Below are 72,089 nucleotides of genomic sequence, written 5' to 3'. Positions count from 1 at the left end.
TTTGTACACATCAATAAATAAGGAGCTACTTTATTAAACGCCTGATATGTCAAGCTCACATAATATGGTTTCAATTTCAATACATTTTAGTAAGTCAGCTTGTCAAGTTTGAAACCTAGCTAGTAGCTAGCTGTAGCTAGCTAGCTAGCTGTGTCCACCGCGAATAACTCGACGTCCCCTTCGTATAATGGCGATATTAGCTATTCTCCCCCTTTACCTCTGGTGGTTACTCGCTGGGTTTTGGCACCTTATGGGTGACCAGGTCTTGAACTCATATCGGGGTTTCGTGAGCTTAGAATTATAAGGTTCTATGTCCGTTTAGGGTAGTTCAGAGATATTGAGCGTCAAAGTTTTTACATTCCATTATGTTTTGTGAGATGGAACCTTTGTATTTTATTAATTACTAACTCAAAAATGGCAACATTTTAAAAATAACACTACACAGGCATTAATAAACACCTAATGGATCAGATTATGTAAAAAAAACTCAATTTTGACAAAAATGGAGATAGAACCTTATAATTCTAACGTCACGGTTTGTAGATGGGAGATTCTCCGTCAGCCGGCGAGCAGCGGGACTACTTTGCTGAGGAGATGATGGAGTTGAACAAGGATTTAGAGAGAATGATTGAAGACGTGGAAATGATGTCAGGTAACGGTGACATACATTCTGAGTTCTGTGTGCAGAATGTGTGATGATGTCCCTAGGAAAACACTAGCAAAGTAGGCCTATTTTTGCACCTATTATAGCAAGTGGTAATTTCTCCACCCTATATAAAATCCCCTGTTGAAAATGGTGGTGTGTTGGCTGAAGTGGCCCTATGTTATGATTGAATGTATAAAGATTCTATTTTTCAGGTCATACCAAACTTTGACTGTGCACACTGATAACCCACCCGCCTCTTGCCTGTCTCCCTGCCTGTCTATAGTGCAGTTGACCTGGATGGCATATGACACGGTGGTGCAGCGGACCAACCCCGAGCTGGGGGAGTCTCTCGTGAGGCTGGAGAAAGAATACCTCCACTGCAAGGCTGCGATCTCTGGCTCCCCTGGGGAACAAGGGCAGGAGAAGGAGATCAAGGAGCGTCCCGAGCCTGTGGATCCCACCTCAACCCCTCTGACTTAGACATCATTTTTCCTGTTAAGGAATTTACGTACTTTCTCAATTACTGTTACTGATCGGTTCTCAAAGTAGGCCTACTCTTTGTGTTTGTTATTGTTTCAAGTTGTACCTGTGGTTTGGCCATATTCTAAATAAAAAGAAACTGTAATAACAATATTGTTTGACTGTTTGCCTATTTTGGGGGTTGTTTGAAATGGTTTGATTAAAGTTGCACGTTGGTATCATCAGCTCACACCTACCCTCAGCTAGATACAATATATTTCATATTTGATTACTTACACAGTAATATCTTCATGAATGTCTCTTGTTCCAACAGTCTGTTCTTATTCCCTAACTAGCTATCCTCCCAATGCAGTTGTTTCTCCTTGTTTATTTTGAAGAATATAATTGGTGTAAGAAATAAAATAACAACTTCAGCTTGCCTTTTGATGTCTGTCCCCATGTCTTTCAGATGGAGAGAAAAGAGAGGAGCCTAGGACCAAATCACCCTATTGCGTCCATTGATCTAGATCACATTCTGAGAGGGCTGGACTCCATGTCTGAGTGTATGGACAAGTTGGCATGTATGTCTACCGAGAGTCTTTATGTTCTTTTGTAGATGTCTATCCCAGTGGCGGCTGGTGCTAAACATTTTGGGTGGGGCACAGGTTATGGGGGCATGCTCTACGGGGAAGAATATCAACTTTAAAATCTGGATTTACAGTTGATTTTAGCATGAGAATAGCTCTACCCCCCTGTACAGACCTCGCCATCCCCTCTACCCCCCTGTACAGACCTCTTCATCCCCTCTACCCACCTCTACAGACCTCTTCATCCCCTCTACCCCCCTGTACAGACCTCTTCATCCCCTCTACCCACCTCTACAGACCTCTTCATCACCTCTACCCACCTCTACATCCCCTCTACCCACCTCTACAGACCTCTCCATCCCCTCTACCCCCTGTACAGACCTCTCCATCCCCTCTACCCTCCTCTACAGACCTCTTCATCCCCTCTACCCCCCTGTACATACCTCCTCATCCCCCCTACCCCCCTGTACAGACCTCTTCATCCCCTCTACCCCCCTGTACATACCTCCTCATCCCCCCTACCCCCCTGTACAGACCTCTCCATCCCCTCTACCCCCCTGTACAGACCTCTCCATCCCCTCTACCCCCTTGTACAGACCTCTTCATCCCCTCTACCCCCCTGTACAGACCTCTCCATCCCCTCTACCCCCCTGTACAGACCTCTCCATCCCCTCTACCCCCTTGTACAGACCTCTTCATCCCCTCTACCCCCCTGTACATACCTCCTCATCCCCCCTACCCCCCTGTACAGACCTCTTCATCCCCCCTACCCCCCTGTACAGACCTCTTCATCCCCTCTAGTGAGTGTGTGTGTGTGTGTGTGTGTGTGTGTGTGTGTGTGTGTGTGTGTGTGCGTGTGCTGAATACATAAACAAACAAGCTAAAAGACGACAATAGAAAACGTACCATGCTGACGATATTACTAAATGTTTGAAGTAGCTTTTATCTTAGCTGACTCACTTACAATAAAGTTGTTGTAAAGTTGCTTCACCTCTGCCAAAGGCGTTGGTTAGTGGGCAAACAAGTGATCAGCACGACAACAGATAGACAGTAATCCTTCCCACAGTCCTGTCAGCTCAGACTAGACAGGTCAGCAAGCACTCACGTCTCAAAAGGCCCAAGGCCAAAGAAAACATTGAGTCTTTCGTTATATTTGCCCCTGGATCCAGACAGACAGAGAGTATGCCGGTTTTACACAAATCTGTACAAAGATCCCTGGATAGATGCTGCCTATTAGTGCAACGTACACCATGACAGCTGTTTGAAACGTAGATGAACAAAGAAGATTAGCTAATAGTCATGTAAACCATGGCCTACTCAATTCTGAAAGAACAAAACGTCATCAGAAGACGATGGACTGGGGTTGGAACAATGACAACATGAAACCCTATGTTAAGAATAACAGTATGCATTAATTATGAGAGAGACAGAAAGTATGAGAGTTTGAGAGTTTTATGATAGTTTTCTATCTTTTAAACATCCCTGGATAGATACTGCCTATGGTGCAATGTGCCCATATCCATTATGCATATGTCCTAATTATGGCCTCACACTGTAGTAGATTTCCTTGTTTTGCGATGCCCCATAATCCCACAGCCAGAGATGGGATTTTTCCTGAGGTCTGGTTTATCTTAACAATCACATAGATGAAATAAACACTACACTGCTTTCTGACTGCAGGGATGCTCTCTATCTGCCTATTTGGATCTGAATGGACCGGTAGACTCATCTCATTATATCTCTTGGTTGTCTATGTTGTGCCTGCAGTGCAGACCCAGCTGAGACAGTGTGACCTTATCGTGTGCTTCACCCGCCCCGACAAGATGGTGTCTTTGGACAGAGCGGACGAGGCAGGGACCTGGCCCAGGGCTGGATGTGAGCTCATGGAGTGAGAGGAAGAGGAGGAGGACGATGGGGGGGTGGGAGGTTAAGAGCCATGTGGGACGAGGATAGGATTGGGTATCATTAGAAGAGAAAGGCTGAATGTACAGTTATACACTTGTTTTTTCTGTTTAATGACTGAAAAGCAACAATTGTGGCCTTGTTATTTCATTTTTATGTATCGAGAACTTAAAATATTGATGAAAACATGATACAGCATCAGCATGAGACTACACAATTAAATATTCTCATAAGAAACCCGTTTCTCTTATTATCTTTATGGCGTTTAAGATATCTCTCCTTGACCACCTCTCTACCATCAACACACACACACACACACACACACGTACACACACACACTCTCTTTATCTGCCTCGTACTGGCGTCGGTCAATGTTCTGCTGGGTGCAGCAGGCAGCACCGACTCTTTGCTCCTGAGCCTGGGTCTGTGTTATTGATGAGCAGCAGTGGAGTCTGTGTGTGGTGGTTCATCATCTCCGTCACCCCAGGGAAACTCTACAGCAGAGCAGTACACAGAGAGGACTGTTAGTCATGACGCAAGTGGGTGGGCGTGATCTGCACACCATGGAAACGCAGCGCACATAGTGAAGTCAGTTCCTCAGCATCACTCAGATGACACGTTGCTTTGAGTAACAGTGTCTGCTAATGATGACCACAGTGTTGTCATCGATACAGTTCAGAGCCTCCACACTTAGAAAGAGATTTGATTTGGCATAATAAGATAGAAATGTTTCCTCAGAAACGTCACATTCTTGTTAAGGTAGTAATAGTCAGAGTGTATTACCTCATTGCCCTTCAGGCCTGTACCGAGGGAGTATGTGTTGCCTTGGTGACGGATCTGGAGGTTGTAGACTTTGCCATAGTTCAGTACCATGAGGGTGTAGGGCTGGTCAGATGAGCCTTTGGAACTATCTCTGACCAGAAATGCCCCGGTCTGACAGACAGACAGACACACACACACACACACACACACACACACACACACAGTAACTAACATGCTAACTACATTTTCAAGACTTAACTGAAACACTGAAACATCCATATTCACTACAGTAACATAGCTGCACTGACACAGAGCCACCCACTCACTGTAAGGAGATTGTGAGTGGGTGGCTGAGACACACTAGACTAGCATCATGCCTCACTGCATGGTTATAGGTTGTATTATATATCATTATATATATTATGTATTGCATGTATACATTTATATGAATTCAGTTGTCCAAAAAGTGTACAGCATAACACCCATGGTCTCGTGATGCGTTGCTGTGTGTGCTTTTGTTTGTTTATTTGTTTGCCCCTCTGTGTGTGTGTCATCTGGACTGGAGTTGGTGAGTGAACCCTGACCTTGTTAACCTGTCTGAGAGAGGCTTCGGCCTGGGCTCGAGTCACCTGGCCTCTGTACCACCTGGGATCCATGAGCTGGGCACACCAAGAGAGCAACACAGGTGACTCTTCATATTCATTGTTATATTGCCCTGATTTATATGTTACTACGAATAAACATTGGTTTGTAAACAGCAGGTTTGATGTAGAAAACGCATAAATAACTCTGATACAGGTGTCGTTTGATTTAGCGTTCGAATTGGGAAAGAAAACCAAAATGATCAATGACTCAACTGTAGTTTGTATGTTTTACAACGGCGCTGTCGACTCACATGACCATTCCAACCACCTGAGGAGGTTTTGCTGTCATGCCTGTAGATTTTTTGTACCTCAAAGAAATGAACTGTAATATGACTCCCACCTGTCCTGGTCCTGGCTGTGAGTTAGGGACCGTTTCAGGTGAACGATGGGAATGTGTGGCAGGAGTGCTGCATATAGGGGATATGTGGGAGGGGAGAGGAGATCAAATGGCATGTATAGAGAGGATTTCGTGACGTTAGAATTCTAAGGTTCTATCTCCATTTTTGTCAAAATTGAGTTTTTTACATAATCTGATCCATTAGGTGTTTATTAATGCCTGTGTGGTGTTATTTTTAAAATGTTGACATTTTTGAGCTAGTAATTCATAAAATACAAAGGTTCCATCTCACAAAACATAATGGAATGTAAAAACGTTGACACTCAATATCTCTGAACTACCCTAAACGGAGATAGAACCTTATCATTCTAAGCTCACGATTTGTCTCTCTTCTTTCAATAATAACAATAATATCAGCACAGGATTGTTCCTCTGGATAAGTCCTCTCTCTGGAGGGAAAGAGAGGACCACCCTTAAAGAAACATTGAGATGCCCCCCAAAGAATGGGTGACAAGGATACCTGTTCTTGCGATCTTGTGTTTCTTGAGGCTTTGGCTTGGGGGGTTTGCGTATGGCAATTTGGGGAGAGCTGTTAGACTTGAAGGGGCTGCCCTCTCCTGGACATGATGGGTAGTTACAACACAGAGGATTCATTCAAAAGTTAAGACAGAGAGTTAACCATTCATTTATTTGACTCTTTTCATTTATCCACCCAAGCAATAGTGATTCTCTAGGTGCCAGTCTGTTCTGATCAACTTACAAATAGACAAATAGACAGTGTTGAATTTAACATTTAATCAATAACATTTGATTGATTTACCTGTAGGTGTTATTTTGATACTTGGGTTAGGGTCTCTGTTGGGGAGGACAGACTGAACAGGCTTCCTGCTTCTGTCGATCTGGGGGACAGGACGGGGCCTGAGGATGGGGGCTGTAGGAAAGAAGAAGAAGATAAAAAACGGTTTAAACCATCAGTTCATTCAACGTTTTCTTTCAGTATATCCACATTGAATTGCAGAGCAACGTGTCAAACACTGTGCATTCAACCATGCTAAATACAGTACGCTGCCTTTTGCCGAGTCAACCACATGTCGCTAAATCAGAAATACACTGGCCCGCCCAAGACATCCTTTCAGATACTGGCACTCGCGTGTGTTGGGTGTGAGTCACGGGTGTCAAGACGTACATTTGCCTGCAGCTTTGAAGGGTCACTGTCGGGAGGGATCCAGTCTTGGAAGGGGGGGTCTGGTCAGCTGCAGGGACAGTAGAAGATTGAGAGCGAGAATGAAGCTTCATAAAGGCTATTGATCACAGTAGAGAAGCAGAGGATGAGGGTAAAGGTAATGGTATGAGAGAGAGAGAGAGAGAGAGAGAGAGAGAGTATTACTGTGTGATGGAGACACTCACACTGTTGAGGTTGGAGGCCGTCGGCCGAGGGCCTGGCTGCTGTGGAGGCCTGGGAGTCCTCTCAGAGGGACCGCGGACTGCATCTACACATACACACACACACACACACACACACACACACACATCCAGCATGAAAGACACATACTAGATCTTAGGAGATGTCACAGAGAGAGATACATACTACATTAAAGGAGAACCTTGAAGCCCAACACACAGGACTAGCAACACACGCTCTTCCCTATGGGAAGTGATGAACGGATGGTCATTCCAGTACCTATGTAGTCACTGTCCGCTAGGGGTTTGGTCAGGCTGAGCTGACGGGGGATGTTCTCTGTGTCTGAGGAGGGAGGGGGCTCGTAGTCATCGTCACTGATCCCCTCTGCCCCTCCTCCTCCACCCTCGGACACAGCACACACATAGCTGTCCACATCCTCATCTGGGTCCTCATCGTCCGGCTCGTCCTCCTGACCACAGGGACACACACAGGACGAGAGATTGGTGACCTCAGAGGACACAGGGCAAGGCAAGACAGACAGACTTTGTTGTTGCTGTTGTTGTTGTTGTTGTTGTTGTTGTTGTTGTTGTCGTCGTCGTGTTGTTGGTTATAGGAAGGGACAGTAGGTCCTGGATATTAAGGGGTAACCAGGCCCCAGGTAAAGGAAGGGACAGTAGGTCCTGGATATTAAGGGGTAACCAGGCCCCGGTTGAAATACCCTGCGAACCGAGTGAGAAGGGGAGGAAATTGCGGGTGGGGTAGCGTGCACGGCAGGACTGCGAACCCAGGCCAGGGGGAGTCCGGTGCAGGTCCCACGTTAGCGTGCCTCCACTCACAAGGGGCGCTAAAAAGAATGGTGTTACGAAATATTGTATGAAAATAATAGTGTCAGAAAAGGGATAGTTGATTAAAGCGCCCCGGAGCAACTGGTCTAGGCCGAGTGCTCCCTGGCTTGGTATCACTCAAATATCACTTGCAAACTTAGTAATTTGTATTTTCTTACTATGCTCCTCTTGCTGTATTTTTTAAATAATGTAAGCACTTTGAATTGCCCCCTGTTGTATGAAATGTGCTATACAAATAAACTTGCCTTGACTATAGAAAGGCTTAATTAGACGATAGACTTACAAACTCGGAATCCCACCCTTCGTCCTCCTGTACGAAATCTACAGAGGAATGAATCAAACTCAGTGAAAAGATGACAGAAATGTTCCCCTGGAGTGTAAGACGGCCATTAAAGACAGCAGTGGTTGTAGAGTGTGACACAGCAGGTCTTTACCTTGTTGCTGCTGGTGCTTTGGCTCTTCAGACCTGTTGAAGACATAAGATAATGGGAACCTAACTGCATATGGACTATCAACCATCACAGGAACTACATTTCCATCATTTCTTCCATATTTCCATCACCTCTGACCAGATCTTCCCCTCTTCTCTTCACTCCTGTTGATCTCACAGCAAATCTTAATGATGAGACTAGAGAGAAATAAGAAGTTTGTTTGGGAAATTAAGTCATCAGAAAGCAATGCAATTTAAGATAAATACATTTTCCATAGTACTATACACAAACAACTATATACATGTACAGACAACGACAAACACCCTCCCCTCTCTCTCTCTACAGTATCTCTACACAGTATCTACAGTATCTCTACACAGTATCTACAGTATCTCTACACCGTATCTACAGTATCTCTACACAGTATCTACAGTATCTCTACACCGTATCTACAGTATATCTACACAGTATCTCTCTCAAGTCTACTACTGCACTTCCCCCACACTGTGGTTATATAACCACAAACTTAAGACTGAACAATTGTGTTTGTCCTGTTGTATTTCTGACCATGGCTTTAGACTTTTGACCTGTATGATTTGGAAAATACATTCGTTTTAGAATTGTTATCAGATTATATATTACATCTCCACATGAATGACCGTTGAAACTCTAATTTGCTGAGGTCTATTTTATTCATAACTAACATACACCTGTCAATTCGTTATACAATTCCCTGTCCTGGACCAGTGCATTCGCAGATTTTGCTCAAACACGCATCGGCACAGAACAATTGTGATATTTGAAGCAAGAGGTGCACAAACCAGTCGTGTGATCTCGTTACATTGTAAAACAAGCAAAGCAACGATATAGCTAGTGTGTCTTTGAATGCAGAAACAGTGCTAGGCCTATCCCTGTCAAGCCCGTGGTGATGTGAATAAGGTTGACACTGTGTCTATGGCTGCGTTCGTCAATTCGCTCCGAGAGCGCCGGAGCGCACACTGGGTCCAACGTCATAACGGGACTAAGACATTTGATTGGATAAGAGGCATTCCACGAGTGCTGATCAGATTCCAGAGCGAATGTACGAACACAGCCTATATTCCCGTTTGTTTCAGTGCGCGAGAGCTTCATGCAACCCGCGCGCTTTCTGTTTCAAGACACAAGAGAACTGACAACGTTCACCGCCGTTATCGTAAGTGGGAGTTATGTTTTGTACACTTAAATAAATAAGGAGCTACTTTATTAAACGCCTGATATGTCAAGCTCACATAATATGGTTTCAATTTCAATACATTTGAGTAAGTCAGCTTGTCAAGTTTGAAACCTAGTTAACTGTAGCTAGCTAGCTAGCTGTGTCCACCGCGAATAACTCGACGTCCCCTTCGTATGATCATGGCTATGTTAGCTATGAGTTTCTCCCCCTTTACCTCTGGTGGTTACTCGCTGGGTTTGGGCCCTTATGGGGGACCAGGTCTTGAACTCATCTCGGGGTTTGTAGATGGGAGATTCTCCGTCAGCCGGCGAGCAGCTGGACTACCGTATTTTCCGCACTATAAGGCGCACTTAAAAGTCAAAAAAAAAAAAAAAACGACAGTGCGCCTTATAATCCGGTGCGCCTTATATATGGATCAAAATGTAAAAATTACATGACCAATATTTTTTTTTTAATAATAATAAAATGTTTCAGTACGACTGGTAAACTACTAAGCCGCACCGCTTGCAGCATTACGGTAATCAGTAAACGACGGCCGCCATCTTGGAATCTCCGCGAATGCTATGCTATTGTTATGCTATCATGTGCTCTGAATGGATGCCGTACTCACCCAACTGTTCAATTCGGACACTCACACCGCTTGCAGCATTACGGTAATCAGTAAACACCGGTGTTGTGCTTACTCACAGTCCCACACCACAAGACCCCAAGTAAAGAAGACTAAACAGAGTTTCCGAGGGAACAAAGTGAGATTCTTGGTGCTTTCAACTTGAAGTTTTAAAGTACCCACTCGATATAATAAACAACAGTTTAACGATCACTAAACACTTATCATTTGTGTATTGGATTCATTATTCTCGTTTGCCGGAGGCTACCGGTAAGGGAGGGTTGATTTGTAAACATACTTTCGTTTTAGCTCGTGTTCAAAAGCAAGAACTGTGTGTTCATCTAGTTATGTGTAGTTATGTGTTTTTAGCATGTCGATGTTCTCCCAGTATGTTGTCATGTTATTAAAATACAGTTTAGACCTTCGTAGCGATGTGTTTTGTTAGCTGTTAGCCGCTAGCAGCGTTTGTTGTGGTTTGGTCAGAACACGCCTGTCGTGTTCAATCTTTCTCTGATTTGAATGTATGACACATCATTTGAAAGCTTACAATCTGCAGTTTAAGCATGTGTAAAAACTGAAAAAGTACGTTGCACATTTCACCAGGAGCTGTCACATATTGGTTGTTGGTTATAATTGTATAGCCTATTGGTTGTTTTCTGGTGTTGTTTTGCTCTGTTTGTAGTCTACTTGATGTATTTTTATCAGCTGTTAAATCACCACAGCGGTTAATCCACTAATAGAGATAATAGCAGATTGAAAATGCTTGTAGCTAACTACTCTATATCTCGTGGTTGCAGCTATTGCGAATTGCTATTCACGCGAGTCAGCTGTGAATCACCGCAGGTCCTTGACGCTTGTTGCAAAAATGGATGACGAACGGCTGATACTTGAGGTGGAAAAATATATATTTTTGACAGTGGAGCAGGTAGAACGTTGATGGTGACAACGCTCAGGTGGAGCTTGGACAACGGGAAGTTGACACAACACCGATGGAGAGGTGACGCAACGCAGTAGGTGGAGCTTGGGTGTAACGCAACCCCAGTCAAACGTTTGACTGCAGTATCTATTCTATGCGCCTTATAAGCCGGTGCGCCTTATAAGCCGGTGCGCCTTGTATATGAAAAAATTTCTAAAATAGGCCATTCATTGAAGGTGCGCCTTATACTCCGGTGCGCCTTATAGGGCGGAAAATACGGTACTATGAACTAACCCTTAAACTTTCTTTTATATGTATAACATATCAACTCAAAACATTAAACACATTCTTACACATTCATGCTTATTGTCTTTTTTTTTTTTTTTTTTACAAGTTCAGTCTATCAGGCTTTGTGATGTGTCTTGTGGATCTTCTTATCACAGGTTCACTTGACATGTGTGTGTTAGTGTGTGGTTCAGTATATCTGTCTGTGTTACAGTCACTTGGAAGTGGACGGATGGGCTCAGACTCACTGCAGGCTTCACTGAGCTCTGGAACAGCTTCTGGAGTTTTTAGGAGACTGCGGCGATTGCGTCTGAAGATTTGTCCTTCTTCTGTTCTCACCGTGAATGACCGTGGAGCGACTTCGTCAAGAACAGTGGCTTTTGTCTTCCATCCATCAGGACCTTGAATCCTGACTGTGTCGTCGCTTGAGAGCGGTGGAAGCTGCTTGGCTGTTCTGTCATAGAATGACTTCTGCTTCATCTTCTGTAGCTGTAGCTTTTGTTTCAGCTTTGGACGTCTTCTTTGCTGTGAGTAACTTGGCAGTGTGGTACGAAGCTTTCTCTTCATGAGCAACTCAGCAGGTGACAGTCCACACTCAAGAGGTGATGCTCTGTAGCTGAGTAGAGCAAGGTATGGATCTGAGTCACTGTCAGCAGCTTTCTTCAGGAGTTGCTTGAGAATGTGGACTCCTTTCTCAGCCTTTCCATTAGACTGTGCATAGAGAGGACTGGAGGTCACATGATTGAAGTCGTACTGTTCTGCAAACTCTCTCCACTCTCCGCTACTGAAGCATGGTCCGTTATCAGACACAACGGTATGTGGTATGCCATGTCTGGCAAAGATCGATTTTGTGTGTGTTATGACACAGGCTGATGACATGTTTGCTAGCAGTGCCATTTCAGGGAAGTTGGAATAATAGTCAATGACTACCCTATAGTCTCTTCCTTTGAGATGAAACAAGTCCATTCCTACCTTGTGCCACGGTGCTGCTGGCACATCAGCTACTATCATGGGCTCTTTGGTTTGCTTGTTCCTATGCTCCTGACATGTTTGACACCTGCTTATCAGTCTCTCTATGTCTTTGTTGATTCCAGGCCAGTAGACAGTATCTCTCGCCCTTATTTTACACTTTGCGACACCGAGATGACCTTCATGGATCCTCCGTAGCATGTCCTGCCTCAGAGCTCTTGGGATGATGATTCTGTCGTGTTTTAGCAACAGCAGCCCATAGACTACACTCAGCTCACCTCTGACATGGAAGAACTGTGGACAGGAACCTGGAGGCCATCCATTTTGCATGTTGTTGATGACTTGTTGCAGCTCTGTGTCTTTCGCTGTTTCCTCAGCTATCTGTCTGGACTTTGAGTCTGATACAGGAAGCACAGCAGACACCATGTTCACATGCCTCTGAACATCCTCTTCAGTTGTACTGACACTGTTCCCTGTTGGTGCTCGCGAGAGTGCGTCAGCGAGTACGAGATGCTTTCCTGGTGTGTAGATCAGTCCAAAGTCGTATCTTTGCAATCTCATCATCATTCGCTGTATTCTTGGTGACATCTCATTCAGATTCTTTTTGATTATAGCGACTAATGGACGATGGTCTGTCTCTACAGTGAAGCAGGGGAGGCCATATACGTAGCTGTGGAACCTCTCTAGCCCAAACACTAGCCCTAAACACTCCTTTTCTATTTGAGCGTAACGACACTCAGTTTCTGTCATAGACCTAGATGCATAGGCTACTGGTTTCCAGTGTTCACCCTCAGCCTGAAGGAGTACTGCACCAATCCCATCTTTTGATGCATCTGTGGACACTTTGATCCTCTTTGTGTGGTCGAAGAATGTTAGCACAGGTGCAGTGGTTAGTGCTCTCTGGAGCACTTGCTAATCATGCTCATGTTTGGAGGTCCACTTGAACTCACTCTCATTGTGTAGGAGCCCACGGATGCAGGATGTTTTCGCTGATAGGTTGGGGATAAATTTACCTATGAAGTTGACCATCCCCATGATGCGTAGCACCCCTGTTTTGTCTGTGGGCCTCGGCATGTCGAGTATGGCGTTGATTTTCTCCTGGTCGGGTTGGACACCTTGTGCTGAGAGCTTGTCTCCAAGGAAGACTATTTCCTGAGCTCCAAACTGGCATTTGCTCCTGTTGAGCTTCAGTCCATTCTTCCGTATGCTCTCCAGCACCTTTGTCAGCCTCTCATTGTGTTCTTGGATTGTGGAGCCCCAGACAATGATGTCGTCCACATAGGCTCGAACTCCATCCAGCCCCTCGATGATGTGTTCCACTGCTCTATGAAATATTTCAGACGCAGAGATTATTCCAAATGGAAGTCTGAGGAAGCAGTATCGACCAAAAGGAGTGTTGAAGGTGCAATATTTGGTGCTGCTCTCTTCTAATTTGAGTTGCCAGAACCCTTGTGATGCATCAAGCTTTGTGAAGTATCTTGCACCCGCCATTTCACAGGTGATTTCCTCACGCTTGGGTATCTGGTAGTGTTCACGCCTGATGTTCTCGTTTAGATCTTTTGGGTCCATGCATATTCTTAGGTCACCGTTTTTCTTTTTCACACACACCATTGAATTGACCCAGTCTGTTGGTTCTTCAATCTTCCTTATTACACCCAGTGTTGTCATCCTGTTTAGTTCCTCCTTTAGACGGTCTCTCAATGGTGCTGGGACCCTTCGTGCAGCATGCACAACTGGCTGTGCATTTTCTTTGAGCTGGATTTTATAGGTGAATGGCAGTTCACCAAAGCCCTTGAACACATCTGAATAGCTCTGCACTATGGATTCAACAGAGTCACTAGATGTGCTCACAGTTGTGTTGATGCAGTACACTCTTTTCACCAGCTCTAAATCTTCGCATGCTTTATCACCTATCAGTGAGTCTAGTCCTTCAGCTACCACAGAGAAGAGTAAGTGGTGCACTTTCCTTTTCACTGTTACTTTCAGCTTGCATGTGCCTAAACAGTCAATTCTCTGTCCATTATAGTCCTTAAGCTCAAGCATTTTTCTTTGAATTTTTGGCTTTTCTTTCATTGCTTTGATGTCAGACATGCTGATTAGATTTGCTTTTGCACCAGTGTCTAGTTTCAGAGTGACTATAGTCCCATTTATTTGCAGTGGTGCTATCCATTTATCTTGCTTGACAGCATTTATCTGCTTCTGTGGCTCTACTTCACAGCCCACCATGCCAACAAAATATGGGTCACTGTCACTGTCAGTTTCAGTGTCTTCCCCCACTATATTTACAGATTTTCCCATCCTTTTCTCTTTCCCTTTAGAGAAGCACTGTTTGGCAAAGTGGTTATTTCCTTTACAATGAGAGCATTGCTTACCAAAAGCTGGACACTCCCTTGGCTTGTGCTGCGAGCCACAGCGTTTGCAGTTGAACGTCTCACCGTCTGTCCGTTGCGTTTGTGCGCGTTGTTTTCCTTTGTAGAAGACCGCGCCAACTGTCACATCATCACTCACTTTCATGGAGCCCGCTGCCATCTCGCCGAACGTCCTCACGTGAATCCGGGACAGCTCACTCGCATGACAGATCTTGATTGCCCCCTCTAATGTCAACTCAGCTTCCCTCAGCAGCCTTTCCCTGACCTTTTTATCCTCCACACCAACTACGATCTGGTCCCTGATCATGGAGTCCTTTAGTGTAGCAAAGTTACATGACTGTGCTTTTAGCTTTAGGTCAGTCAGAAAACTATCGAAAGGCTCGCCCTGCTGCTGGATTCTAGAACGGAACACATATCTCTCGTACGTCTCGTTCTTTTTGGGAGAGCAATGGGCATCAAATTTCTCGAGCACTTTATCCAGCTTCTCGTTATCATCTCTTTCCTCAAACACGAACGTGTTATACACTTCTACTTCGTTTCCAATCCCAACGCTGTAATATAGAGTAGAAACTGTTGTTTAAAAGTGCGCCAATTGCTGTCGACATTCCCCGTCAGTTGCAGACTCGTCGGTGGCTTTACTGAATCCATGTCGCATTTCACAGTTGTATCTTGCACTGTTTTACTCCTGGTACCATGTGTTGTTCGTATCGTTCAATGAGAAACAGGATCTTTTTATAACTTTTATTAACGTGCTCCGTTTACGTCAACTCCATCTACGTCGTACCTATTAGTTCCTGTCCTCTGGCTACCCCTACATCATCTCCGGTCCTGTCCTATAACAAGGACCTCTACTGACACCTAGTGGTAGGAGTATCCAATCGTCACAACAACGTTCACCGCCGTTATCGTAAGTGGGAGTTATGTTTTGTACACAAAAATAAATAAGGAGCTACTTTATTAAACGCCTGATATGTCAAGCTGACATAATGTGTTTTCAATGTCAATACATTTGAGTAAGTCAGCTTGTCAAGTTTGAAACCTAGTTAACTGTAGCTAGCTAGCTAGCTGTGCAACCGCGAATAACTCGACGTCCCCTTCGTATGATGGCTATGTTAGCTAGTAGTTTCTCCCCCTTTACCTCTGGTGGTTACTCGCTGGGTTTTGGCACCTTATGGGGGACCAGGTCTTGAACTCATGTTGGGGTTTGTAGATGGGAGATTCTCCGTCAGCCGGCGAGCAGCGGGACTACTTTGCTGAGGAGATGATGGAGTTGATGGAGTGGAACAAGGGTTTAGAGAGAATGATTGAAGACGTGGAAATGATGTCAGGTAACGGTGACATACATTCTGAGTTCTGTGTGCAGAATGTGTGATGATGTCCCTAGGAAAGCAAAGTAGGCCTATTTTTGCACCTATTATAGCAAGTAGTAATTTCTCCACCCTATATAAAATCCCCTGTTGAAAATGGTGGTGTGTTGGCTGAAGTGGCCCTATGTTATGATTGAATGTATAAAGATTCTATTTTTCAGGTCATACCAAACTTTGACTGTACACACTGATAACCCACCCGCCTCTTGCCTGTCTCCCTGCCTGTCTATAGTGCAGTTGACCTGGATGGCATATGACACGGTGGAGCAGCGGGACTACTTTGCTGAGGAGATGAAAGCATGGAAGGATTTGAGAACGATTGAACTGGAAATTATATCAGGTAACGGTGACATACATTCTGAGTTCTGTGTGCAGAATGTGTGATGATGTCCCTAGGAAAACACTAGCAAAGTAGGCCTATTTTTGCACCTATTATAGCAAGTAGTAATTTCTCCACCCTATAGAAAAACCCTGGTGAAAACGGTGGTGTGTTGGCTGAAGTGGCCCGATGTTATGATTGAATGTATAAAGATTCTATTTTTCAGGTCATACCCAACTTTGACTGTACACACTGATAACCCACCCGCCTCTTGCCTGTCTCCCTGCCTGTCTATAGTGCAGTTGACCTGGATGGCATATGACCTCGTGAGGCTGGAGAAAGAATACCTCCACTGCAAGGCTGCGATCTCTGGCTCCCCTGGGGAACAAGGGCAGGAGAAGGAGATCAAGGAGTGTCCCGAGCCTGTGGATCCCATCTCAACCCCTCTGACTTAGACATCATTTTTCCTGTTAAGGAATTTACATACTTTCTCAATTACTGTTACTGTTTGAATATATGAAAGGCAGTTGTGTGAAGCTGCTGTGTAAAGTGGAGACAGGGTCCTATTTGGCCGGTCTGAGCTAGGCGATACATGTTTTGGGGGGTGTTGTGTGCAGGTAATGGACTGATAGTGTCCCACAACTGATCGGTTCTCAAAGTAGGCCTACTTTTTGTGTTTGTTATTGTTTCAAGTTGTACCTGTGGTTTGGCCATATTCTAAAAAATAAAAAAACTGTAATAACAATATTGTTTGACTGTTTGCCTATTTTGCACAAACCAGTCCTGTGATCTCGTAAAACAAGCAAAGCAACGATATAGCTAGTGTGTCTTTGAATGCAGAAACAGTGCTAGGCCTATCCCTGTCAAGCCCGTGGTGATGTGAATAAGGTTGACACGGTGTCTATGGCTGCGTTCGTGAATTCGCTCTGAGAGCGCCGGAGCGCACACTGGGTCCAACGTCATAACGGGACTAAGACATTTGATTGGATAAGAGGCATTCCACGAGTGCTGATCAGATTCCAGAGCGAATGTACGAACACAGCCTATATTCCCATTTTGTTTCAGTGCGCGAGAGCTTCATGCAACCCGTGCGCTTTCTGTTTAAAGACATAAGATAACTGACAACGTTCACCGCCGTTATCGTAAGTGGGAGTTATGTTTTGTACACATAAATAAATAAGGAGCTACTTTATTAAACGCCTGATATGTCAAGCTCACATAATGTGGTTTCAATTTCAATACATTTGAGTAAGTCAGCTTGTCAAGTTTGAAGCCTAGTTAACTGTAGCTAGCTAGCTAGCTGTGTCAACCGCGAATAACTCAACGTCCCCTTCGTATAAAGGCGATATTAGCTATTCTCCCCCTTTACCTCTGGTGGTTACTCACTGGGTTTTGGCCCCTTATGGGGGACCAGGTCTTGAACTCATCTCGGGGTTTGTAGATGGGAGATTCTCCGTCAGCCGGCGAGCAGTGGGACTACTTTGCTGAGAAGATGATGAAGTTGAACAAGGATTTAGAGAGAATGATTGAAGACGTGGAAATGATGTCAGGTAACGGTGACATACATTCTGAGTTCTGTGTGCAGAATGTGTGATGATGTCCCTAGGAAAACACTAGCAAAGTAGGCCTATTTTTGCACCTATTATAGCAAGTAGTAATTTCTCCACCCTATATAAAATCCCCTGTTGAAAATGGTGGTGTGTTGGCTGTAGTGGCCCTATGTTATGATTGAATGTATAAAGATTATATTTTTCAGGTCATACCCAACTTTGACTGTACACACTGATAACCCACCCGCCTCTTGCCTGTCTCCCTGCCTGTCTATAGAGCAGTTGACCTGGATGGGAAATGACCTCGTGAGGCTGGAGAAAGAATACCTAAACTGCAAGGCTGCGATCTCTGGCTCCCCTGGGGAACAAGGGCAGGAGAAGGAGATCAAGGAGCGTCCCGAGCCTGTGGATCCCACCTCAACCCCTTTGACTTAGACATCATTTTTCCTGTTAAAGAATTTACGTACTTTCTCAATTACTGTTACTGTTTGAATCTATGAAAGGCAGTTGTGTGAAGCTGCTGTGTAAAGTGGAGACAGGGTCCTATTTGGCAGGTCTGGGCTAAGCGATACATGTTTTTGGAGGTGTTGTGTGCAGGTAATGGACTGATAGTGTCCCACAACTGATCGGTTCTCAAAGTAGGCCTACTTTTTGTGTTTGTTATTGTTTCAAGTTGTACCTGTGGTTTGGCCATATTCTAAATAAAAAAAAACTGTAATAACAATATTGTTTGACTGTTTGCCTATTTTGCACAAACCAGTCGTGTGATCTCGTAAAACAAGCAAAGCAACGATATAGCTAGTGTGTCTTTGAATGTAGAAACAGTGCTAGGCCTATCCCTGTCAAGCCCGTGGTGATGTGAATAAGGTTGACACGGTGTCTATGGCTGCGTTCGTCAATTCGCTCCGAGAGCGCCGGAGCGCACACTGGGTCCAACGTCATAACGGGACTAAGACATTTGATTGGATAAGAGGCATTCCACGAGTGCTGATCAGATTCCAGAGCGAATGTACGAACACAGCCTATATTCCCATGTGTTTCAGTGCGCGAGAGCTTCATGCAACCCGTGCGCTTTCTGTTTAAAGACACAAGACAACTGACAACTGTGTTGTTCGTATCGTTCAATGAGAAACAGGATCTTTTTATAACTTTTATTAACGTGCTCCGTTTACGTCAACTCCATCTACGTCGTACCTATTAGTTCCTGTCCTCTGGCTACCCCTACATCATCTCCGGTCCTGTCCTATAACAAGGACCTCTACTGACACCTAGTGGTAGGAGTATCCAATCGTCACATCCTCCTTTCTTTGAGGTAAGAAAAATAACAAACAGCTAACAGTTCAAGTTACACAAATTACAGGTATCAGCTACAATCTTAACTGCAGCTATGTCCTTAAAGCATTTTACTGAAACACACAACCAAACATGTTTACCGTATTTTCCGCCCTATAAGGCGCACTTAAAAGTCCCAAAAAAAAAAAAAAAACGACAGTGCGCCTTATAACCCGGTGCGCCTTATATATGGATCAAAATGTAAAAATTACATGACCAATATTTTTTTTTTAATAATAATACAATGTTTCAGTACGACTGGTAAACTACAAAGCCGCACCGCTTGCAGCATTACGGTAATCAGTAAACGACGGCCGCCATCTTGGAATCTCCGCGAATGCTATGCTTGTGGTGGGTTAACATAATTCACCCCCGGAACTAATAGTTGGGAGTATTGTTCCGTACGGAGGGTTAAGTGGGTGGTACTGAGTTTTAGTTCCTGTTTTAAGTGTGTGATAACAACTGGTTCATGTCTGTCAATAAACGTCTAGCTGTGACATTTAATACGCCGCCTCCGACTCCCGTCTCTCGGCACTACATGCTATTGTTATTCTATCATGTGCTCTGAATGGATGCCGTACTCACCCAACTGTTCAATTCGGACACTCACACCGCTTGCAGCATTACGGTAATCAGTAAACACCGGTGTTGTGCTTACTCACAGTCCCACACCACAAGAGTAAAGAAGACTAAACAGAGTTTCCGAGGGAACAAAGTGAGATTCTTGGTGCTTTCAACTTGAAGTTTTAAAGTACCCACTCGATATAATAAACAACAGTTTAACGATCACTAAACACTTATCATTTGTGTATTGGATTCATTATTCTCGTTTGCCGGAGGCTACCGGTAAGGGAGGGTTGATTTGTAAACATACTTTCGTTTTAGCTCGTGTTCAAAAGCAAGAACTGTGTGTTCATCTAGTTATGTGTAGTTATGTGTTTTTAGCATGTCGATGTTCTCCCAGTATGTTGTCATGTTATTAAAATACAGTTTAGACCTTCGTAGCGATGTGTTTTGTTAGCTGTTAGCCGCTAGCAGCTTTTGTTGTGGTTTGGTCAGATTCACTTTTCTCCCATTCAGTGTTTGAGATGAACCAACATTCAAATACGCCTGTCGTGTTCAATCTTTCTCTGATTTGAATGTATGACACATCATTTGAAAGCTTACAATCTGTAGTTTAAGCATGTGTAAAATCTGAAAAAGTACGTTGCACATTTCACCAGGAGCTGTCACATATTGGTTGTTGGTTATAATTGTATAGCCTATTGGTTGTTTTCTGGTGTTGTTTTGCTCTGTTTGTAGTCTACTTGATGTATTTTTATCAGCTGTTAAATCACCACAGCGGTTAATCCACTAATAGAGATAATAGCAGATTGAAAATGCTTGTAGCTAACTACTCTATATCTCGTGGTTGCAGCTATTGCGAATTGCTATTCACGCGAGTCAGCTGTGAATCACCGCAGGTCCTTGACGCTTGTTGCAAAAATGGATGACGAACGGCTGATACTTGAGGTGGAAAAATATATATTTTTGACAGTGGAGCAGGTAGAACGTTGATGGTGACAACGCTCAGGTGGAGCTTGGACAACGGGAAGTTGACACAACACCGATGGAGAGGTGACGCAACGCAGTAGGTGGAGCTTGGGCGTAACGCAACCCCAGTCAAACGTTTGACTGCAGTATCTATTCTATGCGCCTTATAATCCGGTGCGCCTTATAATCCGGTGCGCCTTGTGTATGAAAAAAATTCTAAAATAGGCCATTCATTGAAGGTGCGCCTTATAATCCGGTGCGCCTTATAGTGCGGAAAATACGGTACTTTGTTGAGGAGATGATGGAGATGGAGGATGGAAGGATTTAGAGAGAATGATTGAAGACGTGGAAATGATGTCAGGTAACGGTGACATACATTCTGAGTTCTGTGTGCAGAATGTGTGATGATGTCCCTAGGAAAACACTAGCAAAGTAGGCCTATTTTTGCAGCTATTATAGCAAGTAGTAATTTCTCCACCCTATATAAAATCCCCTGTTGAAAATGGTGGTGTGTTGGCTGAAGTGGCCTGATGTTATGATTGAATGTATAAAGATTATATTTTTCAGGTCATACCCAACTTTGACAATACACACTGATAACCCACCCGCCTCTTGTCTGTCTCCCTGCCTGTCTATAGTGCAGTTGAACTGGATGGAATATGACCTCGAGAGGCTGGAGAAAGAATACCTCCACTGCAAGGCTGCGATCTCTGGCTCCCCTGGGGAACAAGGGCAGGAGAAGGAGATCAAGGAGCGTCCCGAGCCTGTGGATCCCACCTCAACCCCTCTGACTTAGACATCATTTTTCCTGTTAAGGAATTTACGTACTTTCTCAATTACTGTTACTGTTTAAATCTATGAAAGGCAGTTGTGTGAAGCTGCTGTGTAAAGTGGAGACATGGTCCTGGCAGGTCTGAGCTAAGCGATACATGTTTTGGGGGGTGTTGTGTGCAGGTAATGGACTGATAGTGTCCCACAACTGATCGGTTCTCAAAGTAGGCCTACTTTTTGTGTTTGTTATTGTTTCAAGTTGTACCTGTGGTTTGGCCATATTCTAAATAAAAAAAAACTGTAATAACAATATTGTTTGACTGTTTGCCTATTTTGGGGGTTGTTTGAAATGGTTTGATTAAAGTTGCACGTTGGTGTCATCAGCTCACACCTACCCTCAGCTAGATACAATATATTTCATATTTGATTACTTACAGAGTAATATCTTCATGAATGTCTCTTGTTCCAACAGTCTGTTCTTATTCCCTAACTAGCTATCCTCCTAATGCAGTTGTTTCTCCTTGTTTATTTTGAAGAATATAATTGGTGTAAGAAATAAAATAACAACTTCAGCTTGCCTTTTGATGTCTGTCCCCATGTCTTTCAGATGGAGAGAAAACAGAGGAGCCTAGGACCAAATCATCCTATTGCGTCCATTGATCTAGATCACATTCTGCGAGGGCTGGACTCCATGTCTGAGTGTATGGACAAGTTGGCATGTATGTCTACCGAGAGTCTTTATGTTCTTTTGTAGATGTCTATCCTAAAAAATTAAGATTATTATACAATATTATACAATTATATCTTTAAAATTGCCTTGAAGCTTTCCAAGTTATAGATACTCATGCAAATTGCGTGATGTAACTGTGTACGTCTGAAATGAAATCCTGCTGCTCTCATCGGAAGAATTAGATTTCGATCCAACAACTGCAGTGCACTTCTACGGAGTTCATAGCCCCCGATAAATATGACATGACGTGACGCTGGCTGTTGGGTTAGCTTCCTGCTGATGTGTAGGTAGGGAGGAACCGTAGCAGGATTATACACATGGCGGGTTGCTTATCAGATGATTTGAGGTAAGAATAAAGTTGTTGCTTCACCTCTGCCAAAGGCGTTGGTTAGTGGGCAAACAAGTGATCAGCACGACAACAGATAGACAGTAATCCTTCCCACAGTCCTGTCAGCTCAGACTAGACAGGTCAGCAAGCACTCACGTCTCAAAAGGCCCAAGGCCAAAGAAAACATTGAGTCTTTCGTTATATTTGCCCCTGGATCCAGACAGACAGAGAGTATGCCGGTTTTACACAAATCTGTACAAAGATCCCTGGATAGATGCTGCCTATTAGTGCAACGTACACCATGACAGCTGTTTGAAACGTAGATGAACAAAGAAGATTAGCTAATAGTCATGTAAACCATGGCCTACTCAATTCTGAAAGAACAAAACGTCATCAGAAGACGATGGACTGGGGTTGGAACAATGACAACATGAAACCCTATGTTAAGAATAACAGTATGCATTAATTATGAGAGAGACAGAAAGTATGAGAGTTTGAGAGTTTTATGATAGTTTTCTATCTTTTAAACATCCCTGGATAGATACTGCCTATGGTGCAATGTGCCCATATCCATTATGCATATGTCCTAATTATGGCCTCACACTGTAGTAGATTTCCTTGTTTTGCGATGCCCCATAATCCCACAGCCAGAGATGGGATTTTTCCTGAGGTCTGGTTTATCTTAACAATCACATAGATGAAATAAACACTACACTACTTTCTGACCGCAGGGATGCTCTCTATCTGCCTATTTGGATCTGAATGGACCGGTAGACTCATCTTATTATATCTCTTGGTTGTCTATGTTGTGCCTGCAGTGCAGACCCAGCTGAGACAGTGTGACCTTATCGTGTGCTTCACCCGCCCCGACAAGATGGTGTCTTTGGACAGAGCGGACGAGGCAGGGACCTGGCCCAGGGCTGGATGTGAGCTCATGGAGTGAGAGGAAGAGGAGGAGGACGATGGGGGGTGGGAGGTTAAGAGCCATGTGGGACGAGGATAGGATTGGGTATCATTAGAAGAGAAAGGCTGAATGTACAGTTATACACTTGTTTTTTCTGTTTAATGACTGAAAAGCAACAATTGTGGCCTTGTTATTTCATTTTTATGTATCGAGAACTTAAAATATTGATGAAAACATGATACAGCATCAGCATGAGACTACACAATTAAATATTCTCGTAAGAAACCCGTTTCTCTTATTATCTTTATGGCGTTTAAGATATCTCTCCTTGACCACCTCTCTACCATCAACACACACACACACGTACACACACACACTCTCTTTATCTGCCTCGTACTGGCGTCAGTCAATGTTCTGCTGGGTGCAGCAGGCAGCACCGACTCTTTGCTCCTGAGCCTGGGTCTGTGTTATTGATGAGCAGCAGTGGAGTCTGTGTGTGGTGGTTCATCATCTCCGTCACCCCAGGGAAACTCTACAGCAGAGCAGTACACAGAGAGGACTGTTAGTCATGACGCAAGTGGGTGGGCGTGATCTGCACACTATGGAAACGCAGCGCACATAGTGAAGTCAGTTCTATATCGTGGAGCTCCGCCCCATAGGGGAGCTCTGCTCCTATTGGTTTACCCGCTACCTAAAGTAGCCAATGACTGAATTTTTCAATGCCTGCGCCCGCCTGGGGTGCTATATAAAGGGGTGTACTTCGCTACCTCATTCTCCCAAAAAGTTCAGCACGGGTTGAATCTGAAGACTGAGAAGGAAGACTACTAGACTGGAGGACCCGCCAGCCTTTCCCTTCGAGATGGATCGTCCGCCGCCGCCGATAAAGAAGTTTTTCCGGGACTCCTGCCGCTGCCGCTCACTAGCAGCGGAGGACGGACACGACTACTGCCACGTCTGCCTCGGCCCCGAACATGCCGAGGCGGCGTTGGTCGCCTCCCCCAGCTGCCTCCCCTGCTCTCTCCTTTCCGTCGAGGACAGGAGTAGGAGGATGGCCTGGTTCAAGGAGAGCGTTCCCCTGACGGGCGCTATCTCGGAGATGCTATCCGACTCGGATAACTCTGCCGATGATACGTCCGGACAGGCCCCAGAGCGGCGTTCTGGGCGGGCGACTCCCCGAGTAGGGACGGTCCCGCCCGATCAGCCAGCCCTGATACCAAACCGCCCTCAGCCAGCTGGGTGGTCGGCGTCGGTGTCAGGGTCAGAGAGCTCTGATGAGGGCGAGCGGCAGGTAGAGGCTCACGAGCTCCCCGCCATCGCCCCCCCATCACTCCACCACGACTTCCAGGGCCTCCTGGAAGCTGCGGCGGATGTGTTGGGGATCCCCCGTCCTGCCTCCCCTCCCCCAACGACGGAGTCCTTCTGGGAGAAGGAATTGTTTTACGGGGGGAGGGCGAAACGACAGGACCAATCTCCTAACGCTGTCCTCCCAGGCTTGGATAAGTTTGTGGAGGACACGTGGAGGGAACCACTCACAAGCAGGGCGCCGGTAAAGGCGTTCCTGCCCTTTACTAGAGTGGAGGGACTCGCGGAGGGGATGACCAATGGCTCCCCACCGCTCGAACCAGCGCTGGCGGCCTACTTGGTGCCGGGGTCCAGCGCTTGGTCGGTGCCCAAGAAACCCACGCTGCCTAACCAGCGTGACAAATTTAACGCCACCCTGGTGGACAAGAGCTACGCTCTCGGTGCCCAGGCGGCAGCGGCGGCAAATAACATCGCCATGTTTACCGCTGCCATTGCGAAGCTCACCGCAGACCGACCCGACGGTCTGTCTGCGGCGGAGACGGAGCTCCTGAGCAAGCTCAGTGCAGCGACGATGCACCTGGCCCAGGGCGTCGCGACCTGTGGAGGTCGCCTGATGGCAAATGCGGTGGTACAGCAGCGGCAAATGTGGCTGTCTCTTACCACCATGACCGGGGCGGACCGGATGGCCCTGCTGAATGCTCCAATAGAGCGACAAGGGCTATTCGGTCCCGCCATGGATACCATGACGAAGCGCCTGGCCGCGATGGAGGAGGCTAAAAAGCACCTGGCCAGACACCTCCCTCTTCAGCGACCTTCCACCTCTTCTTCTTCTTCCGCAGGTAGACCGTCAGTGACGGCGACTGCGAAACGGAGGGCGCGGCGTAATGCAGGGTGGGCTCCGCCTCTGCCGAGGGCGCCATACCCTACTCAGGCTTCCCAGCCTCCGCCGCCGACCACCGAGGGTGCCCGCTTCGGCCCCCCACGGCAGCGTAACCCCCCCACAGCATGGCGTGGGGGTAAACGCAAGAGGAATGCGTGACTGGCGGGGGTTCGGTAATGACCCCGCCACCGCTTTCACTGGCGGGAGGGTCGGTGATGACCCCCACCAGTTGTTCCTACCTCAAAAAATAAAGAGGCAAAAGAGGGTAAATCCCCACATTACTTTTTCAGTAAAGGGGGTTTTTTCCATGCAATCTACCAGAGCGGAGACCCACCTGCCTTGTCAGAGTGTGGTCGGATCGCTACCGATTAGAAACAAGACGGAGACTGGCCCAGCTTACCGGCGTGTGGCCAGTTTTCTGCATAACAGTAGAGACGGGCCCAGCTTACCGGCGTGTGGCCAGTTCTCTGCCTAACAGGCTTACCCCTATCACGACACGAAGCGGGTTAAACACCCCTGTATGTCGCCGTATAGAGGGACTGTTATCTACCAGAGCGGTGACCCACCTGCCTTGTCAGGGCGTGGTCCAATCGCTACCGGTTAGAAACAAGGGCGGAGACTGGACCAGCTTACTAGCGTGTGACCAGCTCTCTGCCTAACGTTTTTTACCCCTATCACGACACAATAGAGGTTAAACACCCCTGTCTGTAGCCGTATAGAGGGGTCGTTATGTACATCAAAAACCCCTCCATGTCTATCAGGACCTGGCCCAGCTCGTGAGCGTGCGGCCGGTTCTTTGATTATCAGGCATACTAAACCTGCGTCAATAAAGAGCATTGTTACATAACAAACACTCTTTACAGACGGCAGCCCATCCCTTCGAAATGACCCCGCCTTGGGCTGTGCCACCTCCTCGGTGTACAGCGGCGGCTGGGATCATACAGAAATTCTAGTTTTTTCTGTCGACTGCACCACAACAGACGGTCCAGCCGCTGTTGTTGCGTTATGCAGAATGGCTAGAAGGGACAGGTATTCTGTCGGGCTGACTAGATAGGACATTGAGGAGGGGATATGCACTACAGTTCATTCAGCCTCCTCCGCCCTTCAGGGGCATGAGAGAGACTGTTTGTTGTCCTGCCCGATAAAGACAGGTGCGCTCCAGGAGGAGATTACGAATCTCCTACCAAAGGACGCTGTGACATTGGTTCCGAGGGACCAGTGAGACATGAGGTGGTACTCCTCATATTTCCTTGTCCCAAAGAATTCGGGAGACATGAGACCCAGACTAGATTTAGGGTCCTCAACGAGAGAGTGGCGAAACGCCCCTTTCGTAGATACCTGAGGGTCGCGTATTTCGTGTGCCAATCACAGAGTGGCACAGGAAATTCCTACGTTTTTACTTTCCAAGGGAAGGTTTACGAGTACACGCGCCTGTCCTTCGGGTACACGCTTGCTCCTCGAATTTTCTCCGAATGCGTGCAGACAGCACTCGAACCACTGAGGCGAAACGAGATACGCATATTAGCATATCTCGATGACCTACTGGTCTTGGTCCAATGCCCAAATCGAGCCATTCGGGACGCAACCTCACTGGTGCAGCACCTCACTCAGCTGGGGTTAGCTGTAAACTGGACAGAGAGTGCTCCGTGGCCGGCTCAACAAGTTTCCTATCTAGGCATTCAGTTGGATACTGCCGAGATGAAGGCCAGTTTATCGGCACCACGGAGAGCGACACTGACGTCAGCTCTCCGGGTGTGTCGAGTGACAAATACGATCACCGCTCTGTCAAGGAGGTTTTACTAGGACTGATGTCTACAGCCCATGTAGTGGTCCCCTAGGCCTGTTACACATGCGCGGACTGCAGAGGCGGTTCGCAGGACTGCGACTGATTCCAGTGAGACGCCGTCGCAGGTTGATTGTAATACAGAGATCGGTTAAAACCGACCTGAGCTACTGGAGAGACCCGCGCGCCATCGCGCGCGGAGTCGCCTGAGTTCGCTGAAAGCTCTCCACATTCCAGGTCTGCTCAACGAAGGAGCAGATCTGTTATCACGGGGAGGCCCGAGGGACGACGACTGGAGGTGAGCACCCTCCATTGTGTCGCTGATTTGGGCATGGTTCGGGCAAGCAGAAGTGGTTCTGTTTGCGTCACGGACGAATGCGCAGTGTCACCTTTGGTTCTCCCTGCGGTCTGCGCGAACAGGACAACCCGCCATTGGGAGTCGATACATTCGCACACCATCCATGGCCGAGGGTCCTGTTATACGCGTTCCCACCCCTGACATCTATCCTCCCACTGTTGGCACGAGTGAGGTCAGAGAGGCTTGAGTTAATTCTTGTAGCCCCGGACCGTCCCGGAGCCCCGTGGTTTCCGGAACTGATGGAGATGTTGGTAGAGGGCCCATGGCCCATACCTCATCGACAAGATGCACTCTCTCAAGTCAGAGGCTTGGTGAGGGGGCCGCCTATGATGGGGGGCCCCTCATGGCCTGGTTACTGAGAGGGATTTGTTAGAACGCAGGGGTCTGACAGACGCGGTCATTCAGACCATTCAGAGTGCGCGTGCGCAATCCACTGCAAAGGGATATGCGGCGCGCTGGCGAGTGTTTACACAGTGTAGGGGACAGGACGTTGACCCAGTCTGCTGTCGGGTCGAAACGTTCTTGTGCTTCTTACAGTCGCTGTTTGACAAGGGATTGGCGGCGAGAACTATTAAAGTTTACGCGGCTGCCATCTCAGCTTGTCATGAGGGTTTTGCGACAACGACACTGTTCAGTCATTCGCTGGTTAAGCGTTTTTTGACTGGAGTGTGTAGGCTTAGACGCCCTCATAGGACTCTAATGCCAAAATGGGACCTGTCGATTGTGCTAGAGGCGCTGTGCGTGCCCCATTCGAACCCATTGACACTGTGTCGTTGCGTTTATTGTCTCTCAAGACGAGTCAGCTCCTCGCCTTGACTACGGCTAAGCGAGTGAGTGATTTATGTGCTCTCTCGACACGGGCAGATTGTTTGATCATATCTGATGACAAAACAAAAGCGGTGTTACGCCCTAACCCGGTTTTTATCCCTAAGGTTAATCGTGGGTTTAGGTTTTCAGAGCTGTGCTCTGAGCGCCTTTTTTTCCTCCTCCTCACGACGGAGAGAGGGAGAGGCGTTTACATTGTCTATGTCCGGTGCGCGCGTTGGCACAATATGTGAAGCGCACGGCAGGACTGAGATCTTCTCCCCAGCTTCTGATCTGCTACGGCGGACAGAAAGCCGGGGCACCACTCTCGAAGCAGAGGCTGTCCCATTGGATTTGCGAGGCTATTAGCCTCGCATACGAATCGAAGGGGCAGCCCGTGCCGACTGGCATTCGGGCTCATTCCACCAGGGGCATGGCCACATCAGTGGCCATTCTCAGGGGAGTGGGAGTGGAGGAGATATGTGAGGCGGCGTCTTGGTCGTCGCCATCACTTTTTGTACGGTATTACTTGAAAGATATTCTTCCTCATCCTTTTCTCATTCTGTCCTCAGTTTTGCTGATGACTGATGTAGTGGGAAGGCACTTGGATTACCCTGGTCATGGGGATTCTATTCAAGTGTTGTCAGGATGAATACGGATGTGCCTGGGGAGGGGACCCTCCTCCAGGACATGTTCCGTTAGATCAACAACCCTACGTGCTCACGTAAGGGTTAGATCAGTGATATTTCTTCCGCATCCTTTTCTCATTCTGTCCTCAGTTTTGCTGATGACTGATGTAGTGGGGAAAGCACTTGGATCACCCTGGTTGGGGATTCTATTCAAGTGCTGTCAGGATGATTACGGATGTGCCTGGGGAGGGGACCCTCCTCCAGGACATGTTCCGTTGGATCTACAACCCTACGTGCTCACGTAAGGGTTAGGTCAGTGATATTCTTCCTCAATCCTTTCTCATTCTGTCCTCAGTTTGCTGATGACTGATGTTGTGGGAAGGGCACTTGGATTACCCTGGTCATGGGGATTCTATTCAAGTGCTGTCAGGATGAATACGGATGTGCCTGGGGAGGGGACCCTCCTCCAGGACATGTCTGTTAGATCAACAACCCAACGTAAGGGTTAGGTAAGTGATATTTCTTCCTCATCCTTTTCTCACTCTGTCCTCAGTTTGCTGAGGACTGATGTAGTGGGGATGGCACTTGGATTACCCTGGTTGGGGATGCTATTCAAGTGCTGTCAGGATGATTACGGATGTGCCTGGGGAGGGGACCCTCCTCCAGGACATGTTCCGTTAGATCTACAACCCTGCGTGCTCACGTAAGGGCTAGATCAGTGGAGCAGACTCGTGTGGGTTGGGCCAACTTTTTAAGGTTGTCTTGAACCAACATCAGTGGTCAGCTCCGGGTGCCGCTGAGATTGTTTTACGGATTAATAGTCTCAGTGGGGGTACATTTGGCCTCGTTCGCTCCGCCTAAACCAATAGGAGCAGAGCTCCCCTATGGGGCGGAGCTCCACGATATAGAACGATAGTTATGGAGATAGACTCCAGTTCTATGAGTGGAGCGGAGCCCCATAGGGCTGCTGGCCCACTTCGACTCGTTCAACCCGGCTGTTTGTATGTTTGGGAGAATGAGGTAGCGAAGTACACCCCTTTATATAGCACCCCAGGCGGGCGCAGGCATTGAAAAATTCAGTCATTGGCTACTTTAGGTAGCGGGTAAACCAATAGGAGCAGAGCTCCCCTATGGGGCTCCGCTCCACTCATAGAACTGGAGTCTATCTCCATAACTATCGTTCCTCAGCATCACTCAGACGACACGTTGCTTTGAGTAACAGTGTCTGCTAATGATGACCACAGTGTTGTCATCGATACAGTTCAGAGCCTCCACACTTAGAAAGAGATTTGATTTGGCATAATAAGATAGAAATGTTTCCTCAGAAACGTCACATTCTTGTTAAGGTAGTAATAGTCAGAGTGTATTACCTCATTGCCCTTCAGGCCTGTACCGAGGGAGTATGTGTTGCCTTGGTGACGGATCTGGAGGTTGTAGACTTTGCCATGGTTCAGTACCATGAGGGTGTAGGGCTGGTCAGATGAGCCTTTGGAACTATCTCTGACCAGAAATGCCCCGGTCTGACAGACAGACACACACACACACACACACACACACACACACACACAGTAACTAACATGCTAACTACATTTTCAAGACTTAACTGAAACACTGAAACATCCATATTCACTACAGTAACATAGCTGCACTGACACAGAGCCACCCACTCACTGTAAGGAGATTGTGAGTGGGTGGCTGAGACACACTAGACTAGCATCATGCCTCACTGCATGGTTATAGGTTGTATTATATATCATAATATATATTATGTATTGCATGTATACATTTATATGAATTCAGTTGTCCAAAAAGTGTACAGCATAACACCCATGGTCTTGTGATGCCTTGCTGTGTGTGCTTTTGTTTGTTTATTTGTTTGCCCCTCTGTGTGTGTCATCTGGACTGGAGTTGGTGAGTGAACCCTGACCTTGTTAACCTGTCTGAGAGAGGCTTCGGCCTGGGCTCGAGTCACCTGGCCTCTGTACCACCTGGGATCCATGAGCTGGGCACACCAAGAGAGCAACACAGGTGACTCTTCATATTCATTGTTATATTGCCCTGATTTATATGTTACTACGAATAAACATTGGTTTGTAAACAGCAGGGTTGATGTAGAAAACGCATAAATAACTCTGATACAGGTGTCGTTTGATTTAGCGTTCGCATTGGGAAAGAAAACCAAAATGATCAATGACTCAACTGTAGTTTGTATGTTTTACAACGGCGCTGTCGACTCACATGACCATTCCAACCACCTGAGGAGGTTTTGCTGTCATGCCTGTAGATTTTTTGTACCTCAAAGAAATAAACTGTAATATGACTCTCACCTGTCCTGGTCCTGGCTGTGAGTTAGGGACCGTTTCAGGTGAACGATGGGAATGTGTGGCAGGAGTGCTGTATATAGGGGATATGTGGGAGGGGAGGGGAGATCAAATGGCATGTATAGAGAGGATTTTGTGACGTTAGAATTCTAAGGTTCTATCTCAATTTTTGTCAAAATTGAGTTTTTTTACATAATCTGATCCATTAGGTGTTTATTAATGCCTGTGTGGTGTTATTTTTAAAATGTTGACATTTTTGAGCTAGTAATTCATAAAATACAAAGGTTCCATCTCACAAAACATAATGGAATGTAAAAACGTTGACACTCAATATCTCTGAACTACCCTAAACGGAGATAGAACCTTATCATTCTAAGCTCACGATTTGTCTCTCTTCTTTCAATAATAACAATAATATCAGCACAGGATTGTTCCTCTGGATAAGTCCTCTCTCTGGAGGGAAAGAGAGGACCACCCTTAAAGAAACATTGAGATGCCCCCCAAAGAATGGGTGACAAGGATACCTGTTCTTGCGATCTTGTGTTTCTTGAGGCTTTGGCTTGGGGGGTTTGCGTATGGCAATTTGGGGAGAGCTGTTAGACTTGAAGGGGCTGCCCTCTCCTGGATATGATGGGTAGTTACAACACAGAGGATTCATTCAAACGTTAAGACAGAGAGTTAACCATTCATTTATTTGACTCTTTTCATTTATCTACCCAAGCAATAGTGATTCTCTAGGTGCCAGTCTGTTCTGATCAACTTACAAATAGACAAATAGACAGTGTTGAATTTAACATTTAATCAATAACATTTGGTAGGTGTTATTTTGATACTTGGGTTAGGGTCTCTGTTGGGGAGGACAGACTGAACAGGCTTCCTGCTTCTGTCGATCTGGGGGACAGGACGGGGCCTGAGGATGGGGGCTGTAGGAAAGAAGAAGAAGATAAAAAACGGTTTAAACCATCAGTTCATTCAACATTTTCTTTCAGTATATCCACATTGAATTGCAGAGCAACGTGTCAAACACTGTGCATTCAACCATGCTAAATACAGTACGCTGCCTTTTGCCGAGTCAACCACATGTCGCTAAATCAGAAATACACTGGCCCGCCCAAGACATCATTTCAGATACTGGCACTCGCGTGTGTTGGGTGTGAGTCACGGGTGTCAAGACGTATATTTGCCTGCAGCTTTGAAGGGTCTCTGTGGGGAGGGATCCAGTCTTGGAAGGGGGGGTCTGGTCAGCTGCAGGGACAGTAGAAGATTGAGAGCGAGAATGAAGCTTCATAAAGGCTATTGATCACAGTAGAGAAGCAGAGGATGAGGGTAAAGGTAATGGTATGAGAGAGAGAGAGAGAGAGAGAGAGAGAGAGAGAGAGAGAGAGAGAGAGAGAGAGAGAGAGAGAGAGAGAGAGAGAGAGAGAGAGAGAGAGAGAGGGAGAGAGAGAGAGAGAGTATTACTGTGTGATGGAGACACTCACACTGTTGAGGTTGGAGGCCGTCGGCCGAGGGCCTGGCTGCTGTGGAGGCCTGGGAGTCCTCTCAGAGGGACCGCGGACTGCATCTACACACACACACACACACACACACACACACACACACACACACACACACACACACACACATCCAGCATGAAAGACACATACTAGATCTTAGGAGATGTCACAGAGAGAGATACATACTACATTAAAGGAGAACCTTGAAGCCCAACACACAGGACTAGCAACACACGCTCTTCCCTATGGGAAGTGATGAACGGATGGTCATTCCAGTACCTATGTAGTCACTGTCCGCTAGGGGTTTGGTCAGGCTGAGCTGACGGGGGATGTTCTCTGTGTCTGAGGAGGGAGGGGGCTCGTAGTCATCGTCACTGATCCCCTCTGCCCCTCCTCCTCCACCCTCGGACACAGCACACACATAGCTGTCCACATCCTCATCTGGGTCCTCATCGTCCGGCTCGTCCCCCTGACCACAGGGACACACACAGGACGAGAGATTGGTGACCTCAGAGGACAGAGGGCAAGGCAAGACAGACAGACGTTGTTGTTGCTGTTGTTGTTGTTGTTGTTGTCGTTGTCGTGTTGTTGGCTATAGGAAGGGACAGTAGGTCCTGGATATTAAGGGGTAACCAGGCCCCAGGTAAAGGAAGGGACAGTAGGTCCTGGATATTAAGGGGTAACCAGGCCCCGGTTGAAATACCCTGCGAACCGAGTGAGATGGGGAGGAAATTGCGGGTGGGGTAGCGTGCACGGCAGGACTGCGAACCCAGGCCAGGGGGAGTCCGGTGCAGGTCCCACGTTAGCGTGCCTCCACTCACAAGGGGCGCTAAAAAGAATGGTGTTACGAAATATTGTATGAAAATAATAGTGTCAGAAAAGGGATAGTTGATTAAAGCGCCCCGGAGCAACTGGTCTAGGCCGAGTGCTCCCTGGCTTGGTATCACTCAAATATCACTTGCAAACTTAGTAATTTGTATTTTCTTACTATGCTCCTCTTGCTGTATTTTTTAAATAATGTAAGCACTTTGAATTGCCCCCTGTTGTATGAAATGTGCTATACAAATAAACTTGCCTTGCCTATAGAAAGGCTTAATTAGACGATAGACTTACAAACTCGGAATCCCACCCTTCGTCCTCCTGTACGAAATCTACAGAGGAATGAATCAAACTCAGTGAAAAGATGACAGAAATGTTCCCCTGGAGTGTAAGACGGCCATTAAAGACAGCAGTGGTTGTAGAGTGTGATACAGTGGGTCTTTACCTTGTTGCTGCTGGTGCTTTGGCTCTTCAGACCTGTTGAAGACATAAGATAATGGGAACCTAACTGCATATGGACTATCAACCATCACAGGAACTACATTTCCATCATTTCTTCCATATTTCCATCACCTCTGACCAGATCTTCCCCTCTTCTCTTCACTCCTGTTGATCTCACAGCAAATCTTAATGATGAGACTAGAGAGAAATAAGAAGTTTGTTTGGGAAATTAAGTCATCAGAAAGCAATGCAATTTAAGATAAATACATTTTCCATAGTACTATACACAAACAACTATATACATGTACAGACAACGACAAACACCCTCCCCTCTCTCTCTCTACAGTATCTCTACACAGTATCTACAGTATCTCTACACAGCAGGCACGTGCCGTGAGCTTTTAGATTGGGTAAGCATAAAATATAGAAATACACGTAATTACACATACACGCTATCAGTGAACGCAGTTTCAAGGAAATGCAATTTTGATGCCCTAGAACCCGCTAATAAACTGTAGTGTCACTTTGTGATCAGTTTACCAAAAACAAAAAAAACAGTTGCCAGTTTCGATTTTGATTGATTGATTAACTGTCAACTAATAAACTGGTCTTTCGAACATGACTTAGAATGCATCGGTCTGAATGTACAGCTTTCTCGAGAAATGTATTTTGTGCTCATTGTTGTTTATCGCCCACCTTCTGCTAGCAAGGATTTTTACATTATATTCAAAAAGCTACTTCAAGAGTGTGACTCAAAAACAGAAGTGATTGTACTTGGTGACCTGAATTGTAACTGGCTAGACAAGTCAATTAGGAAACCTCTTAAGCAGCTCACAGACGGTCTGGAGTTTAAACAACTTCTAGATGGCCCAACTAGAATAACTGCATCCTCCCAGACACAGATAGACCTGATCTTCAGCAACAAGCCTGAAAGAGTAGTCAAGACATATAATTTCATTACTGGTCTTTCTGATCATAACCTGACACTACTGTCCAGAAAACTGACTAAGAATCGTTTTAAACATCCATTTAATCCAGTTGAGCAATTAAGGATCCCCCACAAGGAAATGGATAACTTTGAAAGAGCAGTGCAACAGATTGGTTGGAATAACATCCTCACATGGGAACAGCGTAGAGGTACTCCAAGACACTAGCAACCAAACTACAAAGTCTAGTCAACACATTTACTCAAAAAGTGAAAGGAAAGAAAAAAAACAACTCCCTTCCCTGGTTCAACACCGAGATAGTTAACCTGATAAAAGAAAGAGACTTTGCTTTGAAGAGAGCTTTGGAGAATAAGCCACAGCTAGTCAGTGACAGGCATAGGTTACCAAAATGATCAGAAAGGCTAAAGCTAATTTCTTCATTACTATCATCAAAGAGGCAAAGGGAAACACCAAACGGATCTGGGAACAAATCCAAAATGTCATGGGAACCAACTACAGGCCTAGGAAACAGATACAGCTGAAACTGAATGACAACTTAACACAAGATCCAGCTCAAATAGCTGTAGCTTTTAACACATATTTCATTGACTCTGTAAAAGAGATCGCACAGAATTTTCCTCAAATAACCAACAATAATGTTGAACTTGATGAAACCAAGCCCTCTTTCAGCATTCAGCCCATCTCGGCACACAAAACCCAAGTCATAATTTCATCTCTCAAACTCTCAACAGCGAATGATATCTATGGAATGGACACTACAATGCTGAAATCTCTGAAAGAACACCTAGTCCACCCCATTACACAAATAATCAACCAATCAATACTTGAGGAAACAGTCCCTAGTACCTGGAAAACAGCTATTGTTTCTCCCATCTTCAAGTCAGGTGACCCCCAGGATGTTAGTAACTATAGGCCAATCAGTATTTTACCCATTATCTCCAAGGTCACTGAGAAGTGGGTTACAGAGCAGCTCGTTCACTTTTTAAGCAATAGCCCATTTCCCCTTCATCCAATGCAGTTTGGCTTTAGGACCCTACACTCTACAGAAACGGCCAACTGCTACTTCCTAGAAAAGGTCAAAGGTATGGTTGATAGAGGAGGTGTTGTAGGTGCTGTGTTTTTAGATCTCCGCAAAGCCTTCGACACAGTCAATCACCAGGTCCTTATCACCAAGCTGTCTGCCTTTAACTTCTTGCCATCAGCCCTTAAATGGTTGGACTCATATCTCAGTGACAGTAATCAGCTAGTCCAGATAAACAATCAGCGCTCACCTACCATCATGTCTTGCACCGGGGTACCACAAGGCTCCATACTTGGCCCACTCTTGTTTAGCCTATATATCAACGACCTACCATCTGTCTGCCCAGAAGTGCATGTACAAATGTACACTGATGACACTGTTTTATATGTGCATGACAAGAACAAACACCTGGCAGCTGCCAAACTTAGCTCTGCTATGGAAAAGGTCACCAAATGGCTCAACAGCTCTTGCCTCCAGCTCAACGTTAATAAAACTGTAGGAATGTTCTTCTCCAAACAACACAATATGACCACGGCAAACATAACCATTTCAGGGCAAAACATTAGTATAGTTCCGTCGTTCAAATATTTAGGGATCATCATTGATTCAAACCTGACTTTCAAAGAGCACATCAAGAAAGTGTCTGGTAGGGTGAAGTTTGGCCTGGCAAACTTCAGGTACATCAGAAGCTCACTGACCATGAGTGCTGCCAGACTATATATGGACGCATCAATTATGTCGCACCTCACATAATTGTTTGACAAGCTGGGGCCATGCATACAGCACTTCCCTAAAGCCATTAGCCACCCTATACAAGCGGACCCTTAAGGTCATGGACCAGAAGCCCAACAGCACACACTACTGTACCATCCTAGACAAATGTAAATACCTTAGCTGGGAAGACACCATCAAATACAAAAACATCTGTCTCATCCATAAAATTCTGCATAACAAAGCTCCTCCCCCGCTTAACTCTTTCATAAACCAGCGTGACCACAGCTTACGGCCCACCAGAAGCACCTCTCGTGGCGACCTTATAGTTCCATTCAGGAAAAGCACCTTCAGTAAGCAATCCTTCTCAGTGATAGCAATAGAAAACTGGAACTCACTACCCAACCAACTCAAGACATACATACTTACTCCACCTTCACAACACACATGAAAGCCTGGCTGACACAGAACTATACTTGTCCTCATTAATCCCTCTCTTTGCTGCCTCTCCATAATGCCTTTTTTGTAGGGGTGTAAATCACCAGCTTCATCACGATACGATATTATATCGATTTGTTTGTATGACGATACAATGTTTGACGATATCACAATGTCAGTCACGATACGATTTCGATTCGATTCGATTCAAGATCGATATGACGATATGATCGATATGACGCGATATCATGTTGTGTGCGTGTGTGTGTCTGTTTGTGTGTATAAATTGCATCCCCTCCCCGACCCTACCATGCCCCCCAAAAAAACACACGTTAGCTGCTTTAGCTTAACTTCTGTTAGCATGCAGTGTTGTGAATATGTGTGTCTGTGCGGCTAGTTGGCCTGTAGCAGCCCAGTGGACGTGGAGGTAGATGTGTGTCCCTGTGGTGGGCTGTGAGGAACACACGGTGCTTGTTGTTTGTTTTATTCGCAAAGTTATTGTAGCTAACGTTAGCTAACTAAGCTAGGCAGGCTAGCGCAACGTGGGTTTGGAAGGACAGCTCAGAGCAGAGAGGAGAGGAGAGGTGGGGTTTGGGAGTCCGCGTTTGACTGGCTGACAGCGTCAGTAACATGTGGGCTGCGTTCGTCAACTCGCTCTGAGAGCGCCGGAGCGCAACACTGGGTTCAACGTCAAGTCATTTGATTGGACAAGAGGCGTTCCGCGAGTGCTGATCAGATTTCCAGAGCGTGTTTGACGAACGCAGCCAGGGTCAGTCAACATGTTGAGTTTTCCCAACCAAGCAGAGTGTAAACTTCTGCTAGTCGCGCGCTGCACGGAAATGGTGACAGTCACGCAGAATGTGCCATTTCAAAATAAAGGTGTATCTTTAAGATGACGATATAGATCGATGTTTTTACATTGCGTCGATGTAATCAGATCGTTAGTCAATGAATCGATGTATCGATGTGAATCGATGTATCGTTACACCCCTACTTTTTTGTATGTTTTGTTTTGTTTAATGTATTGCTGTTTGTAAGTGCTTAATGTTGTGTGGCCTGTAATTGTCCTGTGGCTTCTATGTGCTTGAAATGTCGCTGCCCCCATAAGTGTGTATGTGGTGTTTGTTGTAGCCCCTTCAATCACCTCAGCTTGCTTACGTGTGTTTTTTGTCAAGTGTGATGTTGGGGTACCTTGTCTCAGCCACGTGTTCTTAGAATATTTAAATGTTTTATTTTAACTAATGACGTTACTTTTCAGGATGCCATGTTGCAACTGGCCGGGGACTTCAGCTGAAAATTAGCCGACTAGGCTAACGCTGCCTTTTTTACTGTATTTTATATGGTTCATGTATTTGGATTGTCCTCGATATAATAAACTAAACTAAACTAAACTAAACTAAATGATGTAAAATGATTCCATTTTCAATGCCACAGTCGGGCAGATACAGAGGTTCATATTGTTAGGAAGGTCAAACCCGTTTAGACGATTTCTGGGAAATAACATAACATTTAAAAACGTACATAAAACGTAAAATCATGATATATTTTGGTATTTTGGTATTTACATGATGCACCAAAATATACAGTATATATACTGTATATTTATATATATTGTATATTTACTGTATATTTATATATTTTTTTACTGTATATTTATATATATATATCAAACTCAATCTCAAAATCAATATACAACGATACAATATATATAAATCTCAAACTCAATCTACAACGACCATTTATATCCTTAAAATACAATGCTTTTGGTTATTCAACTGTTCAGTCATTTGTACAACATTTTTAGTTGATTGTGATTTATAAAGGGAAAAGGCATGGGACGTGCATGTGCCAGGGTTTCCGTTAGAAAAATTTGCCGTCGGACATCGTGTCCGGGAAGAATTCGATTTACCGGACAAACGTGATATATTCCGGTCATCATATTAAAATATAATAAAACATTTTTTTTTCAAAATCATATTTTTTTCCCCCCAAATCTAATATAGCTGTTTGTCGCGGTGATTACTGTTGTGTAGCGGCCTATATATGCCATTTAATGTCTATTTCTCATCCGATACGATTAGATGCGAGCTATATAATATATAATAATATAACATGATTTGACGCATGCGCGCTATGCCATGCGTCAAATCCAGCGCTGAACGGGCGCCTCACTGGGAACTGAACAGACAGCATCGATCAATGAACGGACTCCACATTACGTTAACTGAAGTTTGTTAAATTGTTTGGGATTAATGTGAGTTTTCTATTTTCTCTTTCCAGTTTTACCCTTTTTTTAAAATCAATAAAACAACGTCATTTCTATAACCAGGTCTCGCTGGTTGGGAAGGCATTTCGTTTAGCTCGGGAGTATGACAATGGGGAGAACATAACTGTTTATTGAGAAACAATTGATAGGCAGTCTGGGATACGTATATAAAGAAATACCACAATGTCTAGATGTATAACATTTTATTGAACAGTAACAGTGCAAGCATGTAGGCTTCTGGCGTGACACGGCTAGCCTAATTTCCGTTCATATGCCTTTTATCAGATAAAATAAAATAGAATAAAACTCTTTGAAAATAAATAGGCTTTATATTAACTTGCAATGCGTATGTATAGGCTAATTTCCGTTCGATGTTACAGCCTAGGCCTATCGCCTATGCCTTTTCTCAGATAGATAGGGGATAGCCTTAAATACTGGTCTCCGGACCGGCGTCGGGCGTTTCCGCTCATCAATGCACAGATGGGGCTTGGCCCCAAATGCGTCGTGCGAGTGTGGCGCAGAGGACCAAACCGCAGACCATATTATCCTGGATTGCCCGGTGTACCACCCACCCAACGGGATGCATGGTCTGTCGGTATTAGATGACGAGACGATGACGTGGCTTATGGAGGGGTGTCCAGAAATATAGCCCGGGTGAGCCCCTCAACCAGGTCTCGGGGTGGTAAAAGGGTAGCCCCTCGGCCCCGAGCCTGGTGGAGTGGAGAGGAAAAACAACTACCCATACGCCGAAGAAGAAGAAGCCTTAAATAAAATAGCCTAGAGTAAAAACTCTGAAAATAACAATGGCTGCTCATATAATTCAGCTACTTATTAGGCCTACGTCGCTTTTTGGCAGCATTGAAGCGTGCAGCTGCGGACTTGAAATCAAAGCTGCAAAGTGTCTCTCCGCAACTTGCAATGCGCATTAGCCGTGTGACCTTGCCCTCCCCAAGGCGACTTCGGTCCGCAGTTTTAATTCGAATCCTCTCTCTGCAGGCACACTGGAGACGGGAATCAAGCAGGCTATCTTGGCCAGTGTGGCCCACTCTGGGTAAATTTCGCTGAAGTCTCGGATGAGGACTTCGCAGGCTGTTGAGAAACGCAAGCCCCCATAACCACGAAGCGCTGTCATGACACCGATGGCATCTCGTTGCACGTTTGTGGCATCGATGACCGGGGCTGTGGCTGGTGCTGAGTCATCATCGCTGGTCATTTCTTGGCCAAAATGACCAATGATGGTCTGGATGGCCGGTTTAGGGCCAATCCCAATTCCCTTTTCTACCCCTATGGCTCGTTTTCGAGTGTCACTCGATTTGAAGGCAAGGCCTTCGAATACGTCACAAGCCCTACCCCTTGAAATCTAAGCCCTATGAATTGGGACAACCCTTCACGGCGCCTACGCCATCAACAGTGGTTTAGACGCGGTACGGGTGACGCGTTGTGTTGCCGGCGAATTCTCTCTCCTGTGACCGGAGGAGATAGCAAAGATGGCGGCCGTTAGCATCACAAACACTATGATAACATCCTCCGTACTATCTAGTCTATCTCAGTCACAGACATGTTCAACAACAAGGAAGGGATACAACTAATAAACATGTTAACTCACTATTCACCTTGTTATACAACAACTACTACTACTACTACTACAAGTGTCTATGACTACTGTTAATGTTAAATCCGTGTGGAGCTAATGCTATCGCGTCTCCACAGGCTAAAGTACAACACTGATATCCTTAACTTATGTCCTAAACACACTACTGTCATAACGTACCTTCTCCTTGACATGGACATAAACACCTGCTACCTTCTTTGAAAGAAATCGCGATTTATTCAGTGAAAACTAGTACATGATAGCGCAACATAGCATAGCATTCGCGAACACTATGCTAACAACACTATGATAACATCCTCCGTAGTATCTAGGATAAACGGGTTATTTTGATAAACTGGACCCATTTTGTGAATATATATGGTTACTTTCTCGCCTGAAAACATATAAAAACTTCATAAAATGACATATTAACACTTGTAGAGCCAAATTACAGATTGTAGCCAATGGCGGCCAAAATTCAGGATTTTATATTTGTAGATGATTCGCAATGCATCCTGGTATCAAGGGGTAGCATACCGTTAGCCCTTCGAAGCTAGTGTGGTCCTGGAATCGCTCGAAACGAAGTAATAGTTAGCCCTCCCCCTTACCCCTAGCCCTCGATGAAATATGAATTGAGACAGCCCTCGCCCTAAACGTGAACGCGCAAATCGAGCCATAGGGGTGAAAACGAAGGGCTAGGGGTGAATTGGGATTGGGCCTTAGCATATTCTTCAAGCGCTGAGGGGACGGAATGAGTGATAATGAATCAGTGATGGCCTATTTTTTTTTTATGACAAAATGACATCAACAGCCAGATTAACTGAAAAGTAGGAAGGTTTAAATGTTATCCTGTTGTTTTCATCATTGTTGTTATTATAGCCTAATAATTATTATTGTTATTATGATGATGATAATTATTATTAGCCTATGATGGGCGGCGGCCATAGTCTACATTTCGCAATTTAGACAAGCATTTTAGCTTATTCAAAAAGGATAGGCCTAAGAATTATACTATGCATTTTGCAACCAACTTAATTAAACAGGCTAGCTTCTACTTACCATCCTGCGTCTGTGGGTATTGGGAGGGGTTCAGAAGGATGTCGAAGCTGTTCAGTACATCTAGGGAATCTTCGGGGAATCGCTCGTGTAGTGCATCTACTAGATGCTGGATGTAGCGTGCTCGGGCATTTTTAAACGCCTGAACGGACCGGTCACCTACATCGCTCGCTATGGTGCACTTTGAGCTGCAACGTTTGCGTATTACTATGGTGGACGGGTTGGCAGGGTTGCCAGATAGGCATGGGTTACCGCCGAATGGGCTACTGTGTTTAAGCGGTAATAGACTGGTTAAGCTGTAATCCTATCTGGCATCAATCCCATGTGGCACCTGTGCGCTGTTTCGCATAGGCCGGCCTACACATTAGGAGTCATCATCATGCCAGTGTCAAATCATATCATAATAAAAGAAATACATAGCCTATATATTCGTCTTTTTTAAAATAGAAGGAATCAGAATGTGAACTTTAGCGAATTGTATTCAAAGGGAATTATTTTCACCGGACAATATGTCCGACGACTTTTCAATTTGTCGGACTTCAAACATTTTTACCGGACAAAGACCGGTAATTCCCGGTTAACGGAAACCCAGGCATGTGCATTGTATTATAAATTGGAATATTTGTGTGCATAAATGTTTTGGAAAATGTTGCTTCCGTACATACGCAACTTTTTCACGCCACTTCTACGCAAATGTTTTTAAATGACCCACTTGGTGAAAATAAAACAGACTGATGGAAGCAAATCACCCTAAGTCATCCATCATGTTGATTTCTCTTAATTCCGTTTTTTCAGATCAGTGAAGACAGGGAGGGGGAAGGAGAATAGGAGAGGCCACCACTTTAGACATGACCCCCTTTCATACTGTCAGCATTAGGGGACAGTGGGGTAAGTTGTCACACGGGTAAGTTGTTAAATTGTTCATACAACACTAGAGGCGATATCTCTTGACTTGTTTTGTAGTCAACTTGCTGTTCACGTGTGGTGAAGGTCACTCTAATCTGAGATGAGCACAAATGTCTTATTTTTCCCCTTCAAAAGTAAAAAAAAAAAAAAGTTTTGGGCAATACAACATAGTTAGGTATGAATGCCATTTGTAGAGAAGACAATACCTGTCTTTTGGTACTTAAACTGCAGTACTATGTTGAGCTAACATTGAGATTCAGCCAACACTTGCACACATGTCAATTTGGGGCAAGTTTTCTCACAGCATGGAAAGTGTGACAGGATACCCCGTGCTCCCTGACATTATAAGCTTCCGTTTCACTCAATAGGCAAGTTTGCCTTCTGGACACTAGAGGCCAGTGCAACCTCCTTTTGAGGGCATTGCTGAGAAAAGGCAGTGATTCATCGATGACCTCACAATGACTGTACACTATAATCCCACCCAACCAGGAAGATGATATCACACATGAGAGCAGCACTTCACAGTGCTCGTCCTATTGCTTGGTGCACGACCATATTCAGGGAGGCATATCCTACTGCTACAATGCTCTGAGATATGAGACGTTGATTCAAAAATAGATGTCTGCCCACGCCCCACGCCCCCCACCCCCACCCCCACCCCACCCAGCATGGCCAGTGTGTAATAGTAAAAGCATTTAGATCAACATGTTTAATGATTTCAGTAAGAAGATATGAGCTCCCTGCATGACTGTATTAACAAGACTTCATCAGTTGAAATGAGTATATAAAGGAAACATTTATGACATGACAAAACATAAATACTGTGACATAAAACAAATATACATACACAAATTGTGACAGCTGTTATATGTATATATATATATATATATATATATATATATATATACGAGAGAGAGAGAGAGGGGGGGGGACAGCCTTGAATGGAGAGAGTTTTGTGACTCCTATATATAACATTTATCATTACAAGACTATTAGAATACTGAGGGTCATCTGGCAGGGGACGAATGATAACTCTCCACTGAAGTGTTGAGGTGGTAATAGCCTGCTTAGGTCTGGTGGGGAGGTCTCCAGCGGAGGTCCAGCCCACCATGACTCACACAACTCCAGCCCTTGAGTCACACCACACACCTCAATACTTAATTTGTATTCGATTTTTTTTCTTTAAACATATACACCAAACCAAACACACACACACACACACACACACACACACACACACACACACAGGACACATCTGAATATGTTATTAAGAGCCCCAAATTAATATTTGAGTGCATTTGAGTCCCTCAGAATGTGTCATTGGTAAAAAAACAAAAAAAACAATGAAATCATTCTTCACATGATATTCAATCTCAGGTTCAAAAACAAGCCTGTGGCCAGACACTCACACACACACCGCGGCTGGTGTTACATTGACGGCAGCTGTCCGCTACAGAAAAATCACTTGTGTCTATTGACTTAAATGATTTACCACCTGATTATCTATATTTCATGAGAGACACAGCACAGCAGTTTGCTGTTGGCAGTTGCTTCTAGTCCCTGAGGATCATGAATATTCATTTGTGGAAGGCAGGCATGACCATGGTTGGTCGGTCTCTCTCTCTCTCTGTCTCTCTCTCTCTCACTCCCTCTCTCTGCTACCTCTCTCTCTTCTCCCCCTCCTCTCCTCCTTCTCTCCCTCCCCCTCCTCCCTCTCTCTTAAACTGCCGCGCTGGTGCAGACACAGACGTGCAGACACCGGCAGACGCTCAAAGCTTCCGGCTCCTTCTCTCCATCTCTCTCTCTCTCTCCGCTTGGGGATTATAGCACACTGCTCTTTAGGACAACGGTAAGCCCCGTTTTTCCATCCCTATTTCTCCATCTCTCTCTCTCTCTACCTCTCTCTGTCTATCTCTCCCTCTCTTTCATTTTCTCTGTCTGCCTCTCTATTTGTGGACTCAAACAAAGGATCAGGGGTGTGGCTGGGTGAGTGGTAGGAACACAGAAGGCGATTGTGATGAACGGTGTGATAGAGGGATGATGAGGATGGTGAATGGGTGGATGGATGGATGGATGGATGGATACATAGAGGGAGAGATACATGTTGATGGCTGGTTATGGGCAGAACTAGGCTACAGGCAGGGCAGGGTAGTTAAGGCTCCATGTCTAATCCTCTATCATTGAACTAAACTGTGCTAGGTTTATGCTGGGGCTAGGTGGGGCTGGGGATACGCTAGGCTGGGGCTAGGTGGGGCTGGGGCTAGGTGGGGCTGGGGCTAGAGCTAGATGGCACAGGGCTAGGGGTAGTTGGGCTGGGGCTAGGCTGGGGCTAGGCCGGGCTGGGGCTAGGCTGGGCTGGGGCTAGGATGGGCTGGGGCTAGGCCGGGCTGAGGCTGGGCTGGGGCTAGGATGGGCTGGGGCTAGGCTGGGCTGGGGCTAGGCCGGCTGGGGCTAGGATGGGCTGGGGCTAGGATGGGCTGGGGATAGGCTGGGCTGGGGCTAGGATGGGCTGGGGCTAGGATGGGCTGGGCTAGGATGGGCTGGGGCTAGGATGGGCTGGGGCTAGGCCGGGCTGGGGCTAGGCCGGGCTGGGGCTAGGATGGGCTGGGGCTAGGATGGGCTGGGGCTAGGCTGGGCTGGGGCTAGGTGGGGCTGGGGCTAGGTTATGCTGGGGCTAGGCCGGGCTGGGGCTAGGATGGGCTGGGGCTAGGCGGGGCTGGGGCTAGGTTATGCTGGGGCTAGGTTGGGCTGGGGATACGCTAGGCTGGGGTTAGGTTGGGCTGGGGCTAGGCTGGGCTGGGACTAGGTTGGGCTGGGCTAGGCTGGGCTCGGGCTAGGCTGGGCTGGGGCTAGGTTGAGCAGAGTTGGGGCTAGGTTGAGCAGAGTTGGGGCTAGGTGGTGCAGGGCTGAGGATAGGTCTGCAGTGCACATGCAGCACACATGGACCTTAGACACAGGAAGCAAGGATGCACGGGAGGGAGAGGCAGAGAGAGAGAGAGAGAGAGAGAGAGAGAGAGAGAGAGAGAGGCAGAGAGAGAGAGAGAGAGAGAGAGAGGCAGAGAGAGAGAGAGAGAGAGAGAGAGAGGCAGAGAGAGGCAGAGAGAGGCAGAGAGAGAGAGAGAGAGAGAGAGAGAGAGAGAGGCAGAGAGAGAGAGAGAGAGAGGGGCAGAGAGAGAGAGAGAGGCTGCAGTGGGAGAGAACAAAGGGCCAAGCCCCATTAAGCAGAGCGAGAGAAAAGGAGGGAGAGACAAAGCGAACAGCAGACGGCTCGGTAGCATGCTGGCAGAGATGTCAGGGTGGATATGTCAGGGTAGAGATGTCAGGGTAGATATGCGTAGCGTGTTAGACATGCGTGCCCCGCAGGCGTGAGTCGCATGTAGCATGATGGAGAGGGGAACACGTGTGGGGGCGGCGGTCACATGCTCACGTGTGTGTTGTGTAGCGTGTGTAATGAGGTACCCAGAACGCAGCCAGAATAGAAGGTATACCTTCATTACCTTGTAAGATTCCACCTGCCTGTGTATGACGGTAGCTGTGTTCATGGTCAGAGAAGAACCTGGAACTTGAAGAGAAGAATCTTCTCTGTCCTTGGCATCTCTAATTTGGCTGGGCATAAATTAGAGATGACCTCTCTTCTCATCTCTAATTTATGCCCAGCCAAATCCATGTTTAGAGATAGCTAGCTAACATGACATTGATCATACTCGTAAGACTTTTTCACTTTTCAAAAAAAAAAATTTTTTATTTTACTACTCGATCGATTGTAAAGCGTCTTTGAGTGTCTAGAAAAGCGCTATATAAGTCTAATGTATTATTATTATTATTATTATTATTATTATTATTATTATTATTATTATCTCTGCCACAGCTAAGATGTCTGACAAACCCGACCTGACCGAGATCGCTCGCTTCGACAAAGCCAAGCTGAAGAAAACCGAGACGAAAGAAAAGAACCCCCTGCCCACCAAAGAGAGTGAGTGATATCCTGGCTGTGTGTGTGTGTGTGTGTGTGTGTGTGTGTGTGTGTGTGTGTGTGTGTGTGTGTGTGTGTGTGTGTGTGTGTGTGTGTGTGTGTGTGTGTGTGTGTGTGTGTGTGTGTGTGTGTGTGTGTGTGTGTGTGTGTGTGTGTGTGTGTGTGTGTGTGTGTGTGTGTGTGTGTGTGTGTGTGTGTGTGTGTGTGTGTGTGTGTGTGTGTGTGTGTGTGTGTGTGTGTGTGTGTGTGTGTGTGTGTGTGTGTGTGTGTGTGTGTGTGTGTGTGTGTGTGTGTGTGTGTGTGTGTGTGTGTGTGTGTGTGTGTGTGTGTGTGTGTGTGTGTGTGTGTGTGTGTGTGTGTGTGTGTGTGTGTGTGTGTGTGTGTGTGTGTGTGTGTGTGTGTGTGTGTGTGTGTGTGTGTGTGTGCGTTCGTGCGTGTGCAGAGGTGTGGTAAGGGAAGTGTTCCCTCTCTGTCTCTCTCTCTGCAGTGCTATGCCCATCCCCCCCTCCCCTCCTACCCGCAGCCATTTCCCCCCCATGTCAGCAGCTAGGCGTCAGAATCACTGCTGTCAACACTCCCCGCCCTGCGGTGTTCAAACACATCTCTGCAACAAATCACTTGATCAGCACCCCTCTCAACCGCGTACACCACCACCTCTGCAATCCCACAGCAAAACGTGGGGCTCTGCCGAGCCTAAAACACTAACAGGATGTATCCTCTCTTCTGTTTCAGCCATCGAACAGGAGAGGAAAGGAGATGCCACGCCTTGACTCCCCACGGATAGGAGGAGAAGAGGCAGGCAAAGATGCCACAGCAACAGCACTTTGTTTTGATTGTCACAGTATTAAAAAAAAATCCCTCATTTTGTGTTATTTTAAAGGGGTGCTATAAGGCTCTGTGAGATACCATAGGGGTTTTATGGTGTCTTCACAGTGGCTCCTCTCTCTGTCGCCGTGGGAGACGGGTGTAGCCTGGGTGCCAGGCTGTCTCTGCTCTAAGCCAACATGTTCTTGTCTTGCCAAACGAAGCAGCGATGTAGCGCCATAGGACGCAGAAACAATCAGGCACCCTGGGAAAGAGAGGCGGGGGTTGAACGGAGGAAGTGGGGGGAATCCGTGTAATACGAATTGAGGTGTTTTCATAATAAACTTTTTACTTTACTTTTCTTTTTTGAAATAAAGGGGAACACAGTGATATGGTCTGACTTTTTTTATTTTTTATGATGCAAAGCAGACTTGATAGTTTTGTTCATTTCCGATTGATTGTTTACAGCGTATTGTCCAACACAGGGCGTGTTAGAGTAGCCTACAGTATATCTCAAAAGTGAGTACACCCTTTCGATTTTTGCTAATATTCTGTCATATCCTTTCAGGGGATAACACTATCTTAATGAAACTTTGATATAACTCAAAGTAGTCAGTGTGCTGCTTGAATAACAGTATAGATTTATTGTCCATTGAAAATTACTCAGTACACAGCTGTTAATGTCTAAACAGCTGGCAACAAAAGTGAGTACACCCCATAGTGAACATGTCTAAATTGTGCCCAAAGTGTCAATATTTTGTGTGACCACCATTGTTATCTAGCACTGCTTTAACCCTCCTGGGCATGGAATTCACCAGAGCTGCACAGGTTGCTTCTGGAATCTTCTTCCACTCCTCCATGACGACATCACGGAGCCCACGGATGTTGGACACCTTGCACTCCTCCACCTTCCTCTTGAGGATGCCCCACATGTGCTCAATTGGGTTTAGGTCTGGAGACATACGTGGCCAGTCCATCACCTTAACCTTCAGCTTCTTCAGCAAGGCCGTTGTCATCTTGGAGGTGTGTTTATGGTCATTATCATGTTGGAAAACTGCCCTACGGCCCAGTTTCCGAAGAGAGGGGATCATGCTCTGCTGCAGGATGTCACAGTATATATTGGAATTCATGTGTCCCTCAATGAAATGCAGCTCCCCAGTGCCGGCAGTACTCATGCAGCCCCAGACCATGATGCTGCCACCACCATGCTTGACTGTAGGCAAAACACATTTGTCTTGGTACTCCTCACCAGGGTGCCGCCACACACGCCGGACACCATCTGACCCAAACAGGTTTATTTTGGTCTCATCAGACCACAGGACATGGTTCCAGTGACTCATGTTCTTGGATTCATTGTCTTCAGCAAACTGTTTGCGGGCTTTCTTATGCATCGGTTTCAGAAGAGGCTTCTGTCTGGGGCGACGGCCATACAAACCGATTTGATGCAGTGTGCGGCGTATGGTCTGGGCACTGACAGGCTGACATCCCACTTCTGCAACCTCTGCAGCAATGCTGGAAGCACTCGCACGTCTATTTTTGGAAACCAACCTCTGGATATCATATGACGCTGAGCACATGGACTCAACTTCTTTGGTCGACCCTGGCGAGGCCTGTTCCGAGTGGAACCTGTCCTGGAAAACCGCTGTATGATCTTAGCCACTGTGCTGCAACTCATTTTCAGGGTGTTGGCAATCTTCTTATAGCCAAGGCCATCTTTGTGAAGCGCAATAATCCTTTTCAGCCGCTCAGAGAGTTCCTTGCCATGAGGTGCCATGTTGTCCAGCATTCAGAGAGAATTGTGCCCAAAACACCAAATTTAACAGCCCTGCTTATCATTTACACCTGAATCCTTGTAACACTAACGAGTCACATGACACCAGGGCGGGAAAACAACATCATTGGGCACAATTAGGACATGTTCACTATGGGGTGTACTCACTTTTGTTGCCAGCAGTTTAGACATTAACAGCTGTGTACTGAGTAATTTTCAAAGGACAATAAATCTATACTGTTATTCAAGCAGCACACTGACTACTTTAAGTTATATCAAAGTTTCAGTAGGATAATGTTATCCCCTGAAAGGATATAACAGAATATTTGCAAAAATCTAAAGGGTGTACTCACTTTTGAGATATACTGTATGTTTATGGATAAGATAAAGAAGAATTCATTCAGATTTCGTACCACGAGAAATGTGTCCAGCAGGGGGAGACAGAAACACAACAGGAGTCTGCTGCATATCCAGGCTCAAACATTCACACCTGGGGTAGACACCCCCCTGCAGGTGGGACTATGAAAACAATACACGCGATATATAGACTGTGTGCGCTAAGGCGGCGCATTTAGTTAATTTAATATCTGTCAACATATTGAGAGAGCTTGTCCATACCCATTAATGCAAACGTACATTTATAATGAAATACAAGGCATACATTGCTAATATTCTTGTAGTGTTGTATAGTCTTGTTTTAACACTTGCTAATAGCCTAAACCTAGGCTAATTGTCCTTTTAACTTCTGAGCCCTGTCACCGGCCTCACAGACGCACATGGGCCGCTGGCGTCGCCGGTCCTGCCACCCCTGTCCAGCCTGTCTAGATTGTCACCTCTCAGATCACTTATCTCGCCTGGCAGGGCAGTAAACCACCGATCAGCGCACCACGGACGGTGTAATGAGTCTGAAACGCTTGTAGAACAGTTTAATTAAACCATGTTTTACATAATGTTGGTTTAAACATGCGACGCAGCTTAGATGTCTAATGCTTTGAACTTTACTTTTGGGGAAATGATTATTTAGAATAATACACATATCACAAGGGTGTAGGCTACGATCGTGTATTGCATTTGCAAGTCAGATAGCGGACCGTGTTCTACTAGTATCCTCTTTTATTGCATTATTCTGTTCTGTCTGCAATACTCCAAAGTTTGACTTTGGCTGGATCTGCAATGAAAGAGATAATCAGCAACAGCCGCGAGATTTTTTAGAGAGAAATCAACATGGAATACCTGTGTGTAACGGTGAGCATTGTGCCTAGGCGAAGTCCCTCTTTTCGATAATAGCCTACACAGTGATCAATGTATGTTATACTTGTGGGAGCTAACTTATCACATCGAATGATTAACATAGTTAATGATTGCTTCAGATCACATCACACAAGCTCCTCTAACAAATAGCTATAGCTAGTTTCGATGTTTATGTGGTCATGGCATCCATGTGAAATTACGCCCAATTTGATGGACTATTGTTATAACGTTATTACCCTATAAAGACACCAGCAACGCGTTAAACCCCAATCCTAGGCTACATGTAACGGAGGTGTCTTCAACCAGAGATTAGTGAAGTTTACGCATCAAAAGATGATCGTTTAATCGCCTTTATTATTTCTCGAGTACTTGTTGGGAGTGGCGCGGTGTAAAATTGACGCGGTCGATATCTAATTAGCCGGGATTATCCTCACCTGCGCTGCTCTATTGTCCCGCGGTGCTCAACCTGACTACTCCTGGATTGTCTCGTCGTGGAGTGAAATGTTGTTTTAGGGGATTTTGAGTGGATTATAAATGATTTAATATGTCACGGCGATTTGATCCCTATAGCCGATTTGATTTGAAACTCATCTAATGTTAATCAGTGTTCTCATATCAATCAATGTTTCTCATATCAAATCAGGCCTTGGCCTAATAGAAACTCGCAGATGATGAAGATATAGACAACTCGAATGAAAACGTCCCTAAAACGTTATGGGCTGACTGCCAACAACAGCTGTCAACTCGATTGAAGCTGAAAAACCTGACACTGCTAATAAATAAATACAAAGTAGCCTAGGTATTATACTATAATACATGTCGTATCAAATAAACCTACATGTTTTATATCGTTTTATATTCCCTGCTTGAAAATTCCAGACTATTTTCACACCAAGTCCTTTCCGAGGGAATCATCTATGATCCTATTATCACCACAGTGCCAATGCCGCCGATGTGTGAGGTGGTATTAACATGACTCTTACCCTGCACTACTGAATTACTTTATAGCTTTGTATAGTCACCATGTACCCCCCAACGAGTGCGGTGTTATATCTCCAAGAAAAGGTCTCCTAAAATATAAATCAAGAGCGGGATATGTATCTGGTATAATGTAGCTGGCTTGGACAGATTTCCGCAAGAATAGCCAATATGTTAAAATTTCCAAATATCATAATTTGTCGAAGCATATTGCTAAGTGGTGTTGGCCTATATTCTCTCATAGCCTAAAACACACGAGTTCATAATCAGGTAAAATACCTCAAGATGACAGTTAATGTTATTTGGGATGTATATGCACTCTGAACATAAATGGCTGCATATTCACATCAAAAAGGTGATGTCAATCATGACCCAAGACTTGGATAATAATAGACTAATAATAATAATACGATTAGTTATTACGATATAAACAAAAATATATCGCATTGATGCGTGAACAACTGTATTCGTGGGAAAAGTCTATAACGAACAGTGCCTGAGAGGGGCTGGAATGAACGAGGGGGTGAATGAGGGGCTATTTAATTGTGTCTGAGCTAACGCTTTGAAGTGCGGTTATGCACAGACATTTCCTATCCGTCTATAGGACACGGCACTCAATGACCTCGTCCTCGCGTTTTCACAGCGAAATGTTACCAACAGAACAAATCTGTCAATCAAAGACAACGACAGTATAAATGTCTCGATCGTCGATCCCCAGGTTCAGTTGCCCCCCTCTCCCTCTCTCCGCCTCTTACTCAGTATTTACGCCCTGGATACTCCAAGGAGGCCTCCGTTTGGGACACAGAGGACGCGTTAGCTACCATGGGACCGTGCCAACTCCTGACATCCCTGGTCCTATCCATGTGCTGCCATGTGCTCTCCGCCACCGCCTGGTATGGGTTCTATCTCTTTGCAGTAACATGTTCACTGTCCACATTGGGAAATGGGATTGATATGACTATGCAAGTTGACCTGCATGACTGATGTTTCTGTTTGCTTTCTCCATACAGGTCGGTGAATAACTTCCTCATGACTGGACCAAAGGTAACGGCCGTTTATTCATATTGCAGAGGTTCTGGTTTGAGGGCTTATTGTGTGTGTGTGTGTGTGTGTGTGTGTGTGTGTGTGTGTGTGTGTGTATGTATATATATATATATATATATATATATAGAGAGAGAGAGAGAGAGAGAGAGAGAGAGAGAGAGAGAGAGAGAGAGAGAGAGAGAGAGAGAGAGAGAGAGAGAGAGAGAGACACACAATTGGGACACACAATTGGGATGGGATAGTACAGTTTCAGCAGTAAGCCTACATGAACTGGAATTCAACGAATTGAGAAAACATAACCTCAAACATGGAAGCCATAACAGTGTGTTTTAGTTGTATTGCTTTAGGTCTATAACCTGTAAATAACGGCGTATCTCTCTCTGTCTCGCCAGGCTTATCTAACCCATGCCAGCAGCGTGCAGGCTGGCGCACAGGCTGGAATACACGAATGTAAACATCAGTTCGCGTGGGACAGGTGGAACTGCCCCGAGAGTGCGCTCCAGTTATCCACTCAGAACGGACTGCGCAGTGGTGAGAATGCACATAATATGTTTCTCTTCGTGATATCGAAATGCATGGTCGAATATCGTTATATCTTTGAGTTATGTAGGCCTAATAATGTCATAATGTCATAATGGCTTTTTACGCACGTTCTTATGAATAGGTTATTACAAGTCTTCACTTATTTATAGCAATGAGGAATACAGTTTGAACGCGTTTTTCTTTTTTATTGAAAGTAAAATTATTATTAATAATAATAATAATAACTTTAATTTCTATAGCGCCTTTCAAAAAACCAAAGGACGCTTGACGCTTTAATAAACGCTTGACGCTTTAATAAACCATCTCTTCTAATTCCAGCCACCAGAGAGACGTCTTTCGTTCATGCCATCAGTGCAGCGGGAGTGATGTACACCCTGACCAAGAACTGTAGCATGGGAGACTTCGACAACTGCGGCTGTGACGACTCAAAAACGGGAGAAAGTGGTAAGATGTGTGGTAGTGTAACCCACTGGATGCACAGAACATAAGGGCTTAAATTACAATGAGAGATAACGTTTCAAAGTGTTTAACATGCCTATGATTCCCTATAGGTGGAAGAGGGTGGATCTGGGGTGGCTGCAGCGATAACGTGGACTTTGGGGAGAAGATCTCCAAACAGTTCGTGGATGCGCTGGAGAACGGCCATGACTCGCGAGCAGCTGTGAACCTGCACAACAACGAAGCCGGCAGACTGGTGAGTGACAGCTACATAGTCACGTCCATTTATGCATTTTAGGCTTTTTTAAAATTTGAATTTTAAGCAAAATGTTGCGTGGAAACTTTTGAGATGCCATTGAAATTTACTGACATGCAATCACCTGACTTTACAGGCAATCAAGGCAACCATGAAGAGGGCCTGCAAGTGCCACGGTGTATCAGGGAGCTGTAGCGTTCAAACCTGCTGGATGCAACTGCCCGACTTCAGAGAGGTGGGGAACTACCTGAAGGTCAAGCATGACCAGGCGCAGAAACTGGAGATGGACAAGAGGCGGATGAGGGCTGGGAACAACGCTGATAACAGAGGACACATCGCGAACACATTCAGCAGCATCGCCCAGACGGAGCTCATCTATCTGGAGGATTCCCCGGACTACTGCGTCAAGAACAAGAGTCTGGGCCTGCAGGGGACCGAGGGCCGGGAGTGTCTCCAGGGAGGAAAGGACCTCTCCCAGTGGGAGAGACGGAGCTGCCGCAGGTTGTGCCACGAGTGCGGCCTGAGGGTGGAGGAGAGACGCATAGAGATCGTCAGCAGCTGTAACTGTAAATTCCACTGGTGCTGCACGGTGAAGTGTGAAAGGTGCGCGCAAGTGGTTACCAAATACTACTGCGCGCGCAGGGACAGAGGACGTAAACCAAAGAACGGCACAAAGCGAAGGCACCGCGCGCACCGTAGCTGATTGCCCACTTGGCTGCAGGGGCAACTCTGCGTAAAGAGTATATTTTTTATTTTCATTATTTAGGTATATTTCTTTTATACTTTTTATATTATTCATTTTTTTTACCTTATTCCTGAATCAGGAAGTGTATGTCTCTTGTTTAACCCACATATTTGACACACGGTACTCCTGTGACATTTTCTTATGTAATTCCTTAATCAATGCCAACCTATTTTTCACAATTGTTCCTTCTTTAACGCACTTTATGTAACATGGTAACATCCCTGTTTGATTTCGGTTTTGTTGTGACATTTATTTTGTTCATCAGCACACAAACAAGTTGTTCATGCACATTTACTTTGAATTCTCTCTTGGTGGTGGTCATACAGAGAAGTATCGTGTTGTCTGATTGGGTTGCTTATGTGTATAACTCGTCTGAAATTGTATTATCAAACTTTATGTGAAATGTCCATCGATATTTTTGTATTCGTCATTACATATTAAATATTTTAAATATATTAAATGTCGTATTTCGAACCATTCTCTGAATTCGTTGAATTCGTTTGTTTTTAAGTTTAACACGTTGATTCCACTATTTTGTTTATTGGTGCGGTGTCATGGTCCAATCCCTCCCCGGGTGATCTGGATCATGTCATTAATGGTGTCGTGTCGCCTCCGGGCAGAAGATACACTGTCGTGTACTGGGAACCTTTGATGTACTCACAGGCGTTTCCTCAACTCATCGCCCAATCAGCGACCTCGGAGCTTTGAGACAAAGGACAAGGGTCCCATTTGTCCCTGAGTCAACCCCTTAAATTAGAGGAGTAGAGAAAGTATTGACATCACACACATCACATCTCTCCCTTGGGGTTGGAAGTGTAAACACTAGCAATGGTTTTCTACTCATTCCTTTGGCTGCTGGCACTACTCATTCAGCACAAAGCTCTTCTTGGACATGCTTGGTAAGACCTCACTTTTCACATTTGTAATTGATTGGATTTGCATTTATCTGCGCTCAAACGTCCTAATTCCTCTTATCTTTCTTCTTTCAGGGCTGTGAACAATTTTCTCATGACAGGACCGAAGGTAAAACATTCAATTCAAATCAATTTGCTTGCATAACTTTGCCAGCATTAGTGGTGTGAAAAGCGCTATTGAATGTAGACCATAATTGTTACCATTATTATTATTATTATTGTTATTATTACTTATCATCTTCGTCATCATCTCAATTACGCAAATGAGCTTATATTCCAATCGAAAGCATGCATGGGTTAGGCGGGTTAGGGTTAACCCTATTCCTATTCATACGCTCATTTGTATACATTGGGAATCTTCGCGCAATTGCTGATTGCACCGTGTCCAGTACCTGTGCTTCATCTCATCTAGCATGTCGTTTGGTGAAATGTGTGTATTTTGTTGGAAATAGATCAGGAAAGTTAAGTTAACATGCTCTCTCTTCCAGGCTTATCTGACCTACGCCGGCAGCGTGCAAGCGGGCGCGCAGACAGGGATTCATGAGTGTAAATACCAATTCGCCTTGGACAGGTGGAACTGCCCAGAGAGCGCGCTCCAGCTGTCAACTCAAAAAGGACTGCGAAGTGGTACGTACCAACCAATCTGACTATTTAGGCATATTTGAGCAAATTGAAACGTGTTTATGTATGTTTTGAACTGATTGACAGACAATGCGTATTTGATAGCGACTGCGTAAAAGTGGGTTAAAAATACACAGAATGTATATTTACGCGCACTGTTCGATCTGTCCCTCTAGCCACGAGAGAGACCTCTTTTGTGCACGCGATCAGCGCAGCAGGTGTCATGTACACTCTGACTCGCAACTGCAGTCTAGGTGACTTAGACAGTTGCGGCTGTGACAGCTCGAGGAAAGGGGAAATGGGTAAGAGCCTACATTACAGTTGTATGTATGATATGACAAATCTTATTTTGGGAAAAAAGTGTGGCTTAATATATGCAGACGGAGGTGTATGTCCTGAGGTGTTTGCTGCCCATGTTCACGGTGTTGCATGTCTACAGGAGGCCGCGGGTGGTCGTGGGGTGGCTGCAGCGACAACGTGGATTTCGGGGAGAGGATCTCCAAACAGTATGTCGACGCTCTCGAGACCGGCCAGGACTCACGTGCGGCGGTCAACCTTCACAACAACGAGGCCGGACGACTGGTACGTTTGCGCCCTGGGCTACGGAATGACGCACGATGACGCATGATCACTCATTTAGTTTTACGCTTAAGTTAATCATTCAGTAATCATCTTGTTATGTTTCAGCCATAACCATGTTGTTAGGCAACATTCGTTTATTCGTTATGCATTGGTTATGTGGCTCTTCACTCACTGATTTCCCCTCTTTCATTTTGATCAGGCTGTGAAGTCTACCATGAAGCGTATCTGCAGGTGCCATGGTATGTCTGAGAGCTGCAGCATCCAAACCTGCTGGATGCAGCTCTCCGACTTCCGTGACATCGGTAGCTACCTGAAGGTCAAGCACGACCAGGCGCAGAAACTGGAGATGGACAAGAGGCGGATGAGGGCTGGGAACAGCGCCGACAACAGAGGCGCTATCGCGGATGCGTTCAGCAGCATCGCCCAGACGGAGCTCATCTACCTGGAGGACTCTCCAGACTACTGCAATAGGAATGTCAGCATGGGGCTGCATGGCACAGAAGGTCGGGAGTGTCTGCAGTTTGGGGACGGCCTGAACCAGTGGGAGAGACGGAGCTGTCGCAGGCTGTGCCATGAGTGCGGCCTGAGGGTGGAGGAGAGACGCACGGAGATCGTCACCAGCTGCAACTGTAAATTCCACTGGTGCTGCACGGTGAAATGCGACAACTGCTCTCAGGTGATTGTCAAACACGTATGCGCCAAGAGAGAGGGCGGCCATGCCGGACACAATCACAGACGGAGACAGCGCGGACCCAAATGATTACACAATTAGTATTTAACAACATCAAATGTATGGACGACTTTACTTGGTCCAGAAGATTCCTTTTGGGCCCGCACTTTTTTCTTCTCCTTTATTATGTTTATGTTTTGTAACTAAATTATATATGTATGTAGATATGTGTGACTCATTTGACATTTGTAATAAAAAAAATAGTAGCTACTGTATTTTGGTGTCTGATTATGTGTATTTTAAGCCTACATTATCTATAGACTACCGTTGTCTTTGGTACAAGGGGGCTGGCGACCACATGTGTAGCTGAACCTTGAGTCCTTTGTCTCATAAACAGTCAAATGATTTCACTACTTAACGAATTACAACTAGGGCTTAGTGAAATCACACAGGGATCAGAAACGGTGAAATGGCAGCAGTGAATACACTAAGGAGATTATTAACATGTAGCAGTTAACACCTTGGCCAGGGCGCAGCTTCAACGTTGATTTAGTCCCACTTTGAAATGGATATGGTGTCGTTGGCATGTTGAAGTATTCGGTGGAGACCAAAGCTCTGAGGAAACTGAAAGGAAGCGTTCTTCCCGGTGCGTTGATGAGTGTTTGGCATGGTAATCCGTGACACTGCTGTGACACCGTTCTGTTTTACACTTGAGAAAGTCGATGCACAATGCATAACAATACATGAAAGACGAGGGGCTACATTGTATAGATAGGCTAACTAACTATCAGAGAGAATGTATGTCAGCGTTTATCTCATTAGGTTCAACATGCCACGGTCTTTTGCGGTGTTCATGAGGCATGCCATAACTTGACGTTAGAATTGTAAGGTTCTATCTCCATTTTTGTAAAAAAAAATAAAAATAAAAAAAATACATAATCTAATCCATTAGGTGTTTATTAATGCCTGTGTGGTGTTATTTTTAAAATGTTGACATTTTTTGAGTTAGCAATTCATACATCATCATCAATACAAAGGTTCCATCTCACAAAACATAATGGAAAGTAAACACTTTGACGCTCAATATCTCTGAACTACCCTAAACGGAGATAGAACCATATAATTCTATAACTTAAAAATAATAATAATCTTAGGCCTTTTTCGGGACTGCCGCCTGATCGTAATAAACACACCCAGCACAAATAGACTGCCTTCAGTTTGAGTTTACTTATATTAAGTATTACTGAACAACCTACTTGGCTATTCAAATGCATATTGGCTGGCTGTCCAGTAACATTGTTAACCTAACAATGTGGTCTCTTACACACATGGTATTATTGCACATTTCACATACCTCTTTGATATAGCCTCTTTTATACCTACCTATATCTGTACATTACATTCTGGTTAGATGCTAAACTGCATTTCGTTGTACTCTGCAATGACAATAAAGTTGAATCTAATCTACTGGTAATCTAAAAAATCTAATCTAACAAACCATATCACGTGAGGTTCAAACTCAAGTGATCTAAACCATTATAAAAAACCAAGAAATCCAAAGAACCAAAGAACGGTATCATAATCATTGCACTATACACTTCTCTCCAGTAGATCATTCATGCCCACTTCCACCCCTCCCTGACCCCCCCCCCGACATTCCCCCAAAATCTTCCTCTCTGCTGGATATGTCATAAATCTGCCAGTGTGTCTGAGCTGAATGAGGGATGGGAGGGATATAACCTCCGGCAGGGGGTCTGGTCCGTGCCTGGGGGAGAAGGGGGTCTTTACTGACATGGGAGGAGGGGGGACTGACCGACTGACTGACTAGTACGCTTTACTGACTGTCCTCACTTCCCTTATAATGTGCCCCATTGAGGCTACCCAACTACACCCATTGAGAACACGTCAATTAAGGAAGGACGATGTGTTAATCAGTGAGGTATAGCGTGTTCGTTCAAGACTGGTAACGTTGTAATGCGTATGTTTAGCCAACGCCTTGGTACGCTTGTTTGTGGTTGATAAAATGGTCTTATCTTTGTCGTTTTGCCGTTGTTATTTGTTGTCCGTATCTCTATGTTGCTCTAGCGTGGGAGTCAGGTTGGTCTGCTGCACGTTAGCACTCAGAGGAGACCTTTTATATTGTGTTATGTATCATCATGTATGCATGTGTGTGTGTGTGTGTGTGTGTGTGTGTGTGTGAGAGTGTGTGAGTGTATGTGTGTGCTTATTCTGTAAACTGCAACGATATCAAATCTGTTTGACATTGTGAGTTTGAGTTTGTCTGTCAGTCACCAAAATGCAGACTGTTGAAATAAAATTAAAAAACAGGGTTTATTATACATTCCAAAACAGACACTCCTCCATGGGTCTGCTTGCCTCTGGGGCGGCCCTGTATCCCCCCCCCCCCTCCTCCTCCATGGGTCTGCTTGCCTCTGGGGCCACCCTGTATCCCTCCCCCCCTCCTCCATGGGTCTGCTTGCCTCTGGGGCGGCCCTGTATCCCCCCCCCCTCCTCCTCCATGGGTCTGCTTGCCTCTGGGGCGGCCCTGCATCTCCCCTGTTGCCCTGCTGTGTGCTGATGAATGTAGGGAACAGTGGTGTCCTTCTCGTGTCCCGCCCCCTCCCTCTGCTCTACGCTGGGCCCATATTGGCCCAACCTGGCAACACACTGCTGCTGCTGCTCTGGCGGTGAGGCGAGTGTATCTCTTGTCCCGTCTGCTTCGCCCTACAAAAAGGCCCATTTCCTCTGTAAGGGCCGCTTTAGCATGACAAAGATGAGGAGAGATGAGGAATGCAGGCTGGCTGTTCCCATGAAGGACAGTTTGCTCTGACATGTCTTGCTCTGGCTCACCCGTGTGTCTGAGGTCTCAAGAAGTACTGGGGAATTGTATGAGCTTTTCCCACACAGAATCCTCAAACTGAGATGAGTGTACTATGGAAACAACTCTGTCACGCCATGAGGTCATTGTGTTCAATAAGAAACAAACACAAATCAATACTGCATTTCCACTTAAAAACCAAATAAGTGCATTCAGAGCTGTGCTTTGGCACCTCCTCCACAGTAACAGCATCATCTCTTTCTTTCTGTATGGAGGAATGTCTCTCAGACTGGGGGGGGGGGGGTATTAAGTGTTGGGGACCCCCTGGGTTGCTCCTGTATTCATCCAGACAGGCCCGGGGGTCTGTGTGTGGGGGGGGGGTGATGGATCAACCTTCCTCCCCCCTCTCCTCCTCTCTCACCTGGGTGTGAGATACCAGGGTCTCAGCTGTGGGCCGGCCAGGCCATAACTGCATAACAGGAAGCATGTCAGCAAGGCCGGGCTAACAGCAACCCAGGCCTAATGTAGCCAGCCTATTCACATACATATGGAGGAGGCATAACAGGCGAGGGGCAGAATAATATGTGGCCTTAAAAGGGAATCTTTCATGGCAGCAAAAAGTAAGAGTAAGGGAATACGGCACTCTGTCTGTCTGTCTGGCTGTCTGTCTGTCTGAGACAAGTCACCCTTAGACAATACCCCTGAAGGGGGTTGATGATAAAACAACCTTGATGTCTATTCTGATATCAGTCTTCTTACATGTCTAATCTAAGCCAGGCCCGGCCTCCTCAGGCAGAGGTGTGTGACGCTACTGCTGAGAGAGTATAGCTTGATAAAAACAGCAGCTTACTGGCCTGTGGTATATACTCATATGGTAGACAAAGCGCTATTACCGGTAAAGTCACATGTCTTGAGGTATTCGAAGCACATCTGATTAGCATTTCCTGGTCTTTGCTGCACAGTAAGTCCTCTTCTGTGGCCTTTAGTACTTCCTCTTTTGACAGTCAGGAAAGGCTGAGGGTGAGGAAGTGAAGTCCACATTATCGCCTCAGCTCACTGTGACCGCGAAAGGGTAGAAGGACGGATGCCAATGAACTATTACCTGTCTCGGTAGACAGTTAAGGCCTATGTTACCGCAAATTAAGAGCCTGAGCAGGGGAAGAGTGCACTGCTCTCTACATTTGGTGGATCTGAAATCTGAGCGTAAAGCTTACGAGAGAAGAAGACAATGAGTGTTGACGGTGTTCCTGCCAAGTCAGAGGTGATGGGGTGGAACGCTCGTAGCCTGGCTGACTATATGAAGAGGGTGAGTACTGTCTGGATGCTCCAAATGATCCATACAGATGCTCACATGTCGTTTGTGGCATCACAAACTCACAGAGAACCTGCGAAATGTTCTCATGTCCCGCCACGTTGCAGCCAGTCGAACTACATGCCGTAACCCGGGCTGTCGTCACAACCCAAGGGGAGATGTACTGTAATCACTGGGTTCTGACCCAACATTGAGGAAATGTGATTTTGGATAAGGCTCTACCACTGAACAGGTTGAAATGGTGCCTTCTTTATGTTAAGGACTTGTGTACCATTGTCCTGTGAGGCAACATTGCTGGGATCACATTTCAGAGATGCTGCTGTGGTGATAGACAACCTGGGAAATAAAATTTACTTTGCAATTGAAATGATAAGACAGAAACCTAGAAAATTGTTTGCAATCAGCCTCTGTTTGATAAAGATACAACATCTTCGAAACACATTATTATTATTATTTTTATTATTATTTTATTTATTTATTTAAATAATATTTTTTTATTTTTTTAAGTATAACTGACTGAATGAAACATTAGAGTTTTTGCGGACACCTTAAGTGAGAGCAGTTAATTTGCATGCATCAGAAGTGTGAGTGTCACATTTGTGACATCTCTGACATGTTGTGACGTTCTCAGCTGAACCTGTCAGGCTGTGACAGAGTGGTGATGAAGAACGGAATTAACGGACCATGGTTCCTGGTAAGTGTGTTTGTATGTATGTGTGTGTGAGTGTGCGTGTGTGTGTGTGTGTGTGTGTGTGTGTGTGTGTATGTGTGTGTGTGTGTGTGTGTGTGTGAACCCTTCCATGGTTGTCTCTAAGGCTACATCAATAGATGGTCCTTCTCAGTTCATTGCTGACAAGACATTGATCATTTTGTTTTATTCTAGGAAATGACAGACAGCGATCTTCTGAAGTTCCCCAGCATTCATAGTCCGTAAGTTTGGTATCAAAGCGTTCTCACAAACTAATTCATATTTAGCCAACCATGTGTGAACACAGTTTGTGGTTATATAACTACAGTGTGGGGGAAGTGCAGTAGTAGACTTGAGAGAGATACTGTAGATACTGTGTAGAGATACTCTAGATACTGTAGATACTGTAGATACTGTGTAGATATACTGTAGATACTGTGTAGAGATACTGTAGATACTGTAGAGAGATACTGTAGATACTGTAGAGATATACTGTAGATACTGTGTGTAGATACTGTAAATACTGTGTAGAGATACTGTAGATACTGTAGAGATATAATGTAGAGAGATACTGTAGATACTGTAGAGAGATACTGTAGATACTGTGTGTAGAGATACTGTAGATACTGTGTAGAGATACTCTAGATACTGTGTAGAGATACTGTAGATACTGTAGAGAGATACTGTAGATACTGTGTGTAGATACTGTAGATACTGTGTAGATATACTGTAGATACTGTAGATACTGTGTAGAGATACTGTAGATACTGTGTGTAGATACTGTAGATACTGTGTAGATATACTGTAGATACTGTAGATACTGTGTAGAGATACTGTAGATACTGTGTAGATATACTGTAGATACTGTAGAGAGATACTGTAGATACTGTAGAGAGATACTGTAGATACTGTGTAGAGATACTGTAGATACTGTGTAGATATACTGTAGATACTGTAGAGAGATACTGTAGATACTGTGTAGAGATACTGTAGATACTGTGTAGAGATACTGTAGATACTGTAGAGAGATACTGTAGATACTGTAGAGAGATACTGTAGATACTGTAGATACTGTGTAGAGATACTGTAGAGAGATACTGTAGAGAGATACTGTAGAGAGATACTGTAGATACTGTAGAGAGATACTGTAGAAGTAGATACTGTAGATACTGTGTAGAGATACTGTAGATACTGTGTAGAGATACTGTAGATACTGTGTAGAGATACTGTAGAGAGAGAGAGGGGAGGGTGTTTGTCGTTATCTGTACTGTATATAGTTGTTTGTGTATAGTACTATGGAAAATGTATTTATCTTAAATTGCATTGCTTTCTGATGACTTAATTTCCCAAACAAACTTCTTATTTCTCTCTAGTCTCATCATTAAGATTTGCTGTGAGATCAACAGGAGTGAAGAGAAGAGGGGAAGATCTGGTCAGAGGTGATGGAAATATGGAAGAAATTATGGAAATGTAGTTCCTGTGATGGTTGATAGTCCATATGCAGTTAGGTTCCCATTATCTTATGTCTTCAACAGGTCTGAAGAGCCAAAGCACCAGCAGCAACAAGGTAAAGACCCGCTGTATCCCACTGTACAACCACTGCTGTCTTTAATGGCCGTCTTACACTCCAGGGGAACATTTCTGTCATCTTTTCACTGAGTTTCATTCATTCCTCTGTAGATTTCGTACAGGAGGACGAAGGGTGGGATTCCGAGTTTGTAAGTCTATCGTCTAATTAAGCCTTTCTATAGGCAAGGCAAGTTTATTTGTATAGCACATTTCATACAACAGGGGGCAATTCAAAGTGCCTACATTATTTAAAAAATACAGCAAGAGGAGCATAGTAAGAAAATACAAATTACTAAGTTTGCAAGTGATATTTGAGTGATACCAAGCCAGGGAGCACTCGGCCTAGACCAGTTGCTCCGGGGCGCTTTAATCAACTATCCCTTTTCTGACACTATTATTTTCATACAATATTTCGTAACATCATTCTTTTTAGCGCCCCTTGTGAGTGGAGGCACGCTAACGTGGGACCTGCACCGGACTCCCCCTGGCCTGGGTTCGCAGTCCTGCCGTGCACGCTACCCCACCCGCAATTTCCTCCCCTTCTCACTCGGTTCGCAGGGTATTTCAACCGGGGCCTGGTTACCCCTTAATATCCAGGACCTACTGTCCCTTCCTTTACCTGGGGCCTGGTTACCCCTTAATATCCAGGACCTACTGTCCCTTCCTATAACCAACAACACGACGACAACAACAACAACAACAACAACAACAGCAACAACAACGTCTGTCTGTCTTGCCTTGCCCTCTGTCCTCTGAGGTCACCAATCTCTCGTCCTGTGTGTGTCCCTGTGGTCAGGAGGACGAGCCGGACGATGAGGACCCAGATGAGGATGTGGACAGCTATGTGTGTGCTGTGTCCGAGGGTGGAGGAGGAGGGGCAGAGGGGATCAGTGACGATGACTACGAGCCCCCTCCCTCCTCAGACACAGAGAACATCCCCCGTCAGCTCAGCCTGACCAAACCCCTAGCGGACAGTGACTACATAGGTACTGGAATGACCATCCGTTCATCACTTCCCATAGGGAAGAGTGTGTGTTGCTAGTCCTGTGTGTTGGGCTTCAAGGTTCTCCTTTAATGTAGTATGTATCTCTCTCTGTGACATCTCCTAAGATCTAGTATGTGTCTTTCATGCTGGATGTGTGTGTGTGTGTGTGTGTGTGTGTGTGTGTGTGTGTGTGTAGATGCAGTCCGCGGTCCCTCTGAGAGGACTCCCAGGCCTCCACAGCAGCCAGGCCCTCGGCCGACGGCCTCCAACCTCAACAGTGTGAGTGTCTCCATCACACAGTAATACTCTCTCTCTCTCTCTCCTCTCTCTCTCTCTCTCTCTCTCTCTCTCTCTCTCTCTCTCTCTCTCTCTCTCTCTCTCTCTCTCTCTCTCTCTCTCTCTCTCTCTCTCTCTCTCATACCATTACCTTTACCCTCATCCTCTGCTTCTCTACTGTGATCAATAGCCTTTATGAAGCTTCATTCTCGCTCTCAATCTTCTACTGTCCCTGCAGCTGACCAGACCCCCCCTTCCAAGACTGGATCCCTCCCGACAGTGACCCTTCAAAGCTGCAGGCAAATGTACGTCACCCGTGACTCACACCCAACACACGCGAGTGCCAGTATCTGAAATGATGTCTTGGGCGGGCCAGTGTATTTCTGATTTAGCGACATGTGGTTGACTCGGCAAAAGGCAGCGTACTGTATTTAGCATGGTTGAATGCACAGTGTTTGACACGTTGCTCTGCAATTCAATGTGGATATACTGAAAGAAAACGTTGAATGAACTGATGGTTTAAACCGTTTTTTATCATCTTCTTCTTTCCTACAGCCCCCATCCTCAGGCCCCGTCCTGTCCCCCAGATCGACAGAAGCAGGAAGCCTGTTCAGTCTGTCCTCCCCAACAGAGACCCTAACCCAAGTATCAAAATAACACCTACAGGTAAATCAATCAAATGGTATTGATTAAATGTTAAATTCAACACTGTCTATTTGTCTATTTGTAAGTTGATCAGAACAGACTGGCACCTAGAGAATCACTATTGCTTGGGTAAATGAAAAGAGTCAAATAAATGAATGGTTAACTATCTGTCTTAACTTTTGAATGAATCCTCTGTGTTGTAACTACCCATCATGTCCAGGAGAGGGCAGCCCCTTCAAGTCTAACAGCTCTCCCCCAATTGCCATACGCAAACCCCCCAAGCCAAAGCCTCAAGAAACACAAGATCGCAAGAACAGGTATCCTTGTCACCCATTCTTTGGGGGGCATCTCAATGTTTCTTTAAGGGTGGTCCTCTCTTTCCCTCCAGAGAGAGGACTTATCCAGAGGAACAATCCTGTGCTGATATTATTGTTATTATTGAAAGAAGAGAGACAAATCGTGAGCTTAGAATGATAAGGTTCTATCTCCGTTTAGGGTAGTTCAGAGATATTGAGTGTCAACGTTTTTACATTCCATGATGTTTTGTGAGATGGAACCTTTGTATTTTATGAATTACTAGCTCAAAAATGTCAACATTTTAAAAATAACACCACACAGGCATTAATAAACACCTAATGGATCAGATTATGTAAAAAACTCAATTTTGACAAAAATGGAGATAGAACATTATAATTCTAACGTCACGAAATCCTCTCTAAACATGCCATTTGATCTCCCCTCCCCTCCCACATATCCCCTATATACAGCACTCCTGCCACACATTCCCATCGTTCACCTGAAACGGTCCCTAACTCACAGCCAGGACCAGGACAGGTGGGAGTCATATTAAAGTTCATTTCTTTGAGGTACAAAAAATCTACAGGCATGACAGCAAAACCTCCTCAGGTGGTTGGAATGGTCATGTGAGTCGACAGCGCCGTTGTAAAACATACAAACTACAGTTGAGTCATTGATCATTTTGGTTTTCTTTCCCAATTCGAATGCTAAATCAAACGACACCTGTATCAGAGTTATTTATGCGTTTTCTACATCAAACCTGCTGTTTACAAACCAATGTTTATTCGTAGTAACATATACATCACGGCAATATAACAATGAATATGAAGAGTCACCTGTGTTGCTCTCTTGGTGTGCCCAGCTCATGGATCCCAGGTGGTACAGAGGCCAGGTGACTCGAGCCCAGGCCGAAGCCTCTCTCAGACAGGTTAACAAGGTCAGGGTTCACTCACCAACTCCAGTCCAGTCCTGATGACACACACACAGAGGGGCAAACAAACAAACAAACAAAAGCACACACAGCAACACATCACAAGACCATGGGTGTTATGCTGTACACTTTTTGGACAACTGAATTCATATAAATGTATACATGCAATACATAATACAATATATATAATGATATATAATACAACCTATAACCATGCAGTGAGGCATGATGCTAGTCTAGTGTGTCTCAGCCACCCACTCAAAATCTCCTTAGAGTGAGTGGGTGGCTCTGTGTCAGTGCAGCTATGTTACTGTAGTGAATATGGATGTTTCAGTGTTTCAGTTAAGTCTTGAAAATGTAGTTAGCATGTTAGTTACTGTGTGTGTGTGTGTGTGTGTGTGTGTGTGTGTGTGTGTGTCTGTGTCTGTCTGTCAGACCGGGGCATTTCTGGTCAGAGATAGTTCCAAAGGCTCATCTGACCAGCCCTACACCCTCATGGTACTGAGCCATGGCAAAGTCTACAACCTCCAGATCCGTCACCAAGGCAACACATACTCCCTCGGTACAGGCCTGAAGGGCAATGAGGTAATACACTCTGACTATTACTACCTTAACAAGAATGTGACGTTTCTGAGGAAACATTTCTATCTTATTATGCCAAATCAAATCTCTTTCTAAGTGTGGAGGCTCTGAACTGTATCGATGACAACACTGTGGTCATCATTAGCAGACACTGTTACTCAAAGCAACGTGTCGTCTGAGTGATGCTGAGGAACTGACTTCACTATGTGCGCTGCGTTTCCATGGTGTGCAGATCACGCCCACCCACTTGCGTCATGACTAACAGTCCTCTCTGTGTACTGCTCTGCTGTAGAGTTTCCCTGGGGTGACGGAGATGATGAACCACCACACACAGACTCCACTGCTGCTCATCAATAACACAGACCCAGGCTCAGGAGCAAAGAGTCGGTGCTGCCTGCTGCACCCAGCAGAACATTGACCGACGCCAGTACGAGGCAGATAAAGAGAGTGTGTGTGTGTACGTGTGTGTGTGTGTGTGTTGATGGTAGAGAGGTGGTCAAGGAGAGATATCTTAAACGCCATAAAGATAATAAGAGAAACAGGTTTCTTACGAGAATATTTAATTGTGTAGTCTCATGCTGATGCTGTATCATGTTTTCATCAATATTTTAAGTTCTCGATACATAAAAATGAAATAACAAGGCCACAATTGTTGCTTTTCAGTCATTAAACAGAAAAAACAAGTGTATAACTGTACATTCAGCCTTTCTCTTCTAATGATACCCAATCCTATCCTCGTCCCACATGGCTCTTAACCTCCCACCCCCCCATCGTCCTCCTCCTCTTCCTCTCACTCCATGAGCTCACATCCAGCCCTGGGCCAGGTCCCTGCCTCGTCCGCTCTGTCCAAAGACACCATCTTGTCGGGGCGGGTGAAGCACACGATAAGGTCACACTGTCTCAGCTGGGTCTGCACTGCAGGCACAACATAGACAACCAAGAGATATAATGAGATGAGTCTACCGGTCCATTCAGATCCAAATAGGCAGATAGAGAGCATCCCTGCAGTCAGAAAGCAGTGTAGTGTTTATTTCATCTATGTGATTGTTAAGATAAACCAGACCTCAGGAAAAATCCCATATCTGGCTGTGGGATTATGGGGCATCGCAAAACAAGGAAATCTACTACAGTGTGAGGCCATAATTAGGACATATGCATAATGGATATGGGCACATTGCACCATAGGCAGTATCTATCCAGGGATGTTTAAAAGATAGAAAACTATCATAAAACTCTCAAACTCTCATACTTTCTGTCTCTCTCATAATTAATGCATACTGTTATTCTTAACATAGGGTTTCATGTTGTCATTGTTCCAACCCCAGTCCATCGTCTTCTGATGACGTTTTGTTCTTTCAGAATTGAGTAGGCCATGGTTTACATGACTATTAGCTAATCTTCTTTGTTCATCTACGTTTCAAACAGCTGTCATGGTGTACGTTGCACTAATAGGCAGCATCTATCCAGGGATCTTTGTACAGATTTGTGTAAAACCGGCATACTCTCTGTCTGTCTGGATCCAGGGGCAAATATAACGAAAGACTCAATGTTTTCTTTGGCCTTGGGCCTTTTGAGACGTGAGTGCTTGCTGACCTGTCTAGTCTGAGCTGACAGGACTGTGGGAAGGACTACTGTCTATCTGTTGTCGTGCTGATCACTTGTTTGCCCACTAACCAACCAACGCCTTTGGCAGAGGTGAAGCAACTTTACAACAACTTTATTCTTACCTCAAATCATCTGATAAGCAACCCGCCATGTGTATAATCCTGCTACGGTTCCTCCCTACCTACACATCAGCAGGAAGCTAACCCAACAGCCAGCGTCACGTCATGTCATATTTATCGGGGGCTATGAACTCCGTAGAAGTGCACTGCAGTTGTTGGATCGAAATCTAATTCTTCCGATGAGAGCAGCAGGATTTAATTTCAGACGTCCACAGTTACATCACGCAATTTGCATGAGTATCTATAACTTGGAAAGCTTCAAGGCAATTTTAAAGATATAATTGTATAATATTGTATAATAATCTAAAAAATTTAGGATAGACATCTACAAAAGAACATAAAGACTCTCGGTAGACATACATGCCAACTTGTCCATACACTCAGACATGGAGTCCAGCCCTCTCAGAATGTGATCTAGATCAATGGACGCAATAGGGTGATTTGGTCCTAGGCTCCTCTCTTTTCTCTCCATCTGAAAGACATGGGGACAGACATCAAAAGGCAAGCTGAAGTTGTTATTTTATTTCTTACACCAATTATATTCTTCAAAATAAACAAGGAGAAACAACTGCATTGGGAGGATAGCTAGTTAGGGAATAAGAACAGATTGTTGGAACAAGAGACATTCATGAAGATATTACTCTGTAAGTAATCAAATATGAAATATATTGTATCTAGCTGAGGGTAGGTGTGAGCTGATGACACCAACGTGCAACTTTAATCAAACCATTTCAAACAACCCCCAAAATAGGCAAACAGTCAAACAATATTGTTATTACAGTTTTTTTTTATTTAGAATATGGCCAAACCACAGGTACAACTTGAAACAATAACAAACACAAAAAGTAGGCCTACTTTGAGAACCGATCAGTTGTGGGACACTATCAGTCCATTACCTGCACACAACACCCCCGAAAAACATGTATCGCTTAGCTCAGACCTGCCAAATAGGACCCTGTCTCCACTTTACACAGCAGCTTCACACAACTGCCTTTCAAACAGTAACAGTAATTGAGAAAGTACGTAAATTCCTTAACAGGAAAAATTATGTCTAAGTCAGAGGGGTTGAGGTGGGATCCACAGGCTCGGGACGCTCCTTGATCTCCTTCTCCTGCCCTTGTTCCCCAGGGGAGCCAGAGATCGCAGCCTTGCAGTGGAGGTATTCTTTCTCCAGCTTCACAAGGTCATATTCCATCCAGGTCAACTGCACTATAGACAGGCAGGGAGACAGGCAAGAGGCGGGTGGGTTATCAGTGTGTACAGTCAAAGTTGGGTATGACCTGAAAAATAGAATCTTTATACATTCAATCATAACATCGGGCCACTTCAGCCAACACACCACCATTTTCAACAGGGGATTTTATATAGGGTGGAGAAATTACTACTTGCTATAATAGGTGCAAAAATAGGCCTACTTTGCTAGTGTTTTCCTAGGGACATCATCACACATTCTGCACACAGAACTCAGAATGTATGTCACCGTTAACTGACATCATTTCCACGTCTTCAATCATTCTCTCTAAATCCTTCCATCCTTCCATCTCCATCATCTCCTCAACAAAGTAGTCCAGCTGCTCGCCGGCTGACGGAGAATCTCCCATCTACAAACCCCGAGATGAGTTCAAGACCTGGTCCCCCATAAGGGCCAAAACCCAGCGAGTAACCACCAGAGGTAAAGGGGGAGAAACTCATAGCTAACATAGCCATGATCATACGAAGGGGACGTCGAGTTATTCGCGGTGGACACAGCTAGCTAGCTAGCTAGCTACAGTTAACTAGGTTTCAAACTTGACAAGCTGACTTACTCAAATGTATTGAAATTGAAACCATATTATGTGAGCTTGACATATCAGGCGTTTAATAAAGTAGCTCCTTATTTATTTAAGTGTACAAAACATAACTCCCACTTACGATAACGGCGGTGAACGTTGTCAGTTCTCTTGTGTCTTGAAACAGAAAGCGCGCGGGTTGCATGAAGCTCTCGCGCACTGAAACAAACAGGAATATAGGCTGTGTTCGTACATTCGCTCTGGAATCTGATCAGCACTCGTGGAATGCCTCTTATCCAATCAAATGTCTTAGTCCCGTTATGACGTTGGACCCAGTGTGCGCTCCGGCGCTCTCGGAGCGAATTGACGAACGCAGCCATAGACACAGTGTCAACCTTATTCACATCACCACGGGCTTGACAGGGATAGGCCTAGCACTGTTTCTGCATTCAAAGACACACTAGCTATATCGTTGCTTTGCTTGTTTTACAATGTAACGAGATCACACGACTGGTTTGTGCACCTCTTGCTTCAAATATCACAATTGTTCTGTGCCGATGCGTGTTTGAGCAAAATCTGCGAATGCACTGGTCCAGGACAGGGAATTGTATAACGAATTGACAGGTGTATGTTAGTTATGAATAAAATAGACCTCAGCAAATTAGAGTTTCAACGGTCATTCATGTGGAGATGTAATATATAATCTGATAACAATTCTAAAACGAATGTATTTTCCAAATCATACAGGTCAAAAGTCTAAAGCCATGGTCAGAAATACAACAGGACAAACACAATTGTTCAGTCTTAAGTTTGTGGTTATATAACCACAGTGTGGGGGAAGTGCAGTAGTAGACTTGAGAGAGATACTGTAGATACTGTGTAGAGATACTGTAGATACTGTGTAGAGATACTGTAGATACGGTGTA

The 72,089-nt window shown here is 45.2% G+C and overlaps 2 protein-coding genes across 2 annotated transcripts; both read left to right on the top strand.

The window, feature by feature from the left end:
• Nucleotides 1-50,749: 50,749 nt before the first annotated feature.
• On the top strand, nucleotides 50,750-54,738 carry LOC308153943 (protein Wnt-8a-like; the record flags this gene model as incomplete). Its single annotated transcript, XM_080527126.1, has 7 exons — nucleotides 50,750-50,770; nucleotides 52,514-52,647; nucleotides 52,765-52,798; nucleotides 53,191-53,329; nucleotides 53,660-53,785; nucleotides 53,893-54,035; nucleotides 54,172-54,738. The coding sequence occupies 7 exons, from the start codon at nucleotides 50,750-50,752 to the stop codon at nucleotides 54,736-54,738; spliced, it is 1,164 nt and encodes a 387-aa protein (XP_080383252.1).
• An 870-nt stretch (nucleotides 54,739-55,608) lies between these two features.
• LOC308153942 (protein Wnt-8a-like) lies at nucleotides 55,609-57,657 on the top strand (the record flags this gene model as incomplete). Its single annotated transcript, XM_080527125.1, has 6 exons — nucleotides 55,609-55,679; nucleotides 55,770-55,803; nucleotides 56,183-56,321; nucleotides 56,492-56,617; nucleotides 56,755-56,897; nucleotides 57,097-57,657. The coding sequence occupies 6 exons, from the start codon at nucleotides 55,609-55,611 to the stop codon at nucleotides 57,655-57,657; spliced, it is 1,074 nt and encodes a 357-aa protein (XP_080383251.1).
• Between the last annotated feature and the right edge of the window lie 14,432 nt (nucleotides 57,658-72,089).

Source organism: Nansenia antarctica (genome assembly GCF_963989245.1).
Source record: "Nansenia antarctica genome assembly, chromosome: 3".
Taxonomy (NCBI): domain Eukaryota; kingdom Metazoa; phylum Chordata; class Actinopteri; order Argentiniformes; family Microstomatidae; genus Nansenia; species Nansenia antarctica.
The sequence above is the reverse complement of the archived record's forward strand: the minus strand, read 5'-3'. Positions and strand labels throughout refer to the sequence as shown.